Genomic DNA, 72,089 nt, shown 5'->3' on the forward strand with positions numbered 1-72,089 from the left:
AAAGAAGGCAAACAGAAAATAAAGGAAAAAATCCATTTACAATAGCAACTAAAAGAATCAAATATCTAGCATTAAATCTAAGCAAAGATTTAAAGGACTTGTATACTGAAAGCTACAAAACATTGCTAAAAGAAATAAAAGAAGAACAAAATAAATGGAAGGACATTCTGTGGTCGTGGCTTGGAAGACTAAATATTGTTAAAATGTTAATTCTACCCAAAGAAATTTACAGATTAAACACAATCCCAATCAAAATTCCAAAATTTTCTTCTTTACAGAAATGGAAAAGGCAATCATCAAATTTATATAGAAGAAAAAGTGGTTCTAGTCATCTTGAAAAAGAAGAAGGAAGTTGAAGGATTCACATGTCCCAATCTTAAATCTTATTGCAAAGTCACAGTGATCAAAAGAGCACCCTAATGGGAAGCAGATTTGGCCCAGCGGATGGGGCATCCGCCAACCACATGGGAGGTCCAGGGTTCAAACCAGCGGCCTCGTGATCCATGTAGTGAGTTGGCCCACACACAGTGCTGATGCAGCAAGGAGTGCCATGCCATGCGGGGGTGTCCCTTTCGTAGGGGAGCCCCACACATGGGGGGTGTGCTCCGTGAGGAGAGCCACCCAGTGAGAAGAGGGTGCAGCCTACCCAGAAGTGGCGCTGTGCACATGGAGAGCTGACGTGGCAAGATGCTGTGACAAAATGAGACACAGATTCTGGGTGCCACTGACAAGAATACAAGTGGACACAGAGGATGACACAGCAAATGGACACAGCAGACAACTGGGGCAGGGGGAGGGAAAAGAAATAAATAAAAATAAATCTTTGGGAAAAAAATAATGCACACACAAAAAAGAGCACCCTACTGGCACAAGGACAAACATATAGACCACCACAAACAAACTGAGTTCAGAAATCAACGCTTGCATTTATGGCAAGTTGAATTTTGACAAGATTACCACTCAGTTGGAAAGAATATTCTCTGTAACAAATGATGCTGGAGAAGCTGTATCTCCATATGCAAAAGAATGAAAGTGAACACCTACCTCATTGCATATACAAACATCAACTCAAAATGGATCAAAGAACTAAATATAAGATCCAAAATTATAAAATTCCTAGAAGAAAACATATGGGAGCATCTTCAGGATCCTGTGTTATACAATGGCTTCTTAGACTTTATAGACAAATCACAAGCAACAGAAGAAATATTAGATAAATGGGGCCTCATAAAATTAAAACTTTTGTGCATCAAAGGATATCATTATGAAAATTAAAAGACAACTTACTCAATGGGAGAAAATATGTGGAAATCACATATCCAATGAAGTTTATTTATTTATTTTTGCAGTACTGGGGCTGGGGATTGAACCTGGGATCTCATATGAGGAAAGCCAGTACTCGACCACTAAACCACATCAGCTTCTCTGAGTTGGTTTTTTCATTTGTTTGCTTGTTGTTAGTTTTTTGTTTGTTTTTATGAGGCACCAGAAATCGAACCTGGGACCTCCCATGTGGGAATCTGGCACTTAACCATTTGAGCCATACCAGCTCCCTTCAAAGAAGTTTTAATAGCCAGAACATACACAGAAATCCTTCAACCCGTAAACATAAAAGACAACACAATTAAATTAGGCAAAATATTTGAATAGATATCCCCCCAAAAAAAGATATAAAAATGGCCAGGAAGCACATGAAAAGTGGTCAACATTATTAGACATTAAGGAAATGCAAATCAAAAGCACAATGGGATACAATTTCATACCCACTAGAATGGCTACTCTTAAAAAAATAGGAAATTACAAGTGTAGGAATACTCATTCATTTTTGTTGGGAAGGTAAGGGTATGCAGCTGCTGTGGAAGAGAGTAGTTTGACAGTTCTTCAGAAAGTTATAGAATTAGCATATGACCCTGAAATCCTACTTCTAGGAATATGTCCAAAATGGTGAAGGAAGGAACTCAATCAGATATTGCCCACTAATTTTCACAATGGCAGGTTTCACAATTGCCAGAAGATAAAAGCAATCTAAGTGTTCATCAACTAATGAAAGTAGGAAAATGTGGTATAGCCACACAATGGAATATTACTCAGCATTAAAAAGGAATGAGGTTCTGATATATGTGACAACCTTGAAGACATCCTGTTGAATAAAGTAATCCAGACACAAAGGACAGCTATTATATGATCTCACTGATATGAAAGAATTAGAATAAACTCATAGAGTCAGAATCTAGAATATACCTTATCAGGAGATGGAGTCAAGGTGGGGAATAGGGAGTTAAGGCTTTTATGAACAAAGTTTCTATTTGGGATGATGCAAAATTTTTAGCAATGGATGGTGATGATGGTAACACAACATAGTGAATGTAATTAACAGCACTGAATTATATATTTGATGTATCTAAACGGAAATTTTAGGTTGTGTGTATATTACTAGAATAAAAATTTTTTGTGGATCTATACAATACAAACAGTAAACCCTAAGTTAAACCATGGATAATAACTAATAGTACAATTACAAAAATGCACTTTCATCAATTGTAACAAAATACCACCCTAATTCAAGTGTTAGCAATAGGGTAGGATATGGGAACCCTGAATTTGATGCATGAGTTTTCTGTAAGCCCACAGCTTCTCATATAAAACAAATAAAAGAAAAAGGAAATTATTTTAACCCCTTCAAATTGGAAAAAAATATGTATAAAAACAGATATGAAAGGGGATCAGAATAGCTGAGAAGGTTTTTAATACAGAAATTAAGAAATTTTAATTTAGTTTTGGATATGTCTTGAAAAGGAGAATATGAATATATTTAGAAACTGAGTATGCTTGCAGGGGAGTGCTAAGTAGAATGGAGATGGGTGAAAATGGTATGCCGTCTCCACCATGAGAAGGCTCAGTCAGAGGAATTACTATCTCATCCTCACTCTGACTATGCCACCAACAGGCAGGGTCACTGGTCACTAGAGCAGAAGCTGACTCACACACACATTCCCTCACACAAATATAACTTTTATTGCCCACGTCAAGCACCTGAATGGTCCATCTGATGCAGCAGAAAGCACATTTTTTTAATTTTAAGAGGAGGTCCTGATACTACTTAAGTGACCTGGGATCATTCCAATTCTAAAAGTATAAGATTTGCTGGAGTTTGCATGATTAGCTGTATAGCCACAATTTGAAAAACACTGAAATTAGGCACTAGATATTGGTTCTTGTCCCATCTTCACCATCACTAACCACCTGGATCTCAACCTCCTTATCAACAACATAGAGATACCACCATTTTTTACCTGACATAGAGAGTACTTGTGCACATCAAATGGGGTAATATGATCATTTCATAAACTGGTAAGTACCGTAGACATGTGAGCTATTGTTAATGTGGTATTGTATAGAAGAGGAGAAAATGGTGGACTTGGAAGGGTAAAGACAGCCTTTAAGATACCATATTGGCAATATGGTATCTGTCCTAAGGAGGGGGTAAAGAGCCAGGGAAAAAAGCAATGAAAGCAAGAGCTGTTTGTCTCCACATATCCCTTGAGCCTTGTAGTGCCCATTTGTGATTTGTGAATATGTATGAAGAATGTTTAATGTTGAAAAAAGTTATGCTAAATGAAAGGTTGTATCCTATTTAAGATTTACCAACCATGAATTGAATTTATCTTAAGGAGACAGAAAAAAGCACAGAGAATAGCAGAAAGCACTTTAAATCATAAGTGAGAGTTGGCCAACTGGACAATACAGATAGTTTGCTCTAAACAGGCCGTCTTTACTCCAATTCTTAAAATACATGAGAGTCTCAGGAGTATCAGGAATGTGTATAAACATTCTGTGAAAAGTCCAACCCCAATTTATACATACCTATCTTGCCTCTTTAATTGCAAATACGGTCAAGCTTACTTATAATGTATTTTTTGAAAGACAGAGACTCCCAGACTTATTTATATTTTTAGGAATATTTAGGCTTTGTTTACCAGAGAAGTTATGGGTTTACAGAAAAACATTGCATAGACTGTAGGATTCTCATATACCACTCTTTCATTAAAACGTTGCACTGTTGTGGTACATTAGTTACAATTGATGAAAATCATTTTTATAATTGTACTATTAACTATAGTCCATGATTTAACCTAGGATTCACTGTCATAATGTATTTCTGATCCACTAGCTGCACATCTAGGAAAATTGAAATGTGATCTTTGGAATTTTAATTAGAGGATATATTCATAATTTCTATTACACAGGAGAAGTTCCAAAAATACCAAGGTAAGAAAAATAAACAGATTCCAGGAATAAAAGGTCAATAAACTGTAAGCCATGTCATTTTTCAAAAGCAGTAACATTAAACATGTTAGTATTGTGCCCAAGAATAAGTGTAGAATAGAGGGAGTCATTCACCATTATCTATTATTTGTCCTAACAAATTAATTGCCTAGAGGCCCAGGAACAGAGTAGCTCAGAAAGGGGCACAGTTACAAATTCATAGTGACTTCTCTAACCTTTAAGTCTGTGCTTTATTACAAAAAGCTCTGTAGGACATGCTTATAGAATATGCAAAAAAGCGTTTTCAATTTTTATAGCAAAAAAGAAAGACATGCATATTGTCAAGGCATAAACAATATTCAAGCAACCCAATTTTAAATGAGAACATGTCTGTGCATAATATAGCTACAGTACTATATCATAAAAGTAATTTATGTGACAACAAGTTATTTTATGTTCTAATTTTCTCCATTTAAATGTTGATTGTTTCTCTAAATCACAGTTTTTAGCACGAAGCCTAGAAAACACTGTAAGCATGTGTTATTGTCTCTATGATCTTACAAGAAAAATGTAAATACTCAGAGGTTTGGAAGACTTTTTGTAGGAACAAAATTGGATTTGGTAACCAAACTACTAAACAAATCACCCAGGTAAGGTAATGTGCCTTTAGATTGCTCATGCTAATCTTTATTCCATATTCTATTTTTGCCTCCCAATGGGATACTCAACATTCCAACTACCTGAATATTGTCTTTCAAACATCTTTGTTCACCAGGTTATAAATAAATATACAAACAAGTAAATTCTAAGCAACAAGCATGGATGGTATGCCAGGTTTCCTCAAAATTCTGGATCATATGTTGCTCATTATTCTTAAGGAAAACACTGAAAGAATATAGGCACTTTGCTCAAGTTCCATACATAATTGAACCAATAGTAGTTTGTCAATCATGATTCTGACATGGTTCTTATGTGCAGAGATTTTCCTATCACTGATTTAACCATCAAAGAAGTGTGGAATTTCAAATGTTCTGTCTTAGGGCCTTCATAAAAAAAAAAAAAAAAAAAAAAAAAGATAATAGATAAGCCATGTTCCAAGGAAACATTACTGTGAGAGATTTTTATCTGCAATTACTCCTAGCAAAGTAAAGAAATTAAGATTTGGATTTTTTTTTAAAATAAGGGCCATGAACATAGATATTAAATAAATTCATTAAATTATTTTTAACCTATGCTCTATTAATTCAAGAAAGTTAACTGGTTAAAAAACAAATAACAACAAAACCTGAAATAAGGGGGTGGTCTTGTTGTTGCTGTTTGTTTTTAATTTTGTCTGTTTTTTTTTTTTAAATGATAAGAATGTGGTTTTTTTCCTTGTTCATGAACTGACAGGATGAAGTTAGCACAGATATTTTCTTCACCAAATGGCTAGTGGGCATATCAATTTCAGCAAAAAATAGCAAACTAATGACAGTTACATCAAGGGAGATGAGATTTTTGTATGCACAGGTATCTATTAAGTGGTCTCCCCTATGAACTGGTCTTGGAGAAGGAACTTAGAGACAGACTATTTAATGTTTTCAGATATTTCGTTGAAAACATACTTTTCCTCCCCATCTGCATACCGGGTGCTTCAAAGTATTATCTGAACATGAAAGGGAAAGAAAATGGTGAATAAAAATTATAGCACAGGAAAATTTGGGAATATAGCATTTTCAAACCATCATGTGTCAATTTCCAAGTTATAGAAGTGATAATAAATCTATATATGAATTTAAATCACTAACAAATGTAAAGCAAATGAAGAAAATATTCTCTCTTCTTTTGTCATTCCCACAGCTCCTCAGAATCAGAAAAAGAACCTACTAGAATATGTACCAAAATGATACACTGAATAAGAAAAATAACAAATTTGTTTTATATTTCCTCTGGCTTTCACCAGTAGAAATAACTTTGCTCTAAACATTTTGAATTAGGCACTTGTCACAAATTTCTGGACATTAACATTATCATCATAAGTCATGAAGCAATTTCTGGTTCTCTTTGCCAAAGCAATCTCTCCTCCTTGTAGTCTGCTGTTTCTCTATGTTAATCTTTCTTAACAATTACTCTTGAATGCCTTATGAACAAACCTTTTATTCTTCACTATTAAATTATAAGGTCCACAGTGACAGAGCCCACTTGGCATGAATAGAAGATTCCATTTTTCCTCATCTTATTCTCCTTAAAGTCATGACTAAATGTAATTACTTACAATTTTTGTTAATTGAGAAATATGATGTACTCAAGGGAATAAATACCTATGAGAAATCAAAATCATCTATTTCTGTATATTATATATAAATTTATTTTTAATTATTATAATATTTAAATTGTCTAGGTGTGTTGCTCATGTTTATTTGAAATGATAGTTTTCACCCTCCCCCAATCTCACTTCAACAGATTTTTCTCCTTTTATGAGGTTTGTATGAATGAAGTAGGTGTATCTGTGACCTATGGGACATATGCAATGCTTTTTAAAGTACTGAAAATTTTAAGATGCCTCCAAACAAACTCAAATTGCAAAATATGCAGTATTTGCCTAATGATACTAATCCACAGATTTTTTTTAATAGCTTCTATTTCAGTGAAGACTTAATAGAATCTTAGCTGGCAAAGACTCTGCTTAAAGCAAATTACTAAAAAAGATTTTGCAACTATAAACCAAACACACGAGTCTTTCATAGCTTCATATTTACTGTCAAAAATTGTTTGCCAAAAGGAAAGGTATATAATTTCTTCTGTATCTCAAAATGTTAATACTTTCAATAGAATGTTTCATGAAGTATTTATATAGCCCTGCTGGAGACTGAAGTGAATTGTATAATAAATCATGATACAATTCAATACAAGACTCTCAGAAATAAACTCCATGATTTTAGAAACACATCTAGTAGTCTACTTTTATATTTGTATGCCTAAGATTTTTCACCTGTTTGGATATATATGCACACATACACACCAAAGATCTTTGATTCAGGGTAAACTTCCTAAAATGTGCTCACTTTTAAACCTACCTCAGAATCAAACAATGAATATAATCAACACCACAATCTATTAAAGGAAGAGTTTTTAAAAAAAAAAGATTAAGAGAACTTATAAATATACAGAAAATGAAACCACAAGCTTACAGTTTCCAGTCCCAAACCTTCTAACAGCGGCTGATCACATGTATTCATCAAGTAGGGCCAGGAAAAAGGAGTCAATGAATCAGATCCCTATGAAGGTTCAATGAAAAAAGCCCTTGCTGAGAAGGGTCAGAGTTAAAATTTATCTAGGTCATAGGTAAATAGAATTGTTAGATGAATATATTAATGAGTGAGTGAAATAAAAAGACTGAATTTTCTTGGGACAGCAAAGTTGCAACAGTTTTATCTCGATTTGTTGGATTATGTGCTATGGTATAAAAATATAGTAGACTTTGTTGATTTGTTTTCATGTGTATTATACAGAAGAAACTTGAGTACATAAGCAATTTTACATTTATAAAATTGTATTTTGCAATTAACATGGAAAAATTTGTTTAGGGGATACTACAGCTAATTTTTTATACTTAACAAATAAATTGATAGCTGCTTACTATATTGTTTAAGATAATACTGTGAAGGTATCCAAACAGCATTTAATTTACGTGGAATAATTCATGTTGCTCCAGCTCTGAAATGTAATTTATCATACAGATATGATGAATCTAACAGCAAGAAGTGAGAAATAATAAATTTGCATAAACAAATATCTTCAGTAATAAAGTCTGAAGCAATAAATTAGCAAAATCTGTGAAATACAATTTCAGGAAACCAGCATTGTTGTCTAGGTAGTCTTAAGTTAACACAATACAGGGCAGTGGTTCAGAGCACAGTCTTGAGAATGTGATCTGAAAAAAGTAATGTAAGCCCTTTTTACTTCTGTTTATCTATAAACAGATCTTGTTGATTCAGATCTTAACAACAAAAAGGAGAGATCATGGTAGAACTGTTGACAAGAAGTGGGCATATTCAATCCAGTCTCTATTCACTGGACCACCTAATACAAAACAGACCTTTCTGGATTAGCCCACTTTCTTGATTGATCCCTTGTGGACACCCAGGATGGAAAACCCTAATGGGAAAGAAAGTGGAGGCAGAAGACCGTCAAAGACAATAAAGGGGGAAGGGGGAACTGAAGTAATGTTAGACATGGCAGGTCCCAGAATTGAAAAGTGTAAGGAAAAAATGGGCACTTAGTGAGGGAGACCATTTAAGCAAATTGTAGGAGTTGGGCAGAAAATTCTCAAGAGAAACAGACAGAACAGGTCATGATACCTGGAGAAAGAACAGAAGAAAGAATGCTCTCTCCTAGAGGTGAAATAACTGCACAAAACATACAATTTTATTGCACTGACTTCCTGAAAGATGGCACTAGAAAGACACGGGACTCTCTTCTCCTCAAGAAAAATAGAGGATAGGTTGAAACAGCCTAGAAAAAGATCTTCTAGAGTTTAGGATACCAGGTGAAGGCTGGACACTGCCAATTGAGGAGAAGGACAAAAGATGGAAATTGCGATTTGAAACCAGCAGCTCCTGCTGCCAGCTCCATCGCTCACACTAAAGACACTTTAAAATTCTTGGTCCTCTGGACCTGAGACTACAGACAAAGGGGGCACTAGGGATCGACTACCCCAAGAAGAGGGAGAGAGAGTGACACAACCTAAGGCTGACTGAGCTTCTGACCAACAAATTTGGTCTGCTTGTCCAGGTCAAGTGGGACAACACATTGGTTTGCCCTGTGAGCTAAGAAGGACTGAAGAAATCCAACCCTTGCAACCTCCCTCTCTTCTAGCTGGGACTAATTATTGAGGATGTCACAGGAAAGGGGAGACAGAGGGACACAGCCTAAGGCTGACTCAGCTTTTGACTCACAATTTTGATCTGCTGCGCCCCAAGAGACCTTCCAGGCCTGGTGGGGCTACACCATTGTTTGCCCTGGAGCCAACAAGGGGCTAAAGATATACAACCCTTCCAATAGCCTCCTCTACCAACAGGAACTGATTGTTGAGGACTCAGAGGGGAGTGGAAATATTTCCAACATGTGGAGAGGGAGGGAGCTGCCAGAGAAGGTTGGAGAACTGTCTCAGAGAAAGTTTGAATTACAAGGCTCATAGACTTGAAAGGAAGCTCTTTCACAGTGATCCAACCTGTGAGCAGGCATTGAACTGAGAACTGCCAAAGAGTGCCATCTGCTGGCAGGCCAAGGATGTGCACTCAAGAAAATTAAAAATAAGGAGAGGCTTTTTGCAGCCTCTATAGCCTCCCACCCCAAAATACTAGGAAGTGACTGGGACCAATGTCTGATTTTAAGCAACCAGCAGGACAATCCTAACAATCCAGGTTGAGTCAAGAATCAAGGGGCAATGGTAACAAACAGCCTCCTGCCAGTAAATCCCTACAAAAGAAAAAGAAATTGAGTATCTGAGTAAACTTCATCCTAATCAGATGCCTAGATGTCAGCAAAAAATTATAAGCCATACTAAGAAAATAGAAAACATGACCCAAGAAAAGGAATATATCAAAGGTCCAGAAGAGATGCAGAATTTGAGAGAACTAATCAGCAAGATGCACACAAATTTCCAAAAGCAAATTAATGAGTTGAAAGACATTATAGTCAAAGAAATAAATAACATCAGGAAGACATTGAGTGAGCTCAAAGAAGAATTTGAAATCCTGAACAGAAAACTAACAGAACTATGAAAATGAAAGACACAATAGGTGATATAAAAAATACATTTGAGGCATGCAACAGCAGACTTGAAATGATAGAAGAAAGAATAAGTGATACTGAAGACAGAGCAGCTAAAATTGAAGAGAGAATAGAATGGAAAAAAAATGGCAGGGGCTGAGAGAGTTGAATGACAACACAAAATGGAACAACATATGTGCCATGGGAGTTCCAGAAAGAGAAGAGAAGGGAAAAGAGGCAGAAAGAGTCTTTGAGGAAATTATAGATGAAAATTTCCCAACTCTCACAAAAGAAATGAACATAAATGTCCAAGAAGTGCACCATACCAGAATCTGAATAAATCTGAATAGACCTACTCTAAGACGCATACTATTCAAAATGTCAAATGTCAGAGAAACAAAAAATTATCAGAGTTGTAAGGGACAAACAAACCACCATGTACAATGGCAGTCCAATAAGACTTAGTGCACATTTCTCTTTAGAAACATGGAGGTGAGAAGACAGTGGTATGATAAAATTAGAATACTGAAAGAGAAAAGCTGCTAGCTGAGAATTCTTTATCCAGCAAAATTGCCTTGAAATATGAAGGTGAGTATAAAATATTCACAAACAAACAGAAACTAAGAGAGTTAGCAAAAAAAAAAAAAAATCCACCTTTGCAGGAAATATTAAAGGAAGCCTTAGAAGCTGAAAGAAAAAGACAGGCTTGGAGGAGAGTACAGAAGAAAGAATAGCAGAAAGAATAACCAAAAGAGTAAAAAGACAGAAAAAAAAAGATATGCCATATGAAAACCAAAGAATAAAATAGAGGAAGTAAATAGGGCATTTACGGTAATATCATTGAATGTGAATGGATTAAACTTCCCAATCAAAAAATACAGACTGGCAGAATGGATAAAAGAACATGAACCATTCATATGTGGCTTATAAGAAATTCACCTTAGCCCCAGGGATACAAACTGGCTGAAAGTAAAAGGTTGGGAAAAGATACTCCATGCAAATAGCAACCAGAAAAGAGACAGAGTAGCTACACTAATATCAGACAACAGACTTTAAATGTAAAAAAGTTATAAGAGATACAAAAGGTCATTATATATGAATAGAGGGACAATCCACTAGGAAGACATAACAGTCATAAATATCTATGCACATAACCAGAGTGCCCAAAATACTTGAGACAAAATCTGGGAAAACTGAAGGGAGAAACTGACATCTCCACAATAATCATTAGAGACTTTAACACCCCACTCACATCATTAGATAGAACAACTAGATAGAAGATCAACAAGGAAACAGAAAACTTGAACAATATGATAAATGTGTTAGATCTAACAGACATACAAATCACACTGCATCCAAACTCAGCACATTATGCATTCTTCCGATGAAGCTATGGATCTTTCTCCAGGATAGACCACATATTAGGGCACAATGCAGTTCTCAATAAATATAAAAAGATTGAAATTATACAAAGCACCTTCTCATGTTATAGTATAATCAACTGGAAATCAATAATGGACAGGAAAAAAGTAAATATGCAATTGTGTGGAGCCTGAGCAATACACTTCTAAATGATTATTGGATCAAAGGAGAAATTGCAAGTGAAATTAGGAAATATATTGAGACAAATGAAAATAAGAACACAATATATCAAAACTTATGGGATGCAGTTAAAGCAGTCTTGAGAGAGAAATTTAGTGTCCTAAATGCCTATATTAAAAAAGAAGAAAGAGCTAAACTCAAAGACTTAACAGAAGAACTAGAGAAACCAGAAAAAGAACAGCAAACCAATCCCAAAGCAAGCAGAAGGAAGGAAATAATAAAGACTATAGAAGAAGTAAATAAAATTGAGGAAAAAAAAATAGAGAAGGAAAGCAGATCTGGCCCAAGTGATAGAGCTTCTACCTACCACATGGAAGGGCCCATATTAGATCCCAGGGGCCTCCTGGTTAAAAAGAGGAAAAGAAATCATGCCCATATGGTGAGCTGGTGCCTGCTTGAGTGCCTGAGTGGTAAGCCAGTGCCTGTGCAAGGGTCTCCAGAACTGAATCTCAATGAATCCTAGAGGAGAGAAAATGAGAAGAGAAGACAATGCAGACAGCAAAAACAGCAGGATGGGAGGAGAGGAAGTGGGGAAAATAAATAGATAAATCTTTTTTTAAAATAGGGAAAATCAACAAAAGCAAATCCTGGTTCTTTGAGAAGATCAATAAAATTGACAAACTCTTAGCTAGATTAATAAAGAAAAAAGAGAGAAGATACAAATAAATACAATCAGAAATGAAAGGGGGGAAGTTACAACTGACTGCAAAGAAATAAAAGGAATCATAAGATAATATTATGAGAAACTGTATGCCAACAAATTAGGCAACCTAGATGAAATGGACAAATTCCTAGAAATGCACAAACAACTTACGCTAATGCTACAAGAAATACAAGAACTTAACAAACCAATTACATTTAAGGAGATTGAATTCATTATTTAAAAAATCTCCCAACAAAGAACTGTCTAGGACAAGAAGCCTTCACAGGCTACCAAGCATTTGGAAAAGAATTAACATGAATCCTGTTTACACTCCTTCAAGTTATTGAAGTGGAGGGAAAATTACCCAACATATTTTATGAGGCCACCATCACCCTAATACCAAAGCCAGATAAAGATACTACAAGAAAAGAAGTTTAAATACCAATCTCTAATGAATATAGTTGAAAAAATTCTCAACAAAATACTTGCAAATCAAACCCAACAGCATGTCAAAAGACTTATACATCATGTAACCAAATCGGATTTATTCCGATTTGGTTTAATGTAAGAAAATCAATCAATGTAATACAACACTTTAACAATTTGAAGGAAATAAACACATGATAATCTCAAATGATTCAGAAAAAAGCATTTGACAAAATTCAGCATCGTTTTTTGATAAAAAACACTTCAGATGATAGGAATAGAAGGAAAATTCCTCCATATGATAAAAGGCATATATGAAATATCCACTGTCAACACCGTACTCAATGGGGAAAGGTGGAAAGCTTTCCATCTAAGATCAGGAACAAGACAAGGATACCCACTGCCACCATTGTTATTCAATATTGTGCTACAAATTCTAGCTAAGACAGTTAGACAAGAAAAAATCTTAAAGGCATCCAAATAGGAAAAGAGGAAGTAAAACTTTCACAGTTTGTAAATGACATGATCCTATACTTAAAAAATCCTGAAGTATCAACAACAAAGCTACATGAACTAATAAATGAGTTCAGTGAAGTGGCAGGATACAAGATCAATACAGGTAAATAAATAATGTTTTTTTACACTAGTACTGAACATGCTGAGGAGGAACTTGGGGGAAAAACTCCATTTTCAATAGCAATAAAAAGACTCACATACCTAGGAATTAATTTAACCAAAGAAGTACAGGGCCTATATGCAGAAAACTACAAATCAATGCTAAAAGAAAGTTTAAAAGACTTAAACAAATAGAAAGACATTCCATGTTCATGGATTGGAAGAATAAATACATGAAGATGTAAATCTTACCCAAACTGATTTATAGATACCAATCAAAATCCCAATAGCTTACTTTATAGAATTTGAAAAGGCAATCACCAAATTCATTTGGAAGGAAAAGAGCATCTGAATAGCCAAAAGCATTCTAAGAAAGAAGAGCAATGTGGAAGGAAATTGACTGCCTGACCTTGAAACATATTACAAAGCTACAGTGGTCAAAAAAGCATGGTACTGCCATAAATATAGACACATCAATCAGAGGAATAGAGTTGAGAACCCAAAAAATAAACCCTCACTTATACAGTAAACTGTTTTTTGACAAATCTACCAAGTTAATGGGACAAAACAGTCTCTTCAACTAATGGTGCTGGGACAACTGGTTATCTATTACCAAAAGAATAAAAGAGGACGCCTATCTCACTCCCTATACAGGAATTAATTCAAAATGGATCAAAGAATAAATATAAGAGCCAGGACCATAAAACTACTGGCAGAAAATGTAAGGAAACATCCTCAAGACCTTGTAGCAGGCGGTTGTTTCTTGGACCTTACACCAAAGCATGTGCAACGAAAGAAAAAATAGATAAATGGGACCTCCTCAAAATGAAATACTTTTGCACCTCACAGGACTTTGTTAAAAGAGTGAAAAGCCAGCTGACACAATGGGAGAAAATATTTGGAAATCACATATCTGAAAAGGGTTTAATAGCTAGGATATATAAAGAGATGTTACAACTCAACAATAAAAAGAAAAATGACATGATTAAAAAATGGGGAAAAGGTTTGAATAGATGCTTGTCCAAAGAAGAAATACAAATGGCAAAAAAGCACATGAAGGAATTTTCAACATCACTAATCATTAGGGAAATGCCAATCAAAACTATAATGAGACATCATTTCACACCTATCAGAATGGCCACTATTATAAGGACAGAGAACTACAAGTGTTGGAGAGGATGTGGAGAGACAGGAACACTTGTTCACTGCTGGTGGGATTGCAGAATGATATCACCACTCTGAAGGACTGTTTGGCAGTTCTGAAAGAAGTTGAATATAGACTTGCCATATGACCCTGCAATACTGTTACTGGGTATATATCCAAAAGAACAGAGCAGTGACACAAACAGACACCTGCAACCAATGTTCATAGCAGTATTATTCATGATTGCCAAAAGTTGGAAACAACCCAAGTATCCATTACTAGTTGAATGTGTAAACAAACTGTTGTCTATTCACACAATGGAATGTTATGCAGCTGTAAGAAGAAATGAAGTCATAAAGTGTATGAAAACTTGGATGAACCTGGACGACATTTTGTTAATTGAAGCAAGTCAGACATAAAAGTACAAATACTGTATGATTGCATTGCTATGAACCAAACATATTGAGTAACATATTGTATGATTCCAAAAACATTTATAGGTATCCAGTATATTTAATTGACAAATGTATGTTTTTATTCAACTGTTTTCTTTTTAGTTTTTAATTGTTTATATTTGCAATTATTAAATGTACAAAATAAAGTTTAAAAAATTGTACTGTGTATCCAGAGCAAGTATCAGATGAAGAGCTGAGAAAATCTGAACAAGTAAACATGAGCTTCTATAAAGGTCTAGAATAAGTTGGTCCAAGCATGAAAGAATGGCCTTAATTATAAATCAATCACTAATAAAACCCTTACCAAGAGGGAGAAATAGACTGTCAGGGTTAACAAATCAAAATAATCAGATACCCAGATATCAGCAAAGAATTACAAACTATACTAAGAAACAGAAAGATATGGCTTAGTCAAGGGAAAAATTTAAAATTTAAAAGGAGACACAAAATTTGGAACAACTAATCAAAGAAGTTCAAATAAATCCTCTAAATAAATATAAGGTGATGAAGGAAAATATGGATATACAGCTAAAGGCTATTAGGATGAGAATGTGTGAGCATAAAGAAGAATTTAAAAGTTTAAAATGAAACATAACAGCAATTATGGGCATGAAAGTCACAATAATAGAGTTTACAATACACTAAATATATACATTAGATTTGAACAGGCAGAAGAAAGAATCAGTGAACTAGAAGACAGGGCAAACAAACTCATATAGTCGGAAGAACAGATAGAGAAAAGGTGAGAAAAATATTGAGCATTGTTTCAGGGACTTAGTGACAGCACGAAGCATACAAATGTATGCATTATGGGTGTCTCAGAAAGGTAAGAGGGGTAAAAGAGACAGAATTAATATTTAAGGAAATAATGGCTGAAAATGGCCCAACTCTAATGAAAGACATAAAAATACATGCCCAAGAGGCACAATTTATACCAAACAAAATAAAACCAAATATACCTAATCAGAAACACATACTAATCTGAATGTCAAATGCCAAAGACAAAGAGAGAATTCTAAAGGCAGCAAGAGAAAAGTGATGTCATATAAGGGATCCTCAATAACACTAAGTGCAGACTTCTCATCAGAAACCATGGAAACAAGCAGGCAGTGTAATGATGTATTTAAGGTATTTAAGAGAAAACTGGACAGCCAAAAATTCTTCATCTGACAAAACTATCCTTCAAAAAATGTGGAAGAGTTTAAAATACACAGATAAAGAGAAACTGAGACTATAGAATATGAATGCCTTCCGATGGTCATAGGGTACTATCTCAGTGGATGGATACCCACACAATAACAAAATATTAAATTCTCATCCTGTAACATTGTTATTTTACATTTATTTGGTCTATTCCAGCTCTATTTTTGGTTACTATATGCATGAATACCTTTTTCCAACCTTTCACTTTTAACCTGGTTTTTCCTTAGGTCTGAGGTGGGTCTCTCATAGACAACGTATAGAGGGCTCATTTTTTTTTTTTCCAATCTATCAGTCTATGTCTTTTGATTGGGGAGTTTAATCCATTAACATTTAGTATTATTACTGTAAAGGTATTTCTTACTTCATCCATTTTGTCCTTCGGTCTTCTGTTATCATATCATTCTATTATGTGATAACCTTTAGTTTACCCTTCCTAATAATCTTCATTTCTAAACTCTTCTCCAAATCTCTTTCCCTTGTTTTTTTCATTTAGGCTGCAGCACCAACTTTAGTATAGCTTGTAAATCTGATCTTTTGGTAACATATTCCATCGGTTTTTGTTTTTCTGTGAAAACTATGAACTCGCCCTCAATCCCTACCCCACCCCCCCAGTGGCTTTTTTTTTCTTCATGTTGCTTGCTCTCTCTGTCCATTCACTATGTATTCTTCTGTGTCTGCATTTATTTATTTCCCCTTCCCCCTTGTGGCTTGCTTGTGGTCTGCTCTCTGTATGCATTCACTGTGCACTCTTCTGTATTTTTGCTTGTCTCCCTTTTTTTGTTGCTGCATCACCTTGCTGATTTGACTGTCCATGGTGCTTGTGGGCCAGGCAGCATTCCATGGCACTTGCAGGTTGGGTGGTGCTCCATGGCACTTGCAGGCCAGGCAGTTCTTGCGGGCCAAGTGGTGCTCCACAGCATGCAGGTGAGCCTGCCTTCACAAGGAGGCCCTGGGATGCAAACCCAAGGCCTCCCATATTGTAGATGGGAGACCAACTGATTGAGCCACAGCTGCTTCCCCTCACCCTCATTTTTGAAGGATATCTTTGCCAGATAAAAAATTCTTGACTGGCAGTTTTTCTCTTTCATCATAAATACATCAAACCACTTTCTTCTCTCCTACATGGATTCTGATGAGAGGTCAGCACTTAATTTTTTTGAGTTTCCCTTGTATGTGATGCTTTACTTTTCTCTTGCTGCTTTCAGAATACTCTTTTTTATCTCTGATATTTGTCATTCTGAATAGTAAGTGTCTTAGGGTAAGTTTATTCAGATTTGTTCTGTTTGGGATGTGTTGTCCTTCTTGAATATTGATATTTATGTCCTTCATAAGGGTTGGGAAGTTTTCAGACATTATTTCCTTAAATATTCTTTCTGATACTTTTCCATTCTCTTCTCCTGGGACACCAATAATGTGAATGTTTGCACATTTCTTGCTGACATTAAATTCTTTGAGACCCTGATCCATTTTTTCCATTCTTTTTTTTTTTCTATTTTCCTGTCTTTACCTGTTCAGATGTTTTACCTTTGAAGTCACTAATTCTTTCTTCAAGAAATTCACATCTGATCCTATGTTCCTCTGATATATTTTTAATCTCATCCATCATGTATTCATTTCATTACTTTTCTTTGCAGGCTTTTAAATTGTTCTTTATGTGGTCCCAGTTCTTCTTAATGTCCTGTACTTCTTTAGTCATATTTTCTATAAATTCTTTGAAGTAATTTAGGAAGGTTGTATGATTATCACTGATTAATTTTCTTAAATCCTGTATCTCTTCAGCATATTTTGTCTGTTCTTTTGACTGGACAATCTGTTCCTGTTTTCTAGTATAATCTGTAATTTTTTCTGATGTCTAGGCATCTGAATATGTTGGTGAATTTAATAACAATATTATAGCGTACAAGCAATTATTCATTGCAACTATAAAATTATTCCTGTGATCAGAATCCTGTAAGTTTCTTCATATAAAATAAACACCTGCTGAGAGGACTGGAAAAGAGACATATTTTTGTATACTTCATTTTTCCTTAGCTCTTTCTTATGTATACTCATTAATTAAAATAATCCATCTCCATCAGCAATGATTTGCATAACTATTGTCACCAAAAAAGATTTGGAGTTTTTCTGCCTCATAAAATGATAAGTTTGCATATTCTTATCTGGTATAATTCTTTCCAATAAGATGTGAAGAATTCCAAAATAGGAATTTGATTATCCAAAATAATTTTGGCCTAGATAGAAATTAAATAACTAAACCAATAATTTATTTCATTTTTAGATTATGTCCAATCAATAGTTGTAATATAAAAATTAGAATTATGTTATAATAGATTTTTATTACATTAGAATATTATTTACATTTATAAATGTTTGTTGCTATACTATTTCTTATCATTGATTATATTAAATCTAATCTGGCCTTGCACTCTCTTTTGTAATTTCTTTCAATCTATTTTTCTATTTAATTTACAATTTTACAGTAAAGGTCTTTTTAACAGTTAAAAAATAGTCATTGATTATACACTTTGGATAAACCATATGGTACATGAATATATCTCAAAAAAACTGCCTAGTAAACAAAAAAAAATAACTGTGCAAGAATAGCCAGAAATAACAGCTATGTATATCAGGGGAAACAGAGAGATTGAGAGGGGAGGAAATTCCTTGTTTGTTTGTCAGTTTTTGTTTATTATTATTATTATCACCATAAAAATGAAAATGCTTTATGATGACTGAAGAGATGAATGCACAACTATGTAATTACACCAAATACCACTGATTTTACACTTTAGAAAATCTGTAAGCTTTATTAATAAGTACCAATAAAATTGACTTGTTTAAGAAAAAATAGGGTGGGTTGGGGGGAAAATATGCCAAATGTAAGATATGGACTATAGTTAGTAGCAATATTTTTATGATGCTCTTGCACAGTTTGTAACAAATATATCACAGTAATGCAAGGTATTGGTGGAGGTGTGATGTGTGGGACTGATATATGATGTTATCCATGTTTATTTTGTAAATTCACAACATTTCCTGTACACTTATTGTTTATGTATGTTCAAGTATGAACGATACACTTTAATACAATGTATTTTAAAAATAAATGAATAAATTCTCATCCTGGAGAGTCCAGCTACATTCTCTAATAGAGTGCCAATAATCTCTAGAGTACATAGGCAGTGCCTAATAAAATTAAACAGACTGATAAACCAAGCACTCAATATTACTGCTTGTATTATGAACCTAATTTTTGTAAAATTGAAATTTAGGCTAATAATATCTATTGCCTAAGAGTTACTTTCTGAAAAATCACCTTTTACTCAAATATGACCTCTCTCTACTAGCAAACTAGCAAATAAACTCCCTGCCTTTCCCCTCAGCATGGTACATGAATTCTCAGGAATTAGCTTCCCTAGCACCAAGAAATTATTACAAAGTTCCAACCAGTGATGTATTTGGAAAGATCTTGACCAAAGGGAGGGGGGCAGGAATTAAATACAAAAGAGTTTCTATGGCTAAGAGATTTCAAAGTGAGCCAGGAGGTCATTCCAGAGGTTATGCTCATGCATGACTCAGGCAGATCTCATTAACTGTCACAGTAAACAAAGCCTCAAAAGAGAGGTTCTTAAGGATTCTAGAGACAGCTGGACACTATAAAGAAGATATACAGCCCCATGAAATCAGCACCCCATTGGTGTGCCTTACCTTGGAATAAATGATAACCTATATGCCCACTGGAAGAGTTAGGCTCGTTTGTAATTTTCCACACATGATTCTTCTACCCCTTTCATTTGAACCTATGATTAGCACTATACACATTAAATATATGTCCCACAGACTTAAATCTTTGCTCTGTTCATGGGCCAGTTGAGTTCTGAATCTCTCAAGTGTTGTGGCAACACCTACTCTCTAATGAATATTGGACTTTCCAAGGACAACTAACAAATGATGATGATGACCAATGCCCATCCCAAAAAGCAGAGTATCTACAACTGCAAGCAAGACAGTTCCTTCCATCTGCCCATAAGAATGAAGTTCCCTCTCAATCAGAAGCAGAGCAGACATCACCACCCTAAAAGGAATGAACAAGCATAAGAGGAGATGCAACCATGGACTCAAGTAGACTTATTATTGCAGTAATAGGAGAACTTGTAGCATTAATATATAGATAATGGTTGTCAAAGATTCTGAGGAGGAAGGAAAGCATAGGTGGAACATCAGACATTTTTAGGGTATTGTAATTGTTCTGCATGCTTTTGCAATTACGTTTACAGGTGGTTATACATTTTGTCAAAATCTATAAAATTGTATATTGCAAAGAGTAAGTAATAATGTAAAATATTGACCATGGTTAGTAGCAATGCTTCAATATCTATTCATCAATTGCAACAAATGTACCATGCTATGTAATATGTTATTAATAGAGGAACATTTGAGAGGCAGATGGGGTGAAGTATAAGGGAATCCCCTATATTTTCAGTGTAACTTTCTGTAAGCTAAAATGTATTTAATGTTAAGAGAGAGAGAGAGAGAGAGAGAGAGAGAGAGAGAGAGAGAGAGAGAAAGAAAGAGAGAGAGAGCGAGAGAGAGAGAGAGAGAAAGAGAGACTGAGAGAGTTCATCAACCAAAGACTGTGCTACAAGAATTCCTAAATGGAGTTCTGCAATTTGAAAGGAAAAGACAAAAGAGAGTGGCTTAAAGAAGTGTAAAGCAATGAAGATATTAAGTAATGATAACTAAAAGGGTAAATGCAAAATGTAATAGTACTGTATCCTCAATACACAACTCTAAGTTCTGTAAGAATCAGAATAGAATTGAACAATAAAAAAGGAATTTTTCCTGATAATGGACACACAAAATATAATGATGTAATATGGGGCAAAAATATCATAAAAAAGGGAAACAAAGAAATATAGAAGCAGAGAATACGTATGCTATTGGGGTTAAGTTGGTTATCTTTTCAAATTAGTAGGTTATAGACACAGATTGTATAACACAAAATCCAGAGTAACCACAAAGAAAGTATTTAAAGAATACATGGATGCAAAAAAGAGAAAAGGATCATTTTGATACTTCACAGGTCAACTATATAGAAACGGAGTTTGCAACAAAGAAAGAGAGACAAAAAGATATGGCATATGAAAACCAAAGAACAAAATGACTGAAGTATATACTGCCTTTTCAGTAATAACACAGATAATAATGGATTAAACTTCCCAACCAAAAGTCAGAGATTGGCAGAGTGGATATAAAGACATGATCCAACTATATGCTGTTTACAAAAAACTCACCTTAGACACAAAGACAAAAATAGTTTGAAAGTAAAAGGATGGAAAAAGGTAATCCATGCAAATAGTAACCAAAGAAGAGCCAAGTAGCTACATTAATAATGGAAAAATAGCCTTTAAGTCAAAAGCTGTTTAAAGAGACAAAGAATATTATATATATATATAATGTATCAATAAACCAAGAAGAAATAACAATCATAAATAATTATGTACTTAAACATACTGCCCCAAAATATATGAGGTAAACCCTGGCAAAACTGAAGGGAGAAATAGACATCTCTCCATTAATAGCTGGAGATTTCTATTCACTACTCTCATCAATAGAATATCTAAATAGAGGATCAATAACAGCAAGACATACATTCTTCTCAAGTGCACATGGATTTTTCCACATGTTGGATCAAAAAAAGTCTGAATAAATTTAAGAAGATTGAAATTATACAAAAATTCTTTTTTGACTATAATGAATGAAGTTATACATGAGTGACCAGCAAAGCTCTGGAAAATCCACAAATATGTGGAAGTTAAGTAACACACACAATCATGAGGTCGAAGATGGAATTACAAGGGAAATAAGTGAATATTTGTGATAAAGGAAAATGAGAACAAAATATATCAATCCTTCTTTGATGCAGTGAGGACAATGCTGAGAAGGAAATTTATAGCCCTAAATGCTTACTTTAAGAAAGAAGAAAGATGTAAAATCGAAGATCTAGCAAACTAATATCAAACCAAGCAGAAGGAAAGAAATAAAGTTTAGAGAAGAAATAAATGAAATAGAGAATAAAAAATAGAATGCATTATCAAAACTAAAAGTTGGTTCTTTGAAAAGTCAATCAAACTGACAAACCCTTAGCTGGACTGACAAAGAAAAAAAGAGAGAAGATGCAAAAAATAAAATATGAAGTGAGTGGAAAGACATTGCTACTGACCCCACAGAAATAAACAGATCGTAAAAGGATACAATGAACAACTGTATGCCCACAAGTCAGACAACCTAAATGAAATGGACAAATTCTTAGAAACACACAATCTGCAATGACTTTAGAAGAAACAGAAGATATCAACAGAACAATAACAACTAAAGAGATTGAATTAGCCATTAAAAACCGGTACAAAGAAAAACCCAAGACCAGATGAATTCTATCAAATATTTCAAGAATAATTACTATCATACCAGCTCAAATGTTTTCAAAAAACCTGACAGAGGAAACATTGATTAACTCATTATAAAAGGCCAACAACACTGTAATACCAAAACCAATAAAGATACTAGAAGAAAAGAAAATTATAGGCCAATATTTCTTATGAATATAGGTGCAAAAATCCTGAAAAAATACTTGCAAATCTAATACAACAGCATATTAAAACCCATATAAAACTATGATCAAGCAGGTTTTAACCCAAATATGCAAGGCTGGTTCAATATAATAAAATTAATTAATGTAATACAACATACCAGCAAAGTGAAGGGATAAAAACACAAGATCATCTCAATTGAGGCAGAAAAGGCATTTGAAGAATGCATCCATTCTTGATTGATTAAAAAAATACTTAGAAAAATAGGAGTAGAAGGAAAGTTCCTCAACATGATAAAGGGCACATATGAAAATTCCACAACTAACATCATATTCAATAGTGAAAGACTAAAAGCTTTCTCTCTAAGATCTTGAACAAGACAAGGATGCCCACTGTACCACTTGTATTCAACATTGTGGTGGAAGTTCTAGCCAGAGCAGTTAGACCTGGCTAGGAGAAATAAAAGGCATCAAAATGTGAAAGGAAGATGTAAAGCTTTCACTATTTGCAGATGACACGATCCTATATATTGAAAATTCTTCAACAAAACTGCTAGGACTAATAAAAAGTTCAGCAAAGTGATGGGGTATAAGCAAAGCACAAACATCAGTAGTGTTTCTAAACACTAGCAATGAGCAATCTGAGGTGGAAATCAAGAAAAAAATTCCATTTACAATAACATCTAAAAGAATCTAATATCTATGAATAAATTTAACCAAGAGTGTAAAGGACTTATACACAGAAAACTACCAAACTTTTCTAAAAGAAATCAAAGAAGATCTAAATAATGGAAGGGCATTCCATGCTCATGGAATCAAAGATTAAATATTGTTAAGATGCCAATTCTACCCCAAATGATTTATAGATCGAACCCAATCCCAATCAAAATTCCAACAGCCTAGGCGAGCAGATATAGTTCAAGTTGTTGAGTGCCAGCTTCCCATGTATGAGGTCCCAGGTTCAATTCCCAGTAACTCCAAAAAACAAAGCAAACAAATGAAAAAAGCAACTCTCATTGGGGAGCAGATGTAGCTCAGTGGTTGAGCAACTGCTTTCCATGTATGAGGTCCTAAATTCAATCTCCAGTACCTTCTAAAAAATTCCAACATCCTACTGTGTATAAATAATATAAAATATAAAAGCTAATTATCAAATTTATTTGGAAGAATAAGTGAATCCAAATAGACAAAACCATCTTGGATGACTCACACTTCTTGACTTTAAGGCTTATTAAAATGCTAAAGTGGTCACACAACATGGAACTGACACAAGAACAGATATACAGGCTAATGGAATTGACCTGACAGTTCAGAAATAGACCTTCATGTTTATGGCCAATTGATTTTTGGCAAGGCTGACAAGTCCACTCAATTGTGAAGGTACTAGGGGAACTTGGTATCCATATTCAAAAGACAGAAGGAGGACCCCTATCTCACACCATATATAAAAGTTAACTCAAAATGGATCAAAGACGTAACTATAAGAGCCAGGACTGTAAAATTTCAGGAGAAAATGTAGGGAAGCACCCTCAGGATCTTGTGTTAGGCAGTGCTTTATTAGAATTTACAGCATAGCACAAGCAACAAAAGGAAAAATAGATAAGAAGGGCTTCATCAAAATTACAAACTTTTGGGCAGCAAGGGTCTTTATCATAAAAATGATAAGAAAACCTACTCCATGGAAGGAATATTTGGAAACCACATATCTGGTAAGGGTTTAATATGCAGAATACATCAGGAAATTCTACAATTCAGCAATAACAAGAAAAACAAGCCAAGTTTTAAAAATGGATGGAAGACTTGATTAGACATTTCTTCAAAGAGGATATACAAATGGCTAAAAAGTACATGAAAAGATGCTCAACATTGTGCTCTATTAGGGAAAAGCAAATCAAAATCATAATGAGATAGGATTTCACACCCACTAGAATGACTACTAAAAAAACAAAAACAGAAAATTACAAGTGTTGGAGAGGATATGGAGAAATAAGAACACTTGTTCATTGTTGGTGGGGATGTAAAATGGTGTAGCCGCTGTGGCAGACAGTTTGACAGTTCCTCAGAAAGCTAAATATAGGATTATCATGTGCCCTGGCAAGTCCCACTATGAGGTATATATCCAAAGAACTGAAATCAAGGGCTTGAATTTATTTTCACACTTATGTTCATAGCAGCATGATTCACAATTGCCAAAAGTTGGAAGCAATCTAAGTGTCCATCAACTGATGAATGGATAAGCAAAATGTAATATAATCACACAATGCAATATTACTCAGCATTAAAAAGGAATGAAGTTCTGGTTCATATGACAACATGGATGAAACATAAAGAAATATTATTGAGTGAAATAATCCAGACACAAAGGACAACTACTGCATGACCTCACTAATGTGAAAGAATTATGATAAGCAAACTCCTAGGCTTAGAGTCTAGAATCTAGGTTAGGGACTGTGTTATAGGTAGTGAATGGCAAGTTAATGCTTAATTGGTACAGAATTTCTGTTTGAGTTGATTGTAAAGGTTTAGAAATGGATGGTAGTAATGGTAGCAGAACATTGCAAGCATAATTATTAGCACTCAATTATATATATAAAGGTAGTTGAAAGGGGAAATTTTAGGTCATATATATGTTACTAGGATTACAAAAATAAAACAAAACCTGTACAACACAGTGAACCCTATTGTAAGCAATAGTATATAATTAATAATACAATTACAGAAATGTTCTTTCATGAATTATAACAAATGCACTAATTTACAAAAAAATAAATAATAATTTAAAATTACAGATACTTATTTGTTAACATTATATAATCCAAAACATTAATTAAGCCTGCACCTACTTTATTGCATTTTTTGCCACTGAGGGATTTGTGGTTCTAAAAGGACATACCAAAAAGTATGTGATTATAAGGAGGTTTTCAGTATATCATGTTGTCTTAGTTTGCCAAGGATGATGATGCAAAATACCAGAAATGGTTTGGCTTTTATAAAGGGAATTTATTAGAGTAAAAGCTTACAGTTCTAAGGCTGTGACAATGTTGAAATCAAGGTACCTAGAGAGGCTATCTCACCAAGGTTGGCTGTGAGCAATCCTGGACTCTAGCCAAATGGTGAGACAAAAGGGGGATTCTGCTTGTTTCTCCCTGCCTTCTCCTCCAGGCTCACTTTCTCCCCGGATTCAGCTGTAGGCAATCAAGCACATGACAGGACTCTTCTCTTTAGTTTTGAGCTGTTCAATGGGTCTACCCTCTTGGAAGCCTCTTTCTATGCCTCTGTGCTCTGCTGTTTCCAGTCTCTGACCTCTCTCTGAGCCTCTCAGCTGATCCTGGAGTCTTCTTACACATGGCAGGTAAAAATGACTGCTTTTTCTGCTTTCAGTTCTCCACTTATATAAGCAGAAAGCGGTGACCTAAAGTGGGTCACGCCTGACTGACATAGTCCAATCAAAGGCCCTAAAGTGATGTAATCAAGTAATCTCATCAAAAGATTCCTTAACTGAATCTAATGCAATCAAAGAGAACCACATCCACAGATATGAATTAATTCAAAGAACATGATCTTTTCTGGAATTCACAAAACTTCCAACTGTCATAAATATTTTACTTTTTTTAAGTTTCTTTGTCTATTGGTAAGGCCTCTATTAATCAACACTTGTCAGGGCAAACCAGGCAGTATTAGCAAAGCCTGGGCCTCATGACCCATTGAAGATGCAGGCAAATATTATTGAAATTAGAGTCATTAATGAAAATCTAGGATTTTCCACATATATAGGAAAAATTATATACTGTTACTGCTCTGAAATAAAATATTATTCTGCCATAAAATGACATGTAATATCAACAAGGATATATATATATGAAATAAGGAAGCTCAATATACAAAATTATATATTTAACTTAAATTATAAAGCAACACAAAATTTAATATATTTTTCCTCAAAATAGCTAAACAATAATGAACGTAGAGAAATAATTGTTTATCTAAATGCCTTAATTTTATTGAATGAGAGACATGCCATCTATTGTTTCACTTCACTTTTAAGCACAAAAATTGCACTTGCTTTTATACTTTCTTTAGTCTGGAAAAAATAATTTTCTTTTCATTACAAACTAAGTTATTCTTAGATCTTTGGAGAATGTTTTCAAAAATATTATATGTGTGTATGTATACATGAATATGGAAAACATATATACTTAATCTCCACCAAACCATATTTCTTGGTTGTGATATTTAAAAGGCCAGAGCAATGCCTAATAAGCTGCTTTTTTTCATGTAAGAGTTGGCAATAATTTAACTTTAAAAATTCTGTATGATAATCAGGATCAAGCATAAACTTCCCTCACATTCTGTCATGTGCAGTATGACTTATCTTCAGATTAAATGATATTTCCTAGGATTTGTTATAAAAATAAAATCAATGAATCAACGAAAAAGCAATAAGCAAATCTTTTCATAATGGTATTACATATACAAAGGACACACTGTCCTGGTTCATTTCCCATTTTCCAATGTACTTGGTCAGAGTGGAACTGGGTATATGTCAAACAGCTCTTTGTCTGATAAAGACATCTGCCACACTATTCAGCATATCCTTCTACTTCCAAATGCCCTGATACAGATATCCATTTTTTAAATAATATGCAATGCTATCTCTTTAATTGGAATATGTAGTTGATGTATCCTGTGGTGATTCATTCAGAGAAAGAAATTAAAACAGCAGCTATTTATATGTTAATTAATAATGTGACATGCAGAGCCCTTTGATTAGACTATGCACATAGCCTATTGAGCACATTGCTATTTTCGATTTTCCTCACAAATGAAGATGAAGAGCTGCCCTCTCAAGCCCTCTTTTAGTCTGGTTATGCAAATAAGCTCTGTCTCTATAATCTTATTAATGAAGGGCATACCCATCATTAAGAATAATTTTAAGGGAATAACAACAATTGCATATATGACATCACATTGATCTTATTCTATGTGCACTTTGACAGACTTTGCTAGAAACTTCCTTTAACAACAAGGGCTCTCTTAGAATTGGATGGTAGGAAAGGAAAGATTGAATAATCCGAAATTAATGGAGGACCATAGCAAAGAGGAATATTTTTCAAAGCCACCAAGGAGTCATTATGGTAGATGACAACGTGACCCTACTATCTAAACCAAATACTATATGCTGATTACAGTTTATTTAGCTTCCCTTAATACGTATTGAGGACCTACTGTGGGAAGACTTTGTGAAAACAGTAAAAGGGAAATACAGATGGCGTGGAAATCTAATAAAACATTCTTGCAGTGTGCTTAACATGAATTATAATTATGTGAATAACAATTTGATGATTATGTTATAAACCACCTTCACAATTTAGTGGCTTAATACAGAAAACTACTTACCAACTCAAAAAATTCTTAACATGGATTAGTAGTTTCACTCAGGCTCAGGTAGGCTTTTCTTCTGCTCATCTTGATTAAATTCATTCCTTCTTCTACATTCAGCTGCGACTTCTGTTTCTGGGGTTGACTGACTTTCAGCTAAAGAGGTGACAGTAAATGGGCTATGTCTCCCTCATCTAATAAACCAGCCCTGGCATCTCCATGAGGAGAAAACGGCAAACATCCAAAGTTTATCAAGATAAGGCAAGCCCTGACAGATAAGCTCTTCTTAGTTATCTGCTTCATCAAGTGTGCTCTTGCACTATTGACCTAAACAAGTCAAGTGTCTAGGCCAAGATTCAGTATGAGAGAATACCCAGCACGAACATGGCAAAGCAGGAACAAAGGGGAAACCATAATGTATCAATATCTACCATATTATGCCCTGAGGCCCCAGTGATTCACTGCCCTTAAACATGCAAAGTATATTCATTTCTTACAAGGAACCTCAGAGGTCTCATTGGCTAATCATGGCATCAGCCTTGAAGTACAAGATCACATAATTTACACTGAATTTTAAGGAGGACCTTTGATAAAGTTACTTTCGATTCGGAGACCTGTGAAATAAAGCCAAGTTATCTGCCTTTCGCATATGGAACACTCTGTGAAGATAGGGAAGGGGGTAAACAAAATGTTCTCCAATTTAAAAAGGAAAAGAATAGGAGATGTGTCAAGTTTCCTGCTACATAGTTTTTCTGAAGATCATACAGGTACATGTTGCCAAGACCCTTACTCCAGGGTCAGGGAATGTTCCTTTATGAAGGCCAGTTCTCTCCCTGGCAGCAACTTCCCAGTCCCTCAATTTCCATTTTTCTTGCCTCCTCCCTCAGGTCTCTTGGATTCACTCACCCACAGTTTTGTCCTTCCCTGTTTAAAATGGTCTGTAGTTGCAGTGTAATAGCGTTCTCAACCTGATTCCTGCCCATAAAAAGGCCCTGAAGTCTTTTTTTTTTTTCAGTTTTAGCAATCGCATTCCAGTGTCATCCAATTTGGTATAGTCCTTTGGTAGTAAAACACCTTTAAATATTTCAAGGCTTTCTATGTATCATATTCTGTTCTGCTCTACTCGATAAAAGATACACTAGCAGTTGTTTTTGAGATGGGCCCCTCTCCACTCCGGGCATTTCAGACTTCTATGGAAAATGCCATAAAAATCCTTAGTATCTCTTTTGTTTGGCTCATTAGCTCCTAAGATTGGTTTTGCCCCTCAGGAGACCTTTGACAATGTCTGGAGACATTTTTCATTTTCATATCTGGGGAAGAGGATGCTAGAGGATAAAATCCTGGTATGCTTCTAAACATCATTCATTGTACAATACCCCTCCCTGACACACACACACAACAAAGAATTATCTGGTCCCAAATGCAAATGTGTCAATGCTGAGAAAACTTGGTTTAGCTTATAGTGACTATGAGGTGCTGCCTAAATACTTCTAGAAGTTTCACCAGAAGTTTTTAGTTCTTTCAGCCACATTCTTGTTCAGAAATTTGTCCTCAGATTTCATTTTACTTTGAAAATCTTTTACAAGCTTGTGAGAGTGGAATAAGGGCAGTTTGATTTTCCAATTAGAACAAGTCCTGTCCCTCTGCAGTCCCTATAAATTCTGCTTACAAATTAACTTTCTATTTTTGTTCAACTCTATGTTATAAAACCTTATCATATGCAGTTAGGGGGACCTAATAGATGGTTTCAACAAGGGTTTCAAAAGAACACATGCTTTCAACTGGGTCTTTTCTACCAGAAAAAGCCCTAAACTGGGTCTTTTCAACCAGACTCAAAAAAATTACTACATGAGCCAATTGTTTGTTACTGCTTCACCCAAGTTGCCACTTCTCCAGCCTCCAAAAACATGTTTTTTACCCTTTATTTAGTCTTCACTAACAATTTTCTCATTGCTATTTGGGACTTCATTAACAATTTTCTTGTTATTCTATAAACCAACGCTTTCTCATTATTTCAGACATTGCCACATGTTATGTTTTTTATGAAAGCAGCCTCTTGTTTCCTCCATCACTTGTTTGTTTTTTAACCAGTTAGCTTTTTCTCCTTCAGTTTGTGTTGGTCCTTCTGTTGGTATCACAGTTGCTATCACATGCATCTGCAGCCAGTTGCTGGTCATCTAGGAAGCTCTGCTTTTCAGGGTGACTGGCTGTCCTCCTGGGCAATGGGAAGAACTATGTCACAAGTCACTCAAAATGCATAGGTTATTGCAAGCGTCTTCAAAATGTGACAGTAGCAATGTTCCCAAGAATAACAATAGAGGGAAAACCTTAATATACAACCAATTTTCAAAACTCTGCTTCTGTCATTACTATTAACTCATTGGCCAAAACAAGTCACATAGTCAAACCCATATTCAGTTTAAGAGGTGATTACTTGAGGTCACAGAAATACGGAGGCATAAATGCATTCAGATCACTGTGCAAAAATCAACCAGAGGACTTTTTACAGTTTTTAAAAGGTCTTTATCAATAACAGCAAAGACTATTAAACGTTAGATTAGTCCCTTTAGTAGCAAAAATGATTATTTGTAGATTATTTACTTTTTTCTTCAAAAATTTCTCATAACTATGAAAATGGTAGACAAATTTTGTGCTGTAAACATGTATTATATATGTATATATTATATATATACCATATATATATATATACCATAGCACAATCAAGTTATAATATGATAACACAAAATGAAAACTCCAGATATTTGATCTCCAAATGTAATTTGAAAAGAGATCTGGATCAGCATTAACTAGTTTATTACCTGAATGCTGGTCCTAATTCTTAAAACATTAAGCATTTTGAAAGGACCACCTAAGACGGATATGAAATTAGCACTCCGTACTCTTCACTCCTACATGCCCAAGAAAGAAGAGTGAAGAGCTGATACAACCTCATTCACATCAGCATTTCAGGAGCTTTTTTTTTTTTTTCCAAGATTCCTATTAATTCAGTAGAGAGACAGAGACTGAAATTCTCCTTATTCTCCTTTTATCTTTTAAGAGTTTAAGATTTACATTCAGGGATTTACCTAATAAAGAGCCAATGCATCAGTCAATGGTTTTCATTCCACAGATGGTGAAAAGAACTCACAGAGGCATATTTGCCTATGGGCTGTTGCCAAAACTTGAAACAAAGAATAGGTACATAACAGTCCATTCTATCTAATGCATAAACAATTCAGTCATCTTTGGAAAAAAATAAATAATTTTAGTCTTCATTCAGATATGAAAGACTAATCTCCAAAATGGTAAGAATTCAAATCCTTAATTTCTGCTTCTTTGTATTTTTATTAAACGAAAACAAACCTAAGGAAGCATAAAAATTATATTGATTTAAAAAACAAAACTAAGTCATTTTTTTTTCCTACCACAAAACCCTCATGTAACTGTTTCCAAGGTTTTGAGAATTTGAGGAGCAAGAGGGGTTTGGGGTTTGCAGGTGACAAGAAGAAAATGGTAGCAAGAAAAGAAAATTCTAAGCAATAAAGTTTGAGTAAAAAAAAGATGAATATAAAAACTTCTTTCTGCAGATTGCAGTTCTTCTAACTATAATCTTATCCTGAAACACTCATGCATCATCTAACTCTATTGTACAGTTTTGTGAACATAATATAATCAGTTTTGTTTTGTTTTGTTCTGTTTTATGACAGTCATGACAATTAGAAAACTTTTAATTTCAGCTCCTTATTTTGCAGCTCTTACTTTTGACTTATTAAAAAAGACACAGTGATCTAAGTCATGTGGTGAGGATGTTTACTCATTTCTTTTCTGACAGAAGTGATTAACAAATTAAAATTCATTGATTTTTATACATTTGGTGGGTGATATAGGAAGACTAAGATTATGTTAAACCCTGAAATGTGTCTTAAATCTATAACTATTACATTAGATCCAGATAAATGTCAAAGCTTCTTTAATATTTTCTCATAATTGAAATGTGTAAACATCTTGACCTTCAAAACCTGATGACTTTTCTACATTTCTACATCTCTTTCATGCAGCTAAGATATTAACATTTAACGAAATTAGAGTTATTATTTATTAAAATACTACATTCACAATTAAGTTCACAGGGATGTCTTCAGGTAAAATATCAATTAAGAATCAGTGGGGGGAAGTGGATGTGGCTCAAGTGATTGGGCTCCTGTCTACCATATGGGAGGTCCAGGGTTCGATTCCTGAGTTCTCGTGGTGAAAGCAAGCTGGCCTGCACAGCAAGCTAACCAGAGAGGAGAGCTGGCATAGCAAGATAATGCAACAAAAAGAGACACAGAGGAGAGACAGTAAGAGATGTATGTAGCAGACCATGCAACTGAGGTGGCACAAGAGATTGAGCACCTCTCTCCCGCTCCAGGAGATCCCAGAATAGGTTCCCTGTGCTGCCTAAAGAGAAGACAAGCAGACACAGAAGAACACACAGTGAATGGACACAGAGAAAACAAAGGGGGAAGAGGGAGATAAATAAATAAATCTGAAAAAAAAAAAGAATCAGTGAGTGGGAACAGAATTGGCTCAAGCACTTGAGTGCCTTCCTCCCACATGGGAGGTCCTGGGTTCAGTTCCCAGTACCTCTTGAAGGAAAAACAAACAGACAATAAGCAAACAACAAGCAAAAACAACACACAGACAATGAGGAAAATGAAACAATGAGAGGACAACAAAGAAAACAATTAGCAAACAATCAGCAAACAGATGAGGAAGCAAACTCAGGGAGCCAATGTGGCTCAGTGGTTGAGTGCCGACCTCCCATATATAATGTCCAGGGTTTAATCCCCAGTCTTGTTACCTTAAAAAATAAAAATAAAAATAAACAAATAAAATAATCAATGGGGGATCATTTTAATAAATAGATTTAAAGCTCCAAGTAATGCAAAAGATTTGCTCTGAGTGCATATATTTATTGAGGTTATAGCAAAAATGATCATTAAATTCAAATAAGCAAAGACTTAAATACAACAAATGCTTTTCTAAATATATACTGACAATCCTGTGATTATATAGGTTATGATTATAGTTAATATATCAATTTATCAGTATTTTTATTGAACAAATCTCCTGGATGGAAGCTAGACTAAACTGTTTCAGTGCGAATTTTTAAAATGATTCATAGAATTCATGATATAAGGCTCGACTATTCAGTTGTCTCAATGAGATGTTTAACTTATAAATATTGATTTGTATGAAGATGAATGAAACAATATCTAAAGATACATTACAGTCTCTAAAAAACAGTCATGGTGAAAATATGTGAATAAAGTTTAATTAAATCTTATTTATAGAGTATCTTTTTTATTTTCTAGTTATCAAGAAATTATTAGAGTGTCTGTATGGAATCAAATATATTACTAAGTACAAGACTCCTTAACAGGCTTTCTACTTAAGAACATTCAACTTTTAAATTTTGTTCTTTTTTCATTTGTATTTTCATTTTAAATATTAACTATGACAGAGCTATCCATTTACGCAGGTTTGCTCTGCTGCCGATACTTTGTTCAGCACTTTGTGACTTTTTTATTTACAAAATTGAGAATCTGTAGTTTTTTATTTTGCATAATATGTTCATATCTTCTATTAGGTTGAGTTTTTTTTCATTTTTTTCATTTTAACTTTTTAAATTTTTTATTATCTTTTTTTTAGAGATACATAAATGGGTTCATATCTTCTATTAGGTTGAGTTTTTTTCATTTTTTTATTTTAACTTTTTAAATTTTTTATTATCTTTTTTTTTAGAGATACATAAATGGGTTGTTTTAAGTCTCTCTTTACTCAGAGTTTATTCCCATCCAGGTTAAACATGAGTTGTCATTTATCATCTTGTATGTTATGAAACATCACAGAAGTTCTTCACATTTAAATAGTAAATTTGTCATATTCAAAATACTGGCAACAAATAAAAGATAAACCAAGACTAGTACAATACTTAAGGGAATCTGGATAACTTTCTCCCATTTAATTGTAATATATTTCATTACTTTTAAAAATTTCTATTTTTTCCTTAAATTTTTGCAACCCTTTTCCCATTTACTAGTAAAAGGCAGCAGATGATAAATGCACAATTATGTTTTAAAAAAACAAAAAACATAAATATCTCAGAAGAATGCTTATTTTCACAGCTTATGTTTCTATGTATACTTATAGGAATCTGGACATGAGTGCTTAAGTTTGTAATTTTCATGAAGCATGCATGTCATTTAAGTCTGTCAACATCCAGATAGTTCCTTGTGTATGTTGGAATTCAGTTAATGAAACTTTCATGGTTACACACCGAGCTCCTTGACTTTCAGAGCTCTTCATTGAAAGAAACTTGAGAGCTCTGAAGCTGAATGCCTCTTAATCACGAACCTTAACTGTTAGCCAATCATGGAAATAAGAGGAAACACCATCATTGCAGAATTGGAGAGCAGGAAGACAAATCAACAGTGCAAGCCCATTGCCAAAGGCTAAATTACTTTGAGTTACACAAAAGTAAGTTATTTAGCACGCATGTTATGGAACAACAGATAAGTTTATGCCCTGTAACGTCTTAAAAGGCATTTCACAGAAAGGGAAATGATTAATGAGCAGCTAATGCAATGACCTTCTGCTACGGTTAATAAATGGGAGACCACCATTGCCATTCTCATCCAAGGAGGCACTTATCATAACTTGTCAGCTTATGAACATGTTAATACTTGCTCCAGATTCATTGCATTTTTAAGGAAATTTAAATCATCTCAAGTGGTAGAATGTCTCCAATAATGAGCACAGAAATGAACCCAGATTTTTATTATCAGATGCTGAAGGCCTGGGAATACTTCATGGGGAACTGAGGTACTGCACAAACAATTTTTGGGCCATTTTAATTATACCAGTTCAACAAAATTTCCTTAATGATACGATATTTATATTGCATATATATTCTTTTGTGTGTGTATCTGAAATAGTGTTTTACTAAGGTTTAAGACAAGCAATTTTGCATTATTATGAACAATTCTGGTCAGGAGGCATCCTTAGAAGTTTTCCAGCAATGCATTTTGCCCTGATAAATTTCCAGTCACAACTCAACTCCTAAAGCAACACAAAGAAATTATATTATCCTTTCAACTCATTCTTCTAGTGTATTAAGAGCACAGATCTACTCAGTTCCAAATTACAGGCACCAAGAAGAGGATAGATTAGGGTGGCCATTCTTGAGAAAAAGCATTAGAAATAATGTTAGAATGTGTACTTCAATAACTTTAGAAACCAGCCTCCAAATTACATGAACACCTTTGAGAGCACATTCCAATGCAGAATTCCCAACCAAGCTTCATCTCACTACACTTTGAGACAATAATAAAATTTGTGAAAGCCTTCAGTGTTTTATGTAGCTACAATGTCAGGGCAGCAGATCCAACTTGTTGGCATCAATGAAGCCAATAGAACATGGTAAAGATAAAATCAGAATCACAGTGCATTAAGGATTTACTTGTGCAAGGGAAAGTACTAAGTGCTGGGAATATAAATGATAAAGCTAGAAGTAGAATCACCTCATTAAGCTTAAAACCTAGTCTAAATGTATTCATATCTTTTCACATGCTTTTTCCTCATGCTGGAATATCTCTCCACCCTTCTTCCTAAGAAATTCATATTTATACTTTGAAGCCCAGGTTAAGAATACATCTTTTAAGTCATCTTATATCATCCACCAAGAAAAAAAGATATTCTCTCTGAAATATTCTTATTAACTCTTGCACATGCCTCTGTTATGCCTTGCCACCCATGACTGAGAAAACATTTCTTTAAAATCCAACCTCTATCCATACCTGGATATTGCTTGAAGTTATCTTGCTTGAAGTTCATATCTTCTTATGAACTGTGGCTTATATATCAAATGGCTCATCTATAGTTGGTATTTTAGTTTGCTAAAAACTGCTGGGAGCAATATACTAGAAATGAGTTTGCTCTTACAATGGGAATTTATTAGGCTAAAAGCGTACAGTTCTGAGGCTGCAAAAATGTCCAAATCAAGGCATCATCAGAGATACTCTCTCACTGAACGCCAGCTGCTTGCTGGTTACCCTGGACTCCTGCCACATGGCAAGAAATGATGGTGGCTTTGCAGGCTCTCCCTCCTCCAGGCTCACATTCCCTCCCAGCTCAGCTATGGGCAGTCAGGCATGTGGCAGAATCTGCTTGTCTCTCCCCTCTCCTCCAGACCTCACTGTTTTCAGCATTGGGCTCTCTCTGTGGCTTTTCTCTCTCTCTGATTCATCAACTTCTGGAGGCTTGTGGCCTTTTTCTCTGTGATATATGTGGCTTTTATTCATCCATTTATAATCCTCCAGTAAGAGGATTAAGACCCAGCCTGGGTCACACCGTGCTAGAGCAATCTAACCAAGTGGCCCGTAACTGAGCTATCTAATCACTAGTTCACAATAGGTTCAATTTAAGAAGATAGTTTTCTGAGGTCCACATAAAAGATTCAAACTAACACAGCTGATGTTAAAAAAAAATAATGGTTTTGTTGGATGAATAAGTGAATGAATGAATGAATGAATGAATGAATTAGAAATATAGATGCTTCTTTAATTTTTTTCTTAGTGAACTGGGCATTTGTTTTGAACTTGAACATACCAGTAGGTGACTATTTAATGATCCTTATATGGGCAAATTATTTCTATATAATTTAAACAGGAAAAAAATTACACAAAAATATATTTGCTTATATAAAAACCATATTAGTTGTCTATTTCTGCATAACAAACTACCAATCTAGTGACTTTAGATGATGTACAATTATTATCTCAAAGTTTTCATGGTTTAGGAGTCCAGGTGCAGTATGGATCCTCTGCTCAGGATCTCACAGGACTGCAATCAAGGTGTCTAATGGACCATGTTCTGGAGCTCTGTGTCTTCTTCTAAGCTCACATGGTTGCTGGCAGAATTCATTTCCTTTCCATTAGGGTGAAGGTTTCTAATTCCTGCTGGTTGTCAGATGGGGGCTGCTCTTATCTCCCAGATGCTGCTGGCAATTCCTCACCATGAAGCCCTTTCACAGACTCTCATAATATGAAAGCTTACTTCTTCAAGGCCACAGAAGAATTTCTTACTCTACTCTGCTAAGGAATTAGGGAATGACATCTCATTAATTTTGCCATATTCTGTTGGGAGGAGATTATACAAGGCATGGCTCAAAGGTGATCACCTTAGACCAGGGGTTCTTAACTTTTACGTTCCATTGACCCTTTTTCCAGTCAGGTGTATTATTTAATAAATGTATCATATCTGCTCCAACACTTCCCCATTAGAATAATGTTTTTTAAAAAATTTCAGTTCAATCTCATGGATCCCTGGTTAAGAACCCCTGCCTGGGACAGTTACCGGACATTGTATGTCCTCCCATGGCCCACTGGATGGAACATGGGAGAGTGTTGGTATAATGTAGACCATTGACCATGAGGTGCAGTGGTGCTCAGAGATGTATTCATCAAATGCAATGAATGTCTCATGATGATGGAGGAGATTGTTGCTATGGGGGGAGGAGGGGTGTGAGGAGGTTGGGGGGTATATGGGGACCTCATATTTTTTTAATGTAATATTAAAAAAAATAAAGACAAAAATAAATAAATAAACCCTATTACATCAAAAAAAAAAAAAAAAAAAAGAACCCCTGCTTAGATGGTGACTCTTACCTTGTATTAGTCAGGGTTCTCTAGGGAAACAGAATCAAGAGGAGATATCTGTCAATAGTATGCAATTTTATAAGAGTCTCTCGTTGACCTTGGGAATGCACAAGTCTAGGTTCCGCAGGAAGGCTGCAAACCAAGGCTCTGATGAAAGTCTAGTGAAGGTCCTTGATGAGTTTCTGGGAGATGTTGGCTGTCCAAAAGTGAATTGGAAATTCTTTCTGAATGCTGACATCACTTCCCCTTTTAAGGCATTCGACTGATTGGATAAAGCATCACTCATTGCTGATGGCAATCTCCCTGATTAATGTAGATATAATCAGCTATCTATGCAGTAAAGTCACTGGGGACTAAAGTCCATAAATGTCCTTGTATTACAATTAGTCCAGTGCTTGCTTGACCAGACCACTGAGCACAAATACTTGACCAAGTTAATACATTAACCTAACCATCACATACCCCTCTGTCTCTCTCTCTCTCGCGCGCGCGCTCTCTCACACACAAACACACACACAAATTCAATTTTTGCAAGTGAAAACTACCAAAAATAACAGTAAAAATTATGAGTGAAGAACAATTGATCATTATGACAAATATTCAAAATGTTCAACCTCACCTATCAATAGCAAATAAATGTCAAGGAAACCTATCACTATATTTCTGTCTAGAGAAATTTTCTTGAATTCTAATGCTTGTATAGTATTCAATGCTTTTGAAAGGCATATAACAAGATGGGTACTTCCAAGTACTTCTTATATGTCTTAAAACGGTGTACTCAATGGAAAATAGAAGAGAGAAAAATATCAGAGTCATCACCTGTCTTCTCCAATTGCCCCTGTAGGACAAGATCATTACAATGTATCGATAAGTAGGAAGAGCATGTGGGAATTCTCTAGGTCTGTAAATCTGTTTTACAATTAGTTAAACTATTTGAACAAATTGTAGGGCTATTAAAACTAATAAATATCAAAAGGAAATTTTCTATCTCCAAGAAATGGAAAGTTACTACTTTCCTTAACATTGCAAATGTTAACAGACCCTGAGCTCTGCTTTTAACAGCTTCAATGAATGAGGAGGAAACAATGTAAGACAAGGTATACCAAAGATGCAGGCCTTGGAACATGGGCACCCCTATGGACTGGGCTCCAATGGCTATACTGTGGACATAAGAGACCTTCAGAAATAGACCAACCCTAGCGGGGACTGATGCTCAGTTCAAATCGTTCACCTCTCATTCCAAACCAACACCAGATCTTGAGGATTCCATTATTTCTATGTTTCCAAAATCATTCAATTATGTTTTACACATTGTCATATTCACCTCACATTATTCCTGGATTACAGCAGTTGCCACCTGCCTGTCCATCTCACCTCCAGAAGGCCAGCAGAATTACCTTCTAAAAGTGAAAATCCTCTGTTTTAAGCCTTTCAATGTCCTCTTCCCCTGATCTCAGTATAAACTCTAAAGTCCTTCTTATGGTTTATGAGGCACGAAATAATGTAGACCACTGAACAATTCTTCAATTTCATCTTCCACCATTCACCCCCCTCCTTCTCTCCACCACCTTACTTACCTCCTAACTTCCTATGATGTTTGTTGTTCTTGGAATGGGAAAAAAATTGTTTTGCCTCTAGGCCATTTTACACAGTCAGCCATCGACATGGAATTGTCTATTTTCTCCACTCTTTACCTGGTTATCTCTTGCCCTTTCTTATGATTTCACTTAAACATTTCTTTCTCATCACTTCCAAGAAATCTCCCCTTACCACCCAAGAATGTTTCAGAATGTGTGTGCCTTTAACCATTACCTAGACACTGTAAACACTCCTTGGTAACCTGCCAAGAAAGTTCTGTATGAGGCAAAACTGTTTTCCTTCACTGTTTCTTTTTTTTTTTTTATTGACTTTGTAATAATATTACATTAAAAATATATATATATGTGAGGTCCCATTCAACCCCACCCCCCCACCCCCCCTCTCCCCCCCCAACAACACTCGTTCCCATCATCATGACACATCCATTGGATTTGGTAAGTACATCTTTGGGCATCTCTGCACCTCATAGTCAATGGTCCACATCATGGCCCATACTCTCCCCCATTCCATCCAGTGGGCCCTGTCCTTCACTGTTTCTTGATCCCAGTGCTTGGCATGGAGCGGATTTTAAATAAGCATATTTTAAATGAATAAAGCACCTAAATATTCAAGGAATGTTTGCAATTGTTCAAGTAATAATAACAGATTCCAGATTTCAGACTGGTACAGGGGCGTTGGCTTTTCCTGAGCAGCTGACTGGATACTTAGGTTGGCAGATTTAAAGGGGACACTAAAGCATCTAGAGCCGCAGAGTTGGGAAAGAGGAGGGAAACCCAGGGCACATCTCAGCTAAGATTTTATAGCTCGTTTGGTCACAGATGGCCTGTGAAAGCATGCCTCTGTGTGCTCCAGCTTATAGTTCTTTCCGTCTATAAAATAAGCATCTTACCTTTATGGCTATCTCTCCAGGGGAGGCCCCACAAGGATTCATGAGTTCATTTTTCCAATGTATGTATTGGTATGCCTTGAATGAGATACCCTATGAATACAAAGCATTCCTTTTTCATAAGTCCAGGTGCCTTTTTTCAGTACAACTTATTTGATTTTGTGCTACCAAACAGCTGCCGGCACCCACCAAGAGCATCTGGTTTCATTTCATGTTGGCAAGGGCCCCATTAACAGTAAAACAGCTAATGCTTTTTAGATGGCCTCATGATTACAGCTTTTATTGGTACCCAAGGTAATTGAGTTAATAAATTTAATTGCCAAAGCTGACACTTCCTCCCATCCACCTCTCCTCCTCTAGCTTCTTCACTAGTTCCTCTTTGTCACCTCTCAAAAAAACAAAACAAAACAAAACAACATAAAGTGAAGGAAAAAAGCAGAGAAACCATTAATAAGAATATGCATCTAATAGGACAGGTGACCTCACAAAACACTTCTGAATGACTTCAAAATGTCACTGGGGCCCACCCCAGTTTGTTTATAGCAGCATACGGTGCCATGACTCACATTTACTACCCTTTTCCTTTCAAGCAAATTTATAGAACTGTCCACACTACATTGAGCAATACCCAGAGTGTATAGTGTATTGCCACAGAAATTTTCAAGACAATATTTATTGGTGCATAGGAGAATATGGGAATAGATTTCTAGAATTCGCAACCAACAATTTATGTACTACATTGTAAATCATGGTGAAATATTACATATTACAAAGTAAAACAACAACTGAGAAGAGACAATTGAAAACTGAAATCTCTTAGGAGTCATTTTTAAGATCTTGCTGAAAGAATAACAGATCATTGACTGCAAAATACATTTCTCTCAGAAAGGCACTTTTTTGGATAGTTTTGTTTTTTTTCTGTTACTTGTAGAAAAGTAATGGCATTATCATTACTAGAGAATATGCACAAATTGCTCCTTGTCGTCCCAAATTAAGTCTTTTATCCCCTTGTAAAATAAAATGCATCACTCTCTGCCTAATTAAAATAGGCAGGTGGAGATATCAGCGTTTCAGATGTTCATTGTCACAATAAAATATATGCCACCAAATGTGCATTATCCAGATTGCTTTTGTGCCTGACACTTGCTTGCTCAGTGACCCCTTAAATTCTATCTTATGATCACCAAACTCCTGCTTCTGTTTCATGGCTCTGTGTGATTTCACTCTCAGAATTTAAAACGTTAACTCAACTTGGAATTGGAAATTATATCCAAGAGGGCACCAGTTATTTATTAGTCAGTTGTGTCCATAACTAATCATTTCACAAATATTATCATATTTAATTCTCACATCCTGTAAGGCAATGATTCTCAACCAGGGGGAATTTTGACCATAGGGGACATTTGGTAAAGCCCAGAGATAACTTTATTTGTCACAGCTGGGGAGGTACTACTGGCATCTAGTGAGGGATGCTGCTAAAATCCTACATTACATAAGACAGCCTCCCATCACAAAGGATTATGCAGCCCCAAAGTTCAATAACGCTGAGGTTAAGAATCTACTATAAGGTATTGTTCCATTTTACAGAAGAGGAAACAGAGACTCAGAAAGTTAGAGGGTTGCCCAGCATCATTCAGATTGTAAGGGGTGGAGCATGATTTCAAATCTTGGTTTATCTAGCTCTAAAATCTCATATCTTTCCGCAGGATAATCTTGCCTCCAAGAGCTTCTGGAAACTAAGAGGGATGTAGGGGAGTTGGAGCAGTAGGTGCTATAACTGTGAAGTACCCACAACAACGTTATGTCAACAGGACTTTTAAAAATGGTTATCCCTTACAAAATCACATGACTGTGGTCATTGCAGCAGTCTCTGCCACAATCTGCAGACTGGATATTGTGATCTTTTGGCTACATATTTCTACTTGGAGGCATCATTGTGGCCCATCTACAAAATGCAGATATGTCAAGAAAAGTTACTTATCTATTGATCAAAAAAAAATTCTGTGCAAATACATTTTAAGTTATGAACATGTCAAAAATTTATAAAACAAAGGTCAATTACTACTGAGAAAATTATGTTCCTGTGTATAAGCTGAAAGGAAAAAAAAATGCAAAGGCATAGTAAGAGTTAGAAGATGACAAGGGCACATCTTTTCAAAAGAGCTTTCTACAGGTTTCTTACAGAAAATCCTGGTGATGAATGATTTTGCCCTTACCACCAATGGCGTCCACTAAATTAAGGAAAGAAACATGCATTGTAAAATTTAATTTTGTATGTAAAAATGAACAAATTCACTTTTTAAATTCAAAATCTTTATGTTTAATGAAATGTGTTATCTTTTCTCTTTCCAGCTAAATCCAGATATTTTCAATAAATGCCAAATACTGCATGCTTCCATCAGTTGATTTACACGGTGTATTTATATTAAGCAAGGAGATTTTTTAAGATCTTAATGCTTTTCAGATTTTCTACCCTGTGGAAATTAGATATCTAAACTCTGGTGATTTGTTTGGATTGGCAAGGCGATAATGGGAGTGAGTGGAGAACATGACTAAATCAATCCAGAAATGGAACTTGGTCAAGGAAGACAGGAAAAAAGATAACCAACCTAAGGACATTCTAATCAAAGACGAAGAGTAAACCAGAGAAGATCCGCTGCAGGTAGAACCAGGAAGCTCACCAGAGAAAGACTTCACATCTGAGGTACCAAAATTCACAGAATAAGGCAAATGCTGCCAAAGCAAGAACAGTATTCAGAAGGGAGATAGATAACGGCCAGTAGTGGCCAGGGCTGGGATTATCCTAAAATGCGAAAGCTGGAAGAACCTTCGAAGTGTCTTCTTTCTAACATGGGAACTGAGGATCCAGTGTTTTCTTATGCTATTCTACTCAGAAGTGGCGGAACTAGAGCTAGAGCCTTAATCACAATAGTCCTTCATTTAGGTGCAGTGTCTAAGAATAAGGAAGAAAGAAGTTTTGGAAAGCTCAAGCCCTCTAACGTGCCCACTTAGTGAAATGTGCTGCTCCTTATTGCTCATAATCGCCAGGGGATTTTGCAGTCTTGGCCCTCAGTTTCCTAGCTGAGCGTATGTGGTTGATTTGCAGCTTGAGGCTCCTCTACCTGATTTTAGCGTAGCGTCAGCTTCTCCATAGTCCTTAGTTATCCCTTCAGCTTCCACCCTCTTCACATCCTCTCCTTTAGCCTTGTTCCCTGGGCACAAGGTTCAGAGGTGATCTGCTGCCACCTACTGGCGGCAGGCAATACTAACTAGGTTGATGTGGGACATTCCTCTAACTGATCAATGCTTTGACGTTATGGAATCCTTTGATTTCCAACAAATTTTTCCCTACCTTAAAAACGAAACTAGTGCATAACCTTTTTTGACTATTGTCAGTTAGGAAGTATGTCCCTTGGCCTTGTACCTTCAGTCCCCAAAGTCTCCAGGGATTTCTGTTCTGTCATCGATTATTTTTATCACCATAAAGTCTAGTAGAGTTTCATATGGTATATGTCCAAAATAGTTTGGCATGGTTTGTCATCATAACCAGAATTAAAGTGGCTTTTAAGGAAAAAAAAAATTATTCCATTTCTGCCACTAGGACCCATAATACAGTGGGAAAACATTGCTTTCGCTGGACTACCAAAGGACTTTCCTATCAGTCCTACCCCCTAAAGATTGCTTGTCAACAGGATCATAAAGGGAAGAGAAAATGACACCAGATTTAACTAAGCCACCTTTATAATAAGTCAAATATTAATTTGGGGTGGCTAAAGTTCCAGGAACAAACAAAATAATGTAATTATGCTTCTCTCTTACTCTCTATCTATCTCTATTTACCTATCTATCAATCGATCGATTTATAGATAGATATCTACTTATAATCTATCTATCTTAAAGGAAGAGCATGGATTATTGAATGGTTGGATGATTGGATGGTTGAGGGAAGAAAATAATTCAATTTGCCTGGCACGTTTTCCTACCCATCTAACCTCTCCCTTTTGGAATATGGAAGAAGTAAGAAGTGGATTGGTTAAAAAAAAAAAAAAAAAAAAGAAAGTAAGTTTTCAAAATGTTTTAGATAATGGAAACATTTTTAAAATGGATGTGCTATATGGAAATATAATATATGTAAAGCAAATAAAATCTTAGAATAGTTTCTAACTTCAGCCCTATCAAGATCCATGAGGAGTTCTCTGAAACTGTGGGGATATCTTCAAAGCACAGACTGCAAATTACTGGTGGGATGGAAAAGCTAGGCTTTAAAGTAAGCCAGTTCTAGAGTAAATCCAGGTAATCAGCAGTGTGTCCCTGACAAGTTTGTCTTTCTTTTGGGGATTCATTTTGAAAAACAAAATGTGCAGGGCTTTGCTAGAATGGTAGACCTTCCTCTTGTGTTACAGACTACAAAAAGCACTGGTTGAGATTCCCTTGAAGAATTTCCCAATGCCTATGGGTCACATTCCTATGAATTTCAAAAACATATATATCCAGGGAAAATGGAGAGTTTGTATGTAAGAACATTTGACTGGACCCATTTCCTGTCTTAGAAAATTAGAGAATATCCCATAGCAAGTGGGCTTAAGCAGTTATATGTAATCCAGCTTTTGGACTTTGGTTCTAAGGACAGTTGCTGAGGCACTCTTAGTTTTGTCACTTCCATTACAGGGCAGGTTCTTAACAATCCCAAACATCTCACTCACTCTTGGTGGAAAAATCACGTTTATATTCTGTTAATAATGGTGGCATCAATATCAGGTAGTATAGAATATGTCAAGCAGATAATTACAGAAAAAAAAAAAAAAGCCCAAGCACCCCAAATATGCCAAGGAAGAGACATTCCAGCAAGGAGTTTAGGCTGTGATTCTACCATTCTGTAAGTACAATACTAATAAAAGTATACTAACAGAAATTATACTGAGAGTGCCTTTTCAGTTAGGATGGGAAGAAAAGTATTTTCAGGTATATGCTAGTAACAGCTTTTTGTAAATGGCTCTTTGACTTTCTGATACAGTTGAGCATCATAAAACTAATTCCTATTCTTGTCTTTAGAGTGTCTTAAAAAAATGCTTGCTTTTACCATAAATATGTCTGTGCACTCCAAAAGCAAAGCAAGTCCCAAAGAAAGTAGTGAAGGAGGAATACCACAGCTTCATTTTTATCTCCTTGGCCATATCCTCACTTGAAGCAGGAGTAAGGGAAGTTATTTGTTATTTGTATTGCTACCCAGAGAAAAATAAATCCTTCCTTGGCGAGAGCATAAATTATTCTTCATTAGTGAGTCAGAAAAATCTCCCTGACTGGTTGGATTTTCACAAGGCACAACAACTCCTTTTGGTGAAAGGACATCAAGTGGATGACATAAGCCTTCCTTCCTTATTGTTACTCTTCATAGGAGTCTTTTGTACCCAAGAGGCTAACAGAAAGCACTACTGATTTTAGGGAAGTCTTTAGTTTAGGAAATTTGGTTTGTGGCTGTACTAAAATGTCTATGAAAGCAAATTAATTCTACTCAAATGTAAAATAATGTTTCTGTGCTCTCGATATTGGGAAACAGTGCATTTGAATGTGCCTGTATATATACAGCCTTTAGGAACTGATACTTTGATTGCAGAAAGACAATTTTCTACCATCACCAGCAGCACTTATCTATCTCTACTCCATGCCAGAGTATACATTTTTGGCACATACAAAATACTAGGAGACACAGAAAACTCTATTTCATTTAAGAAGTCTAAATATGCTTTAAAACCTTGAGTTTAACCTTCATGTTGGTATATGTAGTTGAAAATGCATTCACATGATGATGTGAAATATGTCAAGAGTTACAGAGTGGATCATCTCTTTGATATATTTTACCCTTTAGGTATAAAGCTATCAAGAGTGAGTTGATATAAAGCACAGTAGCTACCAAAAGTTACCCATATATTCTTCCTCATTTTAAAAAATGAAGTAGCACAATATATATTAGAGCAAGTGAAATGCTAAGGAACAGAGTACAGTACAGACTCGAAGACTCCAGTAAAACAACAGAGCTGAGAGGACTCTAGTAAAGTAATATAATATTTTATTGAATGAATCTTAGTGGTCTAATTTCCTCACTTTACAGAAGAATAAACTGAGACCCTAAGGTCATGATGTTAGTCAGTGACAGGGTTAAGCAAAATTTAAGATTGTGTAATTCCTAATTCAATGTTTTCCCGCAATCGTTCAACAATTACTTCTGGATACAAGGCTTACTTCTTTCTTTATTGCCATGAAATTATGAGATATTGGATTATGAATTTATTTTACAGAATTATGATTCATGAATTAGGAGATTGTAGGGAAAATCCCTCCAAAAGAAAAGAAAGTGGTATATTTTGAGGCATCAACCATGTAATTATGGCAGTCTCAAATACTTATCTTTCTCCCTGGCTCCCAGTGACTACTATTCTCCAGCAGAGCAATTTTAACAGCAAAGGAGGGGAAAGAGTGCCTATTGGGGAAGGAGGGGACAGGGGGTAGGGTGAATTACAAAGGAACATCAGCAGTAGCCCTCTGTTGCCCATCAAACCATGCTGTTCCACTCATCCTGTCCATTTGATGATCTGAGGCCAGTACAGCGAATGCCAATGAAGACCTCAGGAATACCAACTGAGGTAGCTTGATTAGACTAAACTCTGTTTTAGTTTCCTAGTTTGCTCCAAGCAAATATTATGAAATGGATTGGCTTAAGCAATGGCATTTCATTAGCTTACAATTTTGAGAACATAAAAATGTCCGAAGAAGTCACCATCAAGGTGATCTTTCTTCCCAAAGATTGGCTGCCAACAATCCTTGGCTCCTTTCCCATGTATATGGCAAGGCTTATGGTGTATCTAGTGGTCTCTCCCTTTTCTTCTGGGCTTTGTTGATTTCAGCTTCTTGCTTCCTTGACTTCTTTGGTTTTCTCTCTCTCTCTTGTGTGCGCTCTCTCTGTGTCTGTCTCTCTCTTCATTTCATTTATAATGAACTCCAGGAATGAGATTGAGACCTATCTGAATGAGGTGGGTCACACATCAGCTAAAGGAGCCTCATCAAAAGCTCCTGTTTACAATAGGTTCATACCCATAGGAATGGATCATATCTAAGAACATAAGAACATGCATTTCTGAGGTACCTTTAGCTTCAAATCCACACATGCTCCTTTATCAGTCCAACTGTTGCCAAAGTCAAAGCCATTTTACTTACCCCATAATGTATTTTGTATGTCCATGAGCTAAGGACTCTGGAATTCTGGAAGGACCTAATAACTGTGGGCAAGTTCATTAATTTCCTATACTGGGGATGGGGTTAGTCCTACACAATTATATCAGTTAAAGAATATTTTGGGGTATGATTAAAGCACAGGGCATCACTAACTTAGTACATCATTGATAGGGTGTCCCAAGCTATGATTTCATCAAGGTGATTTTGATTTTTCTTCTCTGCTTTCTCATTATGAAAAGAGAGCTGCTCAGGCCCAAGAACCTAAACTAGGAACTAAGAGTATTCTCCTTATGGTTCTCTCCCTTATTAGGAAGGAAAATATTTTCCAAAAAGTTTTGAGCAGATGTCCTTTCGTATTTTATCAACCTCATGCTACATATTGGGCCTATCTTGGACAATAGCATTAAAAGGAATTAAAATAATCTTTGACCAATTAGGATTTATCTTAGCAGTAGGAGCATGGCAACTTGCAGAAGGCTTTATTGTGGAACATTAAACTAAGAGTGAATACAGATATGAGACATTCACAGGTTCCAGAGCAGGGGCCACTGTGGATTTCTTTGGCAGGCACTCCAGAATCTTCTCATATAACCAAATTTTGAAGTCTGTGCTCAGAGGCACTGTATTACATAGCATTATTACTCTGTGCACATCTGGCTATTTCAGGAGAAACTGAAATCAACTACCTCCAAGTTCAAAGGAAAAAAAAAAAGGATCACATTTATGTTCCTGTTCTTACCTGAGGGTTTCTAACTACTGCCTAACAACTCCCTATATCTTTTTTTCAGTCATAACAATGTATTTTGGGGCCCCACCTATGAGACATGCTAAATGACATTAAGAAGCTTCATCAGGAGCCAAGGTTTTAGCCATGGAGTTCCCATTCCTCAGCTATTTACCTATTTAGCTTTTCAAATGCGAAAAATTATAGTTTTCACTATATTAAATAAGCACAGACAACAAATTATAAGTCTTCATAGATTTTCCAATGCATTCGCGACCACAATCAGAAAATTAAGGGAAACCCTGTTGCTGGTCATTCTCCTGTAGCAGAATGGACTACTTCATGCTTGGAAATCTGATTTTCAGAGATGAAGTCCTCTCAAAACCAGAATATCTGAGATATTTTCCCAGAATATTTTCCCAGAAAAGGAATAGGGGATTCCTATTTCAAATATATGGGAAAGGATGGGATCCAATCTTCCTATTAAAGATTCTCATATCATCTTGTACCTATCTTTATAGCACTTGTCATATTGCTAATGTAAGTTTGTTTGTGTTATTACTTAATTAAATTTTCTCTATCTCTGGAAAGTTATCTTCATGATGATTGTGGAAATGTATGATTCTTTTCATTATTGTTTACATATGGCTATCATAGGGCTTGGTACATAACACATACTTGATAAAAACAATAGTTGATTGGAAGAAGAAAGGAAAGAAGAGATGAATAGAGAGAAGAAAAGAATGTAAGGATAGAGGGTGGAAAGGTAGAAAGAAGGTGATAGGAAGGATGGTTCCTGCATGAGAAGCAAGGTAATGATAGATTAGAAGACACTGTACCACCTCATAGACAAAGCTTTGGCAAAGCAGACTGAGAGCCCAATAGGCCAAGACTACACTAATGCCTTAGAATGGGGCATTCCTGGCCATGTATGCCCCATATTATGTGACCAGTGGTACCTGAGACTATTTTATCATATTTACATAGTAAGAGGAGGAGATATACGCATAAGCTAACATTATTCACTGCTGTTTATTTTCTCCCTGGTCTTGTCTGAAGATTCATTACTCTGTAATCTTCCAGGAAACCCACACATTCTAAACATGTCAGGCTGCTACTGCTAACATTTATTTTATCACTCAGTAGTCTCACCCTTCTCTCCATTCCTGGGGCTGATAATATTATGATGGGTAGTCTCCTAAGAGGGAAATCACCAATTCCTTTCCTCTCAGAACATTGATGGTGCTTCTCAAATCAAAGAATGAAATCTCCTGACTCAACTTGAATCTGGCTTGCCTACAGTGACTTGCTTGGCGGAGATGACTTTCTGGAATGCCTGGGTCTAGGTTATAGGAAGGTTTTTCAGTTTCTGACAGAATCTCATGGAACATTAGGTTTTGGAAAGGCCTTTATAGGGTAAGTCAGTTGCCACTAAGAAGCCTAACTTCCTCGAGAATGCCATACTGTGTGGAAGCTCAAAGTCTCTATGTGGAGAGGCTACAAGGAGAGAGTTAGGTACCCAAACATTGTCTAGCTGTTTTAGCCATTCCAGCTGCAGGATCAGACATGTAATTGAAGAAGTCTTCTGAGACCTTCAGTGTAGTTGAGCCTCCAGATGACTTCTGCTCAGGTGTCATCCAACTGCACAAACATGCGTGATCTCAAAGTGAGAATTTCCCAGCTAAGGCCAGTCGACTCACAAAATTGTGACAGATAATAATACATTGTGTTGTCTTTTAAACCACAAAATGTGGGGGGGTGCATTTGTTATGCAGCATTAAATTAAAACAACAACAACAACAACAGCAAACTTTACTGAACAAAAGCCTTCCTTTGTGGGATGTATTTTGAACAATGAGGCAGAAAATATCTAGCATGACTAATATGATGATGTAGGACTAGGAATTGGTTCCTTGCGACATTGCTCCTACAAAAGGGATGTATAAGTTCTCTAAGCTTTAAGTAAATCCCCATATGTAAATAGATATCAACTGCATCAAGTAGTCACCAAGCCTTCCTTCTCTCCTCTGAAGGCTTTAATTTTTATGCTGCAAGATGTTATATTTCCCCCTTATTTTTGCATTTCTGTGGCCTCAGTGCAGCCACCATTCAAGATGAAAACCAATACCCAATTAGGGCAAGATCTTAAAATACTGTTCTTTAAAAAAAAACAAAATCTAATAGACTTTATTTTTCAGTAACGTATTAGGTTTATGGAACAATTGAGCAGATTGTAGATAGAGTTCCATATACCCTTCCCAACATGGCACTAGTTTCCCCTATTATTAATGCTTTGCATTAATGTGGTACATTTATTATAATTAATACACCAATATCAATATGTTGTTACTAAATATAATCCATAGTATGCATTTTAAGGTTCATACTTTGTGTTGTATGGGTTTTGACAATTGCATAATGACACATATTCACCATCACAGTTTCATACAAAATAGTTTCACCACTCTAAAAATATGCTATGCTTCCCTTATTGATCCCTCCCTTGGTTGCAACAGGGTCTGCCAACCCTTTGTCAATGTGCTTTTCCACCTTTGTTTATGTCAAGCCCCAATCTTTCCAATATTTCCAATGAATATCACAGTTAGTTCTTCAGTGCTCTCCAGTTTCAAATCCATCTGCATAGTAGCTACATTTCTGGATTTACAGGGTTGGGTTATATCAATAGAAGATGACTCAAAGAATATTCTGTTCCTATTCTTCCTGCCAACAACACAAATCACTTTATCAACCATGAAAAAATTCAATTTTGTCCCATCATTACACTGTCACTTCTGGACTCCATAATTCATGGAAACTATGGAGAAATACATCTCAAATATCTCTAGGATAGGATTCCCATTCATTTATTTATCAAACGTTTCATCTGCAGGGAAATATCTGGAACCAGGAAGTGGCACAAGCCAGAAAGGCAAGGTAAATCTTGAAAAAAATTTAAGTTAGAATATGAGAGGGATAAACTCTCAAGGTTAAGTTCAGTGGTCATGGAGTCAAATTAAAATACCGATGGAAAGTGTGTATGAATGCAAATCTATCTCATTGACTATTCCTCGTTTCCTGATATACTTTATCAGCAATTAAAGAATCACACCAAAAAGTTCTGGATAAATGCCTTACAATATTGGAAATGCACAACATACTAACATTAGCAAAAAATATTATCAATATATTGCATATGTTCAATAGAAAATTGAAACTGAATTTTTTAATCATATGAGATATAAAATTCTGTTCCATTGTATTGGTATTTTCTAGCCTTTTTAACTCTCATTTAAGAAATGCATTTTCTTTAAAGTGTATTTGGTGGAGACAGAAGTTTATTGTTGTGCTGATTTTTTGTACTCAAATAATTTTCAGTATTTGTTAAAACAAAATCATTCCCTTCACTTGAATCCGTTTGATTTGACAGTACAATCCTTCTCACCATAACAATCAAGCTGAAGCCTGATTTCACCACTTAAGTGAAAATAGGTTTTCTAATGGAAAAATGCATCATAATTGTTTTGATATAAATCCTGAGCAAAGCCATTTAACAATACAAGATTCAACAGCAACTCTTTATGTGCAGAATACCTTTGAAAATTGCTTCTTAGGACACTAACTGTTCTGTTGTTTACTTATACTAGCTCTTTTCTTATTACTCAGTTTTTATAAACTGGCTGTGTAATTCAACAAAGATCAGCACTTAATAATATGACTGGAAATGCCACAAAATTATTTATAATCTTCCATTTTGAGGAAAAGAAACATTTCTCCTTTTAATATGAAAAAAAAATAAGTAGTACCACTAGCTAAGCCACAGTTGTAGTAACTGAATGACAAGGTTATTGTATTTCCGAAGAGTTACATGGAGAAAACTTTGTCTCTTTCTCCTCTAAACATATCTCCTTTGTTAGTCTCCATAGTTCAGTTATTTGTCAGCTTGAACAAAGAAGGAAAAACATCACAAAAGCACATAGACTGTATTTTATATTCTCCTAATCTCTAATCCCATTAGAGATATATATATATATTTTCTTCTCTCCCAATTGCCACCAAGACTATTGAAGATAAATAGTATCTCATTAATCAGATACAAATTTAAGTATTATTAAGCAATTGTGTAAAAAGCTAAATCCTTTGCAGAAACAGATTAGAAGTATGATTCGAAATAAGAACAATGTTCATACATAGGATTATTACAATTTTTTAAAATAAAATTAAAGTGATGGTTGGTTAGTATTCTAAAAACCTAAGCAAGTTTATATATTTCTAAGAAAAATGTTTGTGTTTCTCCATCCTGCCTTAAAAATTAAAATGGCATCCCAGCAGATATTTAATAATATTTCATGATTGTATGAATGTTATACTGGTCTTCAAATTGTCTCCCAAAATAGTTATACTAATCATATTATTAAAAAAGAAATTAATGTTATACCATGTAGTAAAGAGGAAACTAGGGACCTACACATGGTAAGTGAAACATTTTCTTCATTGTAGATAAAGGATGAATTAAAATGCAACAACCGTTTTCAATTTTGACGTTTTCAGCATCCCCTTGTGGTGTGAGTGTCAGAAAAGTGGAGCAAGTAATTGTGAGGCCCAATATCTGCTTCCCTTTTTTTTATAATTAATAAAATAAGGGTATGCATTCCACTTTGGAGAATAGGCTGCTTTTGGTTTACAAGAATGATACATTTTCCATACATTTCACAAAATGCCTTGGTGAATATTGTACAGGAAACAAGGACATTGGTAGCTAATTGGGAGATTAAGGCAGGCCTTAGAAATAGAAATAAATTGTGATCCATTTACTATTTAATTGAAGGCATAGGATAAATGAAAATCAGGCTTAAAGCAAAATTAGTTATAAGATTTGGGTTCTGCAAATCTGTTGATACATCTTGGCAAACAGGGTCATAAGAAATGTCAAAAGTACTTCAGCCCCATGATCATAATTGAGTAATAGGACATTCTAGGACATTTTACTGAGCTCCCTGGGAAAATGCATTGAAACTGCTAGTGATAGCCAAAATGAAATCTTTCTAACAGCAATTGCACATTAAAACAGAAGTGTTGCTTCAAGGCCAAGGAAGAGAAAGAACAGTGAGTGCCTTTGACAACCTTTTGTCTGGGTATTTCAGATTATCCAGACAATAACAGAGAAAGCCAGATTGCCAATCAAGTGATTTATACCAAGTCTGAGCAAGGACTATGAGTACAAGAATATATAATAAGCCTTCTACATTTAGAACAGTATAAACTATGAGGGTAATCTAACAAAAACAAAAGAAAATCTGATAAGGGGTAAGATGGAAAACAGTTAAATTAAAATGTATCTGGAGAAGAGAATTGATAGACATAGGCAATCCTATGAGAAAACCTTATTTACCACACAATGACACTTGGCATCGGAATTATTTCTGCTATTGTGATATATGAAAGCATCAGAAGAAATGTGTCAGGCATTCTGGGACCTTTGGTGCACTTAGCAGAGCCTGAGAATCTGAGATATGGAGTAAGAAAAAGATTAATAATGCGTATTGACAGATGGCAGGAACAGAGAGATTGGTTACAGATGTCAGCCTCTGTGGAAGTGTCAACCAGTGCTTCTCAAATTTTAACATGCATGCAGGCAAATTTCTGGGGGATGTTTTCAGAATCCATTTTCTAATTCAGTGGTGTGGGATGGTGGGTCGTGCAATTCTGTATTTATATTAAGCATCCGGTAATGTTTGTGCTGTCCCTCTGGCACAATACACAATGAGAAACAAGACTATGGAAGAGTGTGATAGCTGTATTTCTTGTCTATTTGGTATTTATTCCTGCCCCCTCTTTTCCTTTGTTCTCTTTCTTATTCAGAGCTCTCTCTCTTTGCATTTAGGGGTGGCTGATTCCTGATCACCCCTGCACCCTTCGTCCCAACAGAGGTTGGAACTCTACCCAACTCTACCAATAAGATTCCCCATCTTGCAGACTCAGTGACTTGTTTAGGGGCGGACACATAACCTAAGCCAGGGAAATCTGAATCCCTTAAGGAATGTTTGCTAAAACTTTTGGAAAAGATTCTTTCTCTTTCACTAACTTTTCTAACTTGAAAGAAAATGTGATCCATCTGGCAGTGGCTGTCTTTATGACCATGGGGGAAAAAAACTAAAAAAATGAAGCCGACATATATGGAAGTAGTGATGAGAGATGGAGAAAGGGACAGATTTCTAATTACTGTGGTACCTCAGTACTTATCATTCCAGGAAGCATGACATGAAACAAAAATGATATTTACCAAACAAGAGTTTCCTATAAACAATAATGTAAATAAAATTAATGCATTCCCAAACCAAAGGCAATGCATTTTTAAGGCAATATGTGAAAAGATAGGGTTGTATATTATTATTTTAAATGAGAAATAAACCTGAAAATTAATAAATACTTAGATTAAATAAAATAAAAACTTCTCTTTACCTGTACTGAGAAGAGTCCAAGGCCCAATGGGATGGTAAGAGGAGAGTGGTGTGGAGGAGGGGTTACATGAAATATTGCTTAGAAGAAGAGTTCCCCTCCAATAGAACATTGGGCACTTGTACTTCAGGTGTTCTTTCTCTTTTCTGCCTTTTCTCAACTTGCACCACAGTCTCTGACACACTCTTTGTCAACTTTACTAAAAACTTATCCAATGAGGACAGAGTCTGTCTTTTCAGAATTCCTCAAAAGTGAAATTGTTTGGTGATTCAATAAATTACATTTCTGCTTATCAGAGTTTGTCTGGATGGTACTTCTCCACAAAGTTTTGAACTTCTGCCTATTTTGCATACATTTCTTTTATCAAGGAACTGGGGCATCCTCCCTTATCTCCTCCTCACCGGAAGAAATCTCTTCAGCCACTTCTTGTTGCTTCTCATTCTGTAATTCCTGCCGCTCCTCAGTGCTGAGCTTTTCACAATATTACTCCACTATCTCCTCAACATCAGTAGCATCGACCTCCAGGCCCACGGATTGGCCCAAAATCACAACTGTACCCTCTGTACCTGCAGGCTTGGAGTCAGCCTCAAACCCTTCAGACTCTCTGAGTTATAGCTTCTGACCCCAAATTCTTCCACATCAAATTCATTGTCCTAAAACAGTCTTTGTTCCAGGCCTTATCAATAAGGTTAAGGCAGTACAGGATACTGAAATGTTCCTTCCAGAATTCTGTGAGGGTCAACTGGGTGTCAGGGGTGATCTCAAAGTACCTCTGGAAAAGTGCCTTGGTCTACAACACTTTGAAGATTAAAATGACCTGCTAGTCCTTGGGCTGGATAAGAGAAGTAGTGTTGGGGGGCAGGCACCTTAGAGTGATGAAGCTGAACTCCTCCATTAAGTCATCATCCAAGCCTGGAGGCTGTGCAGGTGCATTCTCCAAAAGTAGGAGAGCTTTCAGAGGCAAATCTTTCTCTAGCAAATATTTTTTCACTGAGGGACCATATACTTCATTTATCCACTTGGTGAAAACTTGCCTTGTGACCCAAGGTTTGCTGTTTGCCTTCTACATCACTCGGAGCTTGCTTTTTATGGCATCATGCTTCTTGAAAACACATGGGCTTTCACTATGATAGAATAGCAGAGGCTTGAGTGTTAAGCCCACACTAGCATTGCCACACAGCAATAGATTGAGCTTGCCCTTCATTGGTTTATGACCTGGTAATGCCTTCTCCTCTTTTGTGAGGTAGGTCCTACTCATCATTGTTTTCCAAAAAACTCCAGTCTCATCCCAGTTAAAAACTTGGTGGGGAATCAAACACTCAACCTCTACATAGTCTTGAAATTTACTGATAAATTCATCAGCAGCCTTTTTATTAGCATTCACTGCCACACCATACCTCATGACACTGTAGATGTCAGTCCTCTTTAAAACTATCAAACCAGTCGTGGCTGGCCTTAAAAACTTCAACACTTTCATCAATTGGTCCCAGTTTGCTTTTCAAAATGTTGGCATGCAACAATTTCACTTTTTCACATATCTTACCTTCGGATACACTGTTACACGTAACTGCTTCCCACTTACCCAAATAAATAACAACTTTTCAGTTTTCTGTGGTGATAGGGAACACTGCTTTGTTACTACTTAAACTTCTTTAACAGCAGGCTTTCTTATCATTTCTTTATTCTTAATGATGGTGGAGACCATTTTCATAGGCATACCATATTCCCTAGCAAGATCAATGTGAATACTGCTCTCATATTTATGTATTATTTCTTTTCCTTGCTCAGAGGTGGTGCAAAGTAACTTTCATTTCTGCTGAGCACTATCGCTGCTCATTTTATTAGGACCCATGATGAGAAAAAAAAAACGCAAAAATACACAAATTTACCACAGAAATTGAGACAAGACCGCAGTGGGATGTGCAGAAGGCAAGAGCAACTGTGTTACTAACTCATGACCCTTTGTTCCATATGGAAAGGGTAGTGAGTTATGAAGCAACTGACACCAACAAGTTGTAGGTTGTGTGTTCAGTACCAAACAAATGACAAGTACTGGGATAAAATTTTCACGTCAAAATGAGTCTAGTACCAAATTTGATGAGTTTCAAAGCAGCCGAGTACCAAGGTATGACTGTACATTGCTTTAATGCCTGGATCCAGTCATGAATGAAATCTGGCTTATCTCTTTGAAGTTCCAAGTTAGTGATCCAATACATCCCTTTATTCTATTTATGCCAGTTTGAGTTGGTGTCCTTGATGAGGAAAGACTGGCTTTTACTCACCTCATAAACCTAATATTCTCCTATGTAATAAATATTTCAGCTTCCATTTCTTGTCCCCATCAGCCCTTTAGTTTCTAACAGAAATCCTTAACTATATAGACTTTCTCCTTTCTCAGGTTTCACGAACAACGTTGATACAGGAAAGCACTCTATTTTGACCTTCAGCAGGTTTCAGAGACCCTGTTGGTGAATCATGTATTATTAAAGGTCCAACAAAACATAGTGGACTGTTTTAGACATAATTCTTTGTGTCATGACCTCTTTCCATCTTCACAATCTTGTCTTCTTTCAGTTGTATTTATTTGATTTGGCAGTGGAATGGTGCTTTTACAAATTCTGCAGCTGATAACACTTATCAATTAATTCTAATATGTTAAATGTTCGTACAGAAACAACCTTTTTCTGTTTAGCCATTTTCTGCTTTTTGATACACTTTCCATTCACTTATATGATGCAGAATAGATAGAGCAGAAATCTAGTAAGCAAGCAGAAACTTTGTAAACATGAAATCTCAGCAGAGGTGAAGTAGAGATGGCACTATTGTCAATCAGCATTTATATTGCTCTTTATAACCACAAAATGTCACGATACTTTTAAATCTCCAACAGTTAATGTCTGTTTTTTTTCAATGAGGTAGGAAACTTAACAAGGTCTTTCTTTCTAAAAGTAAGGTAGTTTCAAAGTCAATTAGTCCCTAAGATGGACATCTGGAAATTAAATTAAACATCTGGTGTTGAAAGCCTAATTTCATACAAAAGCAGCTCTAGTTGTTTTTTTTAAATGTGTTTTTGCTTGTTTGTATAAACAAAGTTGTATGTACAGTTGGTATAATTTCACTGTAAGCAGTGGTTAATGTGATATTGTTCATGACCTTAAAATCCTCCAATTCGGGAATTACTGTTTTATCCTAGACCTACATAGGAAAAATGCAATGATATATACTACACTTTCATGAGTTTTAATTCTCATTATGGGGAGATGTTTTCCTCCATTGGCTACAAGATCAACACATAGCTTTAAAAATGTTTCTATGAAAATGCATAGATTCAGAAACTCATAGTCAGCTCCAAGTTTATGGAATCTTAGTCCTATCAAATGAGGCAAGAAAATCACCTGGGTTTCCAGCACTCTTCTGGCTTCTTCCTGTATCTGTATTGCTAAGTGTTATTCATTTTCAGCACTTGTTTCCCTTAAACCTCTATCCCACTCCACCTGTACTTTGCTCAATACTGAGATCCTGCATGCTATTTCTTCACTTTCTGGAACTCTGCTTAAAGTTGCTGAACTTTTTAACCTTCGGGTCCTCTCCTCCAAATCCCAGTCAGTTTTATTCCTATAAGAAAAAGAAATTCTCTATTGTTTCTTATTTGTAGACCCTCAATGAAGTCTCTTAAATAGTGCTCTATTTCTGATGCCTGAAATTTTACCAATAGAGCTATCTTCTTTTTACAGAGCTCACTAACCTAACTGATTAATTCTTACTAGCGAAGTATTAACTATTAGTGGTTTCATGTTTTAGCTTTACCAGGTGTAGCAGTTTGATATAGTTATGAATTCCAAAAATAGATGTTGGATTATGTTTGTAATCTGGTCTGTACCTGGGCATGATTAAGTTATGATTAGGGCTTGAGTGGGCCATGTCATTTGATTGGCCTCCTTGGCAGGTGGGGACTCACAGATAAAAAACATGGCAAAGGACAGAGTTGAGGGTTTTTGATGTTGGAATTTGGTGCTGAAGCCTTAAGCTGGAGCCCCAGGAAGTAAATACACAGAGGAAGGAGAAGCAGGAAGAGAGGAACCCTGAGCCCAGGAAGAAGCAAGCCCTGGGAAGAGAGGAATCCTGAACCCAGAGAGAAGCAAGACCCTGGAAGGAGGATCCCAGGAAGCCTGAACTCTCACAGATGTCCACAGCCATCTTGCTCCAACACAAGAAAATAGACTTTGGTGAGGGAAGTAACTTATGCTTTACGGCCTGGTATCTGTAAGCTCCTACCCCAAATAAACACCCTTTATAAAAACCAACCAATTTCTGGTATTTTGCATCAGCACCCCTTTGGTTGACTAACATACCTTGTAAAACTATATTTTAATAAAACCTTATTACATCAAATGAAACTTTAATTATGGTAATTTCATGTGCTACAAAAGATTTGCTGCAATACCCAAATCCCTAAACAGAGAAACCCATCAGCAATAATCAATGGTTTCTTTGTAGGTAGCCTTGTTCTTTTTCTCATGCATGTTTAACACCTTGCACAATGCCTGGCACTCAGTAGATACTTAGTAAGTCATTGATGAAGGTAAGTTAAATATGTGTTTTGTGTTGGAGATTTGGACCCGAAGGGTATCCGGAATGAAAGAAAGAGAGAAAGAGAGAGTGAAAGGAGAGAAAGAAAGAGAGAGAGCTTGGATCAGGGGGTCTGCAAGTAATGACTCCTCAGACAACTTTATTTTCTACATGTGGCATTATATATACTCAAACTATTGAGATAACAAGCAGTGTAATTATACATTAACAATACTCGTAAATTAAAGAACTTATCTCAGAGTACAAAGATTCAGTATTCCTTTCAAACTACAAAGTGTGTTTGCTCATATTTCTCCCTGCCGGGGACAGCTCCATCCTGTTGACTCAAAAGGCTTAATTGCTGCATTCCTATACTAAAAGCATAGCCATAGAAACAGCACGTCTCTCTTTGTGAGACCACTATACCTCAGTTTCCAACATGTTTGGACCGGAAGTTTTTCATAGTTTCACGAAAGCTACTCATGTTTGGGTCCAGAGCAACCTGGATGGGACAACTATTGGCAAGCCATTAATTTGCCAATTGCCTCAATCATTCTTTATTATTTCTCTATGAAATAATCTACTGGACACCCATTGACCCGTAAATCTCCTTGTCACAGCCTCCGAATCTTTCCACCTCTTCACTGAAATTAAATTTGCTAAATCATCAATGACTTTGATATCAAATTTAAATTGGCTGGCTCTAAATGTGTCCTCAGTGGAACACTGCCATAAAATGAAGTAGAGGCGGGGGGATACTCCTTTGATATGCACCAGTAAGATTTTCTCAAAATGTTGTTTTATTCAACTTGTAAATGCTAAGAACTGGCCCTGATTTCATCATTATGTAATTGCTAGGACTGTGTCAGATTCAAATCTCTGCAGGAAAGGCAATAAATACTGACAAGATAAAGACACTGAGAACTGTCAAAAGCTGCATCTTTTTCAGGGCATTGAAGGAAAATCTGTCTTCTCGGCTTGATTTTCTTTCCTCTATTACCCAACTTCTCTAGCTTAAAATAGCTTCTACTTACTCAACATATATGATTGCCCATGATACATTTCAACTCCTCTTCTAAATCATTCAGTTTCTCAATTAAATCAGCTTTTGGACATAACATCAGCTACCTCAGTCACTGAATATTGTCCAATACCAAATAGTCAAGGGAGTAGTCTGATCAGCCTACCTCATCCTTCTGAAACACATTATATTAGGGCAATAAATTTCTGGCTAATGATATCTTGACATCTCCATACACTTCTAGTTTAATCCTTGATGGTAAATAATAGGTAGTGAATATGTCTACTTAGGAAGCAGGACCTATGGACAGAAATTTTCTTCAAAGTAATTATGATCCGGTACAGTTATAACTTGAGAAAACTATTAAAATAATTGGAAAGAGCTTGCCACTTGTGAGAGAATGACCTGTTACTGTATGTCTCTTTTTGTCTTTGAATGAATGTTGTGGTTAGTGTATGGTATTAGGGCATGGTATTTACCTTGAAATTTTCTTTTTCAGGAAACCAATTGTAGGTAATAAGAGGAAGGAAAGTGCTATCAGCCTATCTCTTAGTGGAGAATTTAAAGTCTGAACTCAAAAGAACACTTATATGTGAAGAATGTGAAAGAAGCATTTGCCACAAGGAGCCAGGTATCTGAGGGACACAGATATATCTCTTTCTATTTATATATTTCTATATAATATCTCTTTCTATTCTTAAGATCCATTTAGAATGAGGCAGAAATTCTGAAAAGTTATCCAGGACCTTACACAAGAAAAGCAAAACAGCTGTTTTTCTCCAGACCTCATATTTCTAAGAAAAATAAAATTTTGAGATTATTGATTCAGCTAAAAAAGGTTTTATATACTCATTACTCCTATTTACATGTTAAAAGTGTAAAATTATTCATAGTACATTAAAGAGCAACAAATTTGTATCATTCATTTGGATTTATTCATTATTAACACACAAAAATGATAGTGGTTTTTAGACGTCTCTCAAATTCTGACAGCCTCTAAAATATTCCTTCTCATCCTGACTCTTCGTAACTGTCAGAACTCATGTATTTTCTCTTACTCTCTGGCTCTTTGCTCTTTAGATTTTAAAATAACTCCAGCTCCACACAAGATAATCAAAGGAAATTTCTGTTTTCCAACTTGGTGCAGAGTGTTAGGAGGGAAGGTGTAGCAACTGAGCTCATAGCAATGGCAGCAAGTAATGAAATCCTCAAGGAGGGTGAAAATTTCAAGAAGCTGTTCTAATAACCACTCAATCCCCCTGTCCCTTCATTCTAAGAGATTTCCACACAGCTCTAATTCTTGATAACCTAGAATTCTTATTTCTTAGAGATTTTTGTCATCTTCTCAGGCTTTATTAAATGCCTTCTCATGATTATATCGTATACCTGGGATTTGAAAGCTTATACTAAAAAGTTTGTCTCTGTTAGTTATAAAGCAAAAGTAAAACTGTAGTATTTAGGATTTAATTTGCTAAATTAAAAATTATGTGTGGGCAGTGGACTTGGCCCAGTGGTTAGGGCATCCGCCTACCACATGGGAGGTCCATGGTTCAAAGCCCAGACCTCCTTGACCCATGTGGAGCTGGCCCATGCGCAGTGCTGATGTGTGCAAGGAGTGCCCTGGCATGCAGGGGTGTCCCCCGTGTAGGGGAGCCCCATGCACAAGTAGTGCACCCTGTAAGGACAGCCACCCAGCACGAAAGAAAGTGCAGCCTGCCCAGGAATGGTGCTGCACACACGGAGAGCTGACACAACAAAATGAGGCAACAAAAAGAAACACAGATTCCTGTGCCGCTGACAACAGAAGTGAACAAAGAAGACACAGCAAATAGACACAGAGAACAGACGACCGGGGTGGGGAGGGAGGGGAGAAAAATAAATAAATAAATAAATAAATAAATCTTTTTAAAAAATTATGTGTGGCTTTTGACTTTTATCTGAGTATATAAATAGGATGTAAACAATGGTTTTACTTTTCATCAGTTGAGCTATATCCATAAAAAATTAAAAAGAAATGAAAAACATCATTTTTATCACTGCTTAGACTAACAATTTCATGTTAAGGTGAGGCATTTTATCAGTCTCCCTTTATAATTGCATTTCTATGCCCTATGAATTTCGGATGTCTTTTAGTTAAGACAAATAGTACTATAGGAAACTGTTCAACCATTCAGTGTTGCCATGTGCCAAAACTTGTCTTTGTCAAGTAACTGTAACTTTGTAGATTTAATGATCACACTCTTCCTTTTTTAACCTTGGGGAAGACAAAAGTGAAAGGAAAGAAAGTGTTAGCAGCTGAGAATGGGAACCTTTTTGACAACTACCTCTGACCCTTCTAAATCACATTTGACACATTTTCCCTGTGCAGATATTGCTTTATAATTTATTGATACAGAATTCTTATACCATTTAGTTTGATTTAATCTCATTGTAGGAATAAAAACAATGTCTGGTGTTACAGATTTTAAAATTCTCCACTTTTTGGATATGATTAAAATTCATTTTCAATAGATGTACTCTCCTTTAAAAAATAAGAATAATAATCACAGATATGTTGATTACATTTCATTGATGTCTGGAAGAGTCACTATATGCATGAAGAATTTACTAAACATTTCACATTATTCAAGTTTTGCTATACTCTGACCTCTTCAGCTTTAATAGCCCTTGCCTGTGCTGATAGGAATGTATCCAACTGTACAGACTAAGAACGTGCTCCAGCTCATTAAAAGGAAGAAGCACTTATTCTAAAATTTTAATGTGTTCTGCACTCCCTTTTACAAGTGCAGCTAATTTTATTCCTTATATGATATTTTTTATTATCATCATTAAACTCTCTAGTTATACACAAAATGCAAACCCCTCTTTCCCCCCCTTTCTTTAAAAAAAGTAAAAGTACTGAGCACTGGGCTAGTTTCTGTAATTGACTGTTGTATATAAGCCTATGTGTATTATTCTTACATCTTGAAAAAATCATGAACTGTAAAATAGCAACCATCATTTCTAGATTTAAAGTATCAGTTTCATAAGTACAACCTCTCTCTGAAAAGCAAACTAACATAGTAATCATACTAGTTATCCTTTTATTTTCATTTTAATGTTGGAGACTGTATCTTGGAAATGATACCTAAAGAGGTGTTGAATTTTTCCAATGATTATTCTTATAATTTTAAATTATTTTAAAATATTAGTTAAAATTATTACTTGCAACTGGGAAAATGTTTAAATTTTATCTTGAAGGTTGAGTAGGATTTCAGCAGCTGGTTATAAAGGGGAAGTAAAGTAAACAATTTAGGAAAAAGAGCTGATTATGATGAGTCCTATTTACTGATTACTCATTCTGCCAAGTCTATGCTATTTGTTTTTTTTTAAAGTCATGTAGTGAGATTTAATCTTTAGAAAGGATTTATATCCATATTACATATGATGAAACAAATGCAACCTATGTTAAACAAATATCCAGAATAAATAGTTACCTATTTGAATTAAAAATAATAAAAAGTTAGAATTAGTGTAAGTCTTCCTGACATTAAAGTCAAAGTTATTTCAAATGTACATGTCTTGGGAAGCAGACTTGACCCAGTGGTGGGGTGTCTGTCTACCACATGGGAGGTCCATGGTTCAAACCGTGGGCCTCCTTGACCCATGTGGAGTTGGCCCATGCACAGTGCTGATGCGCACAAGGAGTGCCCTGTCATGCAGGGGTGTCCCCCACGTAGGGGAGCCCCACACGCAAGGAGTGCGCCCTGTAAGGAGAGCTGCCCAGCGCGAAAGAAAGTGCAGCCTGCCCAGGAATAGCACCGCACACATGGAGGGCTGACACGCAAGATGAAGCAACAAAAAGAAACAGATTCCCATGCCGCTGACAACAGAAAAGGACAAAGAAGAAGACACAGTAAGTAGACACAGAGAACAGACAACCGGGGAGGAGGGGAGAGAAATAAATAAACAAATCTTAAAAAAAAATTGTACATGTCTTTTCCCAAGTAGAGTATGGATATTACTGTTTGTAATGAGAATTGGGGATGATTTGAAGAAAACTTTTTAAAAATAGTACTTAATTGTTTTATGATTATTTTCTGTGTACATCCAGGGTTATTGATACAGTGATATAAAGTTCCCCTTTAAAATAGAGTTATTAAAACAAACAATGAGACCATGGCATACCACAGATTAACAATATCCCAGGGTCCTCTTGGGCACTCACCTGGCATGTGATGTAACACAGATTTCCACCCTTTATCTTCTCTCTAGGACACTTCTGGTTTTGATTGTCTGAGTTGGCTTCCCTGAAACCTGAGCCTGGGGTGAGGGTTCTTATACAAGTAACATATTAAAGGAGTGTGCTCAGGTTAAATCCTTAAGGGATTAAAGGAATCAAAATAGGACAAAGGAGCCCAGAAGTAGGTTCACTGAAGTCCCTCAATCTAATGCCACAGAATGTGAGTGGAAACACAGAGTTGCCTACCCTCTCTCAGCAGCCCTACCTTTTTTAGCCTGGCATCCATCAGTCATGGGCTGACTATTGTGTCTAGGATGAGCCTCTAACCTCCTAAATATTTCTGGGCTAGGTGGCCCCCCTTTGTGACAGTTTGAGATTATTTATGAATCTCCCAAAGAGATATTATATTTGTAAACTAAAATATTCCTCTGGGTGTGATACCCTTGTATTAGATTCAGCTGAGATGTCTTTGATTAAATTATGTTAAGATTAGGGCTACCACATCAGTAGGGCATGACTCTGGTTGAGTCCCTGCTCCCTTGGTGGACTGATATAAATGGACACTTACTCAAGAAGACACAAGGAAGAGGGGATAGCTCTGTTATATTTGATCCTGGGGTTCTGGGGTGAAATAAGCCAGTCACCTGATAGTGGCAGCTTAAGAGAACAGAGTAGCTGAGCAGCTGAGAAAGCCTGGTAAGAAACATGTCCTATGCCAGACTGATACGGAAAGCCCTGAGAGATGAGCCCTATGCAGGACTATAGCTGAGATCTGAAGAAACTGAGCCCATGGAACCTGAAAAGGAAGAAGGAAGGAGAGACCAGGCAGAGATCACCTACCATCTTGCTTCAACACATGGAAACTGACTTGGTGAGAAAACAGCCTTGAGTTGGACTCTTTAGGGCCTTGTAACTGCAAGCTTTTACCCCAAATAAATACCTATTATAAAAGCCAACAGATTTCTGGTACTTTGTACCAGCACCCCTTTAGCTACCTAATACACCCTTACTAAAGGATAATTATCAGGAGACGGCTGTGGTTTATAATGCCTTCAATGATCAATATATTGTTTATAAGCATACCAAACAATTTTCAAATTTTCAGGAATTTTTCCTGTATCTTGTTATTAATATCTAATTTTAATTCTGTTGTGGTCAAAGAACACAATCCATATTATTAGGAAATCTTATAAATTTATTGAGACTGTTTTGTGGCCCTGAATATAGCTTATTTTGGTTTATTTGAAAAGAATATATATTTTAACATTATGGTGTTATTATAAATATCAATTAGAGCAAAGTGGTTGTCAGTGTTGTTAAAGTCTTCTAATCCATACTAATATTCTATCTATTTGTTCTATAAATTCTTTGTAGAGAAAAGTTGAAAAATGCACACATAATACTGTATTTATTAATTCTTTGAGTTCTGTGTCTTTTGCCTTATGCATTTGAAGTTCTAAAATTAGAGGTTTTTACATTTACAATTGTTATATCTTGATGAATTGATCAAATTAGCATTATGAAATGCCTCCCTAATCTCTCATTATATTTATTGTCCTATAGTCTTCTTTGTCAAATATTAACATAGCATCCTATATCATTTATGATTAATGTTAGCCCTGTATACTTCTTTTCATCCTTTTAATTTTAACATATCCATCCATACCTTTATTTTTTTTTAAATATTTATTTATTATTATTATTTTTTAATTATATTAAAAAAAATATATGAGGTCCCATTCAACCCCACCGCCCCCGCCCCCCACTCCCCCCACAGCAACACTCTCTCCCATCATCGTGCCTTTATATGTAAAGACTGTTTCTTTTAGAGCACATCTTGCTATATCTTGTAATTTTATTTTTAGATCTTTTAAACTTAGTGAGCTTTTCTAGTTTTCACTCTACTGGTCTTAAACATTTGTTAAATTAAACCTTATTTATTTCATATTTTCTGATGATATTTTAATGATAATTTTACTTTCTAATTGCTTGTTAGTATGCCAACATAGGACTGACTTTTATATGTTGATTTATAACCTGTGACCTTACTAATTCCATGCATATAAAAACATTCAAGTAGTATTTTTGTGCATTCTTTAGAATTTTCTATGCATAACAATTTTTATTCTGTGGTTAAATACATTTTTACTTATTCTTTTCTATTCCATGTGCTTTTTATTCCTTTCCCATTCCTTACAGCATCTGCAGACTATCAATACATTGGTAATGTTTTTAGAAATTCTTAGTTTGCTCTAATCTTAGGGAGAAAACGTTTCAGTCTGCTACTATTAAATATTATGTTAAACATTAAAATTTTTCATTGATACCCATTCTTGGGGTGAGGGCAATTGCTTCAGCTCCTAGATTGGTGTGCATTTTTGGTATTATTGGTGGTGTTGCTTTATCACACATCAGTGGTGAATTTTCTCAAGTACTTTTCTTCTACCTATTGAGTTGATCATATGTTTCATCTCCATAATATGGTGGAGTTTTGAATATTTATCCAACTTTTCACTATGGAATAAATCCTCCTGAGGCATAGATGGGCTTCCATTTGTTTGTTTCTCCTCTGTTAGTTGTCACAGTCCTGTTCTGAGTGCTGTCTAGTATCACAAAACTGTTGTCTCAAATACTTTGTCCAGTATTGCAGAATTTATTTGAGTGGCCTCTACTCTGTTCTTTCCTATCTCAGAAACTTGATCACTGAAAAAGATTGAAACTTTGTAATTCCCCCTGGTTTGGAGTCCACCCCCAGCTTGTTCCACCACTTAATGTTTATTAAGGAAGGAACCTGCCATCAACTCCATACTAATTATTCATTAGCACCTGATACTATAAAATATTAGTATTTCTGCAGGTTATAGGGGCTGTTTGGGGACATTTAAGGTAACTTATTTGCTTATACAAATAAACATTTTCTCTCTTTGAAAAATAAAAAGGAATTTATTTGAGAGGGTGGCAAGGAGTAGTGGTGAGGGGGGCAGTTCTGGAGGAAATGGAAGTCTTCCACTAAATTAAATTTTAAAGTAAATTTTATAAATATTTACCATTTGCTACATTCTTCAATCTTTTGTGTAGATCGAATTTCCATCTAGTTTCATTGTTTTCTGCCTGGAGAACCTCCATTAATATTTCTTGTAGTACAAGTTTGCTGGCTAAGAACTCCTTCATTTTCTATTTGTCTAAATCAATCTATATTTTATGTCTCTTTCAGTTAAATATTTTGTTACATATATATCTTACTAAGTCAGAGTTTCTTACCTAGAAATTTTAAAATGTAGTTACTTTGTATTCTGGTTTTCATTGTTTCTGAAAAGAAAAAAATGGACCTTCTTATATTTTGTTGTTACTGCTTTTCAGCAATTTTAATTATGATATTCTTTGATATGGTTTTCCTTGTTTTAATATGTACTGGAATTTATTGCAATTCTTACAGCTATGGGCACATCATTTTCTTCTGGGACTCTAAATGCTTGATATTGTCTCTCAGGCTATTGAGATGCTGTTCCTTTTTTTAAAGGCTTTTATCCTCTCTGTGTTGGAATTTCGATAGTTTCCATTGTTGTGGCTTCAAGTTTCATTATTTTTTAACCTGCAATATCTTATATAATATTAATCTGGTTCAAGGATATGTTCATATCATACATTATAATTTTTATTTATATAAGTATCTTAGTTTACCAGGGCTGCTATATAAAGTACAATAAACTAGTTGGCTTAAACAGCAGGAATTATTTTGGCTCACAGTTTTGGAGGATAGAAGTACAAAGTCAAAGTATGGGCAGATGCTGAGTTCTCCCACGTCTGTAGTGTTCTGATGGTGGCTTGCTGGCAATCAGTCTCTGCCTCTGTCATATGTCATCTGTCTCTTTCCACTTCCTCTGGTGGCTTCAACTCTATGCCCAAATTTTTGCTTATAAGGACTCTAGACATATAGGAAAAGGTCCACCCTGATTCAATTTGACCACATCTTCATCATATCCAGAGGACCAGGACGTAGGACATGAACACGTCTTGTGAGGAACATGATTCAATCCCAAATAGTATGTATTATTTGATTATTTTTTTATCTTTTGATTTTCTCCTTTACTTATTCCTGAGTTTTGTGTTTTTTTATTCCATGTTGGTTTTAAAGTTCTTAACTGTTTATTCCATCATCTATGCCATTTCTGAATCTTTCATATAGGGCTAGTGTATCCCTACTACTAAGGTTTACATTTTATCTTCATCGATAGCCCTAGTGTTTAAGAGGGGAGGTTTCTTCTCTCTTGCTCTTGAGGATTTCCTGTCTCCCTGTCCTGCATGAACTCTGAAAGCTCTTCAGACTACAGCTGTTCAGTAATTTTTTTTCCTAGTTAATTGTCTTTTCCCAACCTATAGAGCCTTACTCAGTATTCAGTCAAAGACCCAAGCAGAACTTGTGTATTAGTTAAGGTTCAGGGTTCTCCAGAGAAAGAAAACCAACAGAGATTTGTTATAAAGAATTGGCTCACACTACTGTGGGAGCTGGCAAGTCTAAACTCCCTTGGGCAACCCACAAGTAAGAAACTCCAGTAAAGGTGATGTGGAAGTCCTTAGTCCAAATTCCCCAGGGTAGGCCGGCTGCCTGCAGGAGCTAATGCTGAAGCTAAGGGAGAAATTCTCTTTCTGACCTCTGAAATCCTCAGCTCTGGCTTTTAAGACCCCAACTCTTCAGATACGGAAACTCCCCATCTTGCTGACGGAAAACTCCTTCGCAGATTATAAATACACAACCAACTAATTATATATGCAAATTCCATCTATAAACATACCTTCACAGTAACAAGCACCATAGCCTAGCCAAGTTGACACACGACATTAGCCATCATATCTTACTAAAATTTCTGTAGCTCTTTCTCTGTTTTGTCATTCCTCTTAGGTACTATATTATGCAAACTCCATCTACCTCAGCTTTCTGAATTCCAATATCTGTGGCTTCAACTCATCCAGCTGCCCTGCTCTATTAGATTTCCCCAGCTCTGATGTGGTCTATGAGTAATCTCTAAGCAGAGAGGCAGGGTGATTTTAGAACTCACTTCAGTTTTCCTCTTTCTCTTTGTGATCCCAGTTCTGCGCTGCCTGTGTTATCTAATGTCTTACAAACAGTTGTTTATGTTTTTTGTTCAGTTTTCTAATGTCTTACAGTGAGAGGGCAAGTCCAGTAGCAGTTACTTTGTCATGGATGGAAGAGTAGATCTCAATTGAAGTTGTAAAGTGCTATTATAGCATATATTGATATATAAACCCCTTCTACTCAATAATATCTTTTCTAAAGCTTACCACATAGCCCATGGCACAGTTTAGCTCTCTAAAAGGAAGTTAAGCCCATGTTAATACAGCAAATGAAATGGAATCGGTGGTCTAAGTACATATCATCTGGAGAAGAAAATTTTGAATTTAAAAGCAACATGTTTCCCAAATTTGATAAAAAATGGTTAGATGCTTTTCATAAGAAGAAAAGCCGTATTGTTAATCACTGTGACATTGTTTTGAAATCACAAACCTATTGAATATTGTTATAATGTTAATTAAATCTAGAATAATGTATCTTTTTCAGGATAAATCCTGTTAATCAGTTTTTTGTAGGAAATAATATGAAGTTGAATTCTGACTCTTGAGGAAAACGACTGTCTAACAATATCACCTGTTGCATTATCCCAAATTGGAATTATAAATATTCCTTGAAAAAGAATATTAATATTTCTGCCTCTAGCAATCTAGTATCTGTTTTGAGAGCTCATAATTTATTTCAAATATATTTTAACGATACATGACTTTAAGAAATTTATGCTGTCAGACTGATTCTCTCTATAAAAAATGAGGAACAAAAAATAGGTGGATGGCCTGATTGTTATTCATCAGGCTAAAAAACATCCAATTTATGTTTCATTATCAATCTTCATGACAAATCAGTACATCTGATAAATACATAGCAATTATGTTTTATATGTTGCCTGTGTTTGTAACTTCCAAAGGTATCCACATGAAATGACTTCAAAAATATTCTTTTTAAGTGTCAGAATTAGTAGTGAGAACAACTGTCCCAATTTTCCCACTACTAAACGGTTACCAGGGACTTGGGAATTTCAGTGCTAAAAGTGGAAAATATAATGAATATACACCAAAAACTTATTCATGGTTTCTATGAAATTCAAATTTAACTCAGAATTCCGTATTTTTTCTGGCAACTCTATTGCCAGGAGAGAAAACCCATACTTTATAATCCTTGTCGATTTCTGGGGATCAAACACTTTTACCATGTAGGATTTCAGGTTGGAAAGAGATGTGCGTAATTGGTTTTGGCAATCTGTCTTGAGCACACTTAAGCACACTGCTGCATACACATGTATACACAATGAAAATCAAAACAGGTGAGTTTCTGTTTTAATCTAAAACCCAGAGATATAGAGATTAATGAAGAATTTTAAAAGCTGTGATGTGTGATGTGTTGCACAATCTAATTTATTATTGTACAATAAATTTGATAGTTTATGTACTAATTTGATAAACACCAACACAAGATTTAAGATTAAAGAACTTCATGTTGCTTGTTAAGAAGAGGAAGACACCTATGAATTGCAAGTTATCATTTACAGTAGTCATCAGGACTTGTCCCATGTGTTATTAAAAATGACTTTTTAAGCATAAGCTGAAATTATGTGAACTAGAGTCCACTTTTCAATTAGTGAAAATAATTTTACTGTAAACATTAAGTAATTTAATATTCAATATTTATAAATTATGGTATGTAAATAGCCCATGACCTGAATGCCATTTTCTACACTATAACTCATTGCTTTGCTCAAGACTGGTAATGATGGGAGATGTTTCTCAACTGGAGAAAAAAAAAAAAAAAGAATAGAACAGAGCAGAATAGTGTAGATTTAACAGAAAAGAGTAAACTTTAAAATAAAGTAAAATAAAATAAAACAAAACAATATAATGAAAACCAAGATAATCCTCAAGAAAATGCATACTGATATAATCATCACATTTTAAGGCTTTTTGGAGATTCTATAAGAAACTCAATTTCACGTTGCCCTGATATTTGTTATATACATACAGGCTAAACTTTTTAAAAATTTATACCTGCTTATTTACTGTTCCTGGGTGTACATTAAAAAAAGAAATTATTGTTGGGCCTTATCTGTACAGGTTCCTCTGCAGGGATGGATTAATTAAAGAAGAGCTTGAACTCAAATACTATACCGTGCATTTGGACAAAGGAAATTCATGAACCTAATTGGGAAGTACAGGATAGCTCATTGTGACCTTGCCTTCTATCCCTGTAGTAGCACCCTTCCCTGGCCATCCTACTGCATTCAGGATGCACCAAACAAAAGCACCACCAGTGTCTGTTTTCACCCATTCTGTGTTCATGTACAATCACAAACTCCAGAGCACATAAAAGATTCTTCCAAGAACTCTCCATTTTGCAACATAATGAATTTCCAAATCTTTTTTATATTTTTTTCCCTTGAACATTTTTTCCATTTTAATAAACATGATAATCAGTTACCTTAAAGTTCTAGCTAGTAAACCCCAATGTCTGGATCAAACACCTATAGGTTCTTTTCAGTTATT

The sequence above is a fragment of the Dasypus novemcinctus genome, chromosome 2 (assembly GCF_030445035.2).
Source record: "Dasypus novemcinctus isolate mDasNov1 chromosome 2, mDasNov1.1.hap2, whole genome shotgun sequence".
NCBI classification, from domain to species: domain Eukaryota; kingdom Metazoa; phylum Chordata; class Mammalia; order Cingulata; family Dasypodidae; genus Dasypus; species Dasypus novemcinctus.